The sequence below is a fragment of the Aquarana catesbeiana genome, linkage group LG01 (genome assembly GCF_042186555.1).
Source record: "Aquarana catesbeiana isolate 2022-GZ linkage group LG01, ASM4218655v1, whole genome shotgun sequence".
In the NCBI taxonomy this organism is placed as follows: Eukaryota; Metazoa; Chordata; class Amphibia; order Anura; family Ranidae; genus Aquarana; species Aquarana catesbeiana.
In genome coordinates, this window is record NC_133324.1 from 334,066,669 (window position 1) to 334,138,757 (window position 72,089).

A 72,089-nucleotide genomic window follows, 5' to 3' on the forward strand; every position below is an offset into this window, starting at 1 on the left:
CTAACAATTTGCATTAAAAACAGAAGTTTTGGGGGGCGCATGCGCGGAGTGTAGCGCAGCGGACATGTCCTGCTAGAGCTCCGCTCCGTGAAAAGGGAGAACCGCTGTATAAAGGCAGCCCACCGTCGTTTTTCATTCAAAAACGAGACATTATACTCCTGAGAGGTGAGAGAAAACTTTGAAAGCAAAATGGTACTAGGGGGAAACCGGAATAAATATAAAAATGCCCCCAGCGGAGGCACACAGGCTAAGACTGCAGTGAAATTGGCGCCAGTCCCCTCAGTCTCCTCAGCCTCAGGCATAATCACCTCAGAGAGCAGGAGAAAGACAAAGCTGTCACAGCAAATCTCCTCAGATGAATCTGACACAGAATTATTTCTGTCACAAAAATCTTCACAAGAACCAGCAGTAACTCCAAACCTTATCAAACAATTTGAGAAAATGCTACACAAAGCATTAAAGATTACCTCAGAACAAATAACCAATAATCTTACTAAAGAAATCAGAGAATTGGGGAACCGTACAGCAGCGCTGGAAATTAAAACTGAAGAACTAGAAAACACAACACAGGAATTTATGACTGAAATAGATCTTCTTAAAGAAGAAAATATAATCTTACAAAACAAATTGGAAGATTATGAAAATCGCGCAAGAAGGTCAAATTTGCGTTTCAGAGGCATTCCTGAATCGATCGTTGACCTATCTTCTACAATAACAGCTTTATGCCAAGAATTACAACCAGGAATACCGATCGAAAGGTTGGAAATGGATAGGGTACACAGAGCCCTCATGCCTAAAAAAACAGATGGACCCCCTCGAGACATCATAGCAAAGTTCCATTTTTATCGAACGAAAGAACAACTTTTATTTGCGGCCAGAGAAAAAAAAAACTTAACCTTTCAAGGTCACAATTTTCAGATTTTCGCAGATCTCTCTCAAGTTACTATCTCTAAAAGACGTGCCATGAAAATACATCTGCTGGAACTGCAAAGAAACAATATCACATACCAATGGGGTTTTCCATTCTCCATACGTTTTACCTACCAAGGAAACAGGCACATTTGTAGATCTCCGAACGAACTACAACAAGCTCTACAAGATCTTAACTTGATCAATGGAACATCTGCAATCAATACCTCACGAAGACGAACAGCATCCGCTTCTTCACTACCAACTTCATCCCCAGCTATAGAAAAAAACGGCAACCAACATGTCCACAAGAGAGGCCGCTATATATCCCCTCCACAAGAACAAGAACTAGATCCAATGGACTGAAAGACTATTTTTCCAGGAACATGAATTTAAACATAAAATATAAAATTAACTAAAAAGATATGCTCTCAATGAATACACAGCATATTGGATGCATTCACAATGCAATTCTTACATGAATTTACATCCCATACTTGTATTCTAATAAATAGAATACAATATGGACAAGGGTAAATCCCAGATTCAAGTAACAATTACATATGCTTAACATAATCATCTGAGAACATAGATCTTTTTAGTCCCATATTTATTCCCAAAACATGAAACCAGGTTTGTTTTTTGTTTTTTTTTTGTTGTTCTCTTTTCTTTTTTTTTTATATAAATGGAATGGTTTAAAGTAGCTCTCCTTATTTATTGTATGCAGCATTGAGTTCCACACTACTATAATCAAATAAATAAGGAAGCTCAGTCATGTCAGGAGAATTATAAATTTATTTCTTAGATATATTGTTATATAGATTATATACACATATTTTTTTTTTTTTTTTTTGTAAAAAAAAAAAAAAAAACAAGAGGTTTTTTTATCCAGATGCTATAGCCCATACTATTATTCTAAAAATAAATATAAGATGGGCTAGATTAACTCTTTACTCAGATGTCATCTGAGTTTGTTGAATATTATCATACGAAAACACCATTCCTATAAGTTCCATACGTACTTCATATTTTGAAACTAAGTAGCTTTTTCTTTTTCCCTAACCAGATTGGTTAAAATACCTTTCCTATTTATCAGTTGCAACTTTGAATTAAACACTATTATTATCAAAAGAAGACCTAGTCATGACTGAAATGATACAAATTTACTTCTATAAGTGATACTTTTAGGTAAAATACTGAAACAAAGTTTAGTAGTAAACCTAAACACTAACCACAAAACATATTTTTTTTTATATATATATATATTATTTTTTTTCTCCTCTTTTTCCAGACTGGATAGTTTATTCTACTTAAATAACAGAGAATTTAAACAATCTTTATTTCATAAGTGTTAAGTTTTTCTTCAAAACATTAGATAATATAGAGATATTTCGTTCTAAGCCTTAAGGGCTACAAATTTACATCCTAGTGATGTTATTTTTCCTTTTTACATTTTTTACAAAGTGGTTCTCCTGCTCACGGAAATTCCGTGCGCCTCACCTAGTCTTCCTCGGATCCCCCCCGCTTAATATGGGGAGACCTGACGAAGGCCTTCGACCCCCTGTTGAGTGGTTTCACCCCTCACCACGGGCAAATTCTGAACACCTTAGTATTTTATTCTTAAGCTTATGTAATGAAATCTTACCTGTTTTCTTCTTCTTCCCTAAACCAGATCACACAAGATTCTTTTTTCTCTTTCTCCTTTTCAAGTCCGTATGGGTTGAGTCCAGCGTTCTCCAAACCAGAATAATTGGTAAGTGCTGCCTACTGACTCAGTTACCATGGCTCCTTTAAACATCTTATCCCTCAATGTGCAGGGACTCAATGTGCCACAGAAACGTACTAAAGCGTTTAGATCATTCCAAACACAAAAGGCACACATTGTGTGTATTCAAGAGACGCATTTTACAATAAACTCAACACCTAAATTTTTTAGCTCATCCTATCCACAAGTATTTACTGCCTCGGCCAATACCAAAAAACGCGGAACTTTAGTGGCATTCCACCGCTCCACCCCAATCACAGTCCACTCGGAAATTAAAGACCCGGAAGGACGTTATTTAATCCTGACGGGAAACATTTTAGATACAGAAGTAACTGTGGTCTCCTATTATGCTCCAAACAAACAACCAATTCCATTTTTAACACATCTCTTGCAAGTAGTTAATGCACATAAAATGGGAACAATTATAGTATGTGGTGATTCCAACCAGGTTCTCCTCCCATTTCTGGACAAAACTCCATATACGTCACCTCGAAACCAATCTAAAATATCCCTCTCTCAACTTCTTTCGAAACACAATCTAGTTGATTCATGGAGGGAGAGTAACCCAACAAAAAGAAACTACACATATTTTTCACACCCCCATCAAACATTCAGTCGTATAGATCATATTTTTCTTACCACAGGGATGATACCAGAAATTCTATCATCAAACATAATCCCCATCCCATGGTCTGATCACAACGCAGTCCTAACCACCATTACATCCACTATACCTAAAACTCAAGATAAAACATGGTATCTACCAGAAATATTACTCAAACAACCTATATATAGAAATAAAATTGAACATGCATTGAAAGAGTATTTCATACTCAACAAAAGCCCAGAAATTTCTCCAATAACACTTTGGGAAGCTCATAAACCGGTGTTGAGAGGGATATTTCAGCAACAGATTGGTATACTCAAAAGAGAACGTAGAAATCTTGCACGAAAATTAGAAACACAATTTAATTCCCACTTCTTAGCGTTTCAAAACAATCCTAACCCAATTACTAAAAGTGAATTAGAGAAGGCACGCCTGGAATATGATCTTTTTCTAACAGAATCAACTGATAAAATATTACGTCGTTCCAGGCATGCCTTTTATATGAAATCGAATAAACCAGGCACATACTTGGCACGTGCACTCAAAACAACTAATAAATCTTTTAAACCAATTAAGCTGAAGATATCTAAAAATATATACACTAGTAATCCCCTTAAAATTGTCCATAAATTTCGTTCCCACCTAAAAACACTGTATACGGAGTCAAATTCGTTTAATTTAAACGAAGCAGATTCCTTTTTCTCAAAAATTAATTTACCTGAATTATCTGATTCACAAAAAGCGCAATTAGAGGAACCCATCAAGGTAGAAGATGTAGCAAAAATCATCAAAGAATTAAAAATTAATAAAAGACCAGGACCTGATGGTTATTCAGCATTATATTATCGTACCTTTTCAGACTCTATTTCCCCCATATTAACAGAAACATTTAATGCACTACTTGAAAACAATTCATTTAGACAGGAATCCTTAACGGCGATCATATGCATGATTCCTAAGCCTCATGCAGATGACACATCCTGTACTAACTACCGTCCTATCTCGATGCTTAATATAGACATCAAAATTTTGGCAAAAATTTTAGCGTCCCGTCTTGGTGATTTCATTGGCACTCTTATAAATCGTGATCAGGTTGGCTTTATGCCAACTCGCCAAGCAGGCGATAATGTACGACGAGCGGTTCTTTTAGCACAAATTGCCAAGACCCGACGCATTCCCTCCTGTTTTCTTTCACTTGATATTCAAAAAGCCTTTGATTCCATATCTTGGCCATACTTGCATTATATGTTACAAAAATGGGGTTTTGGCCCTAATTTTGTAAACTGGATCAAAGCTTTATATAATAAACCCAAAGCATACGTTAAATACGCAGGGTATAAATCTGAGGCCTTTAACATTGAGAGGGGCACTAGACAGGGGTGCCCGCTTTCGCCCCTGTTGTTTGCCCTCCTCATAGAACCTCTAGCCCAACGAATTAGATCAGAACCAACCATAACTGGAATTGAGATAGGAGGATTTCATCACAAACTATGTCTATTTGCGGATGACATCCTCTTGTTTCTTTCATCACCGCAAATATCAGGCCCCAATTTGATGCCAATACTTGATGACTTTGCTGCCTTTTCGGGTCTTTTCATTAATTCTAAAAAATGTATAGCATTAAACATATCCCTCTCAACATTGGAATTAAATTCAGCTAAAAACGGTCTCCCATTTACTTGGGCAGATAAATCTATCCCTTATCTAGGAATACATCTCACTGCATCCTATTTGGATCTTTTTTCAGCTAACTACCCTCCAATGATTAAAAATATAACAAATATGCTGAAATCCTGGAATCACCTCCCTCTATCATGGTTTGGAAAAATTAACACAATAAAAATGACAATCTTACCCAAATTATTATATTTATTCAGAGTTTTACCTATCCCAATTCCTGCCTATTACTTAAGAATTATACAAAGAAAAGCAAATTCATTTATTTGGGGCTCCTCTAAACCTCGTACGAAACTGCATACATTATATCTCCCTAAGTTGAATGGTGGTCTAGGATGTCCCAATTTTGCCTCTTACTATAGAGCGGCTCATAAAGCAACTTTAACTAAATACCATACACAACATGAATCCCCTCTTTGGGTGTCAATTGAAGCAGCTGACTGCGATCCCTTATCAATCGCAAATCTGCTCTGGCTTTCGCCAAGAGATCGTAGAGGGTTAGGTAACCCAATTACCAAACATTTTATCTCCATGTGGGACAAATACAAACTCAGAAATCAATTACAATCTTTACATAACCCTCTATTATCTTTCTATAAAAACCCTGCATTCTACCCAGCATGGGTCTCACCTAGATCTTTCAAAGCATGGATTACTTATGATGTACTAAACATGCACAAATTTGTAAATTCCTCATCCTTTATTCCCTTCCCAACCCTCTGCGACAAATATGGATTACCTCAATCAGAATTATTTAGATATCTTCAGATTAAAAATTTCTTTATGCCTCTCTTAACCACAAAATCTCCACTGACTCAATTCACTACATTTGAAAAATTTTGTAAAGATAATCCTCATGCTAAAGGCATGATTTCGACCCTTTATGCTCAATTAGTAAACCAACCTGAAACGGAGAAACCATCATATGTACAGAAATGGGAGGGAGATTTAGAACGAACACTGGAAACAACAGAATGGAATCAAATTTGGTTAACAACCAAATCGGCTTCCCCAAACATACTAGCAATAGAGGCTAATTATAAAGTTTTAATACGATGGTACCTTGTACCGGTTAGAATAGCGAAATATGTGCATAACTACTCGACAGAGTGTTATCGTGGATGCTCTGACCCAGGTACTCACTTTCATATTTGGTGGTCATGCCCCAAAGCACAAATCTTTTGGAAGGCTATCTTTACTATTGCATCTAAAATGTTAGGAATATCCATCACCCCTGATCCTGCAATGGCTCTCATTAACCGAAAACCAGAATTTTTAACACATAACCAATTTAAATTACTCATCCAACTATTTACAGCGGCAAAACAAACACTGGCAAAAGCCTGGAGATCTCCTTCATTGATAGTGGAAGAGGTAGTAAATCGAATGAACGTAACCATGACTCAAGCTAAAATGGTAGCCATTGACAATGACTCGTTTGTCAAATTTGATAAAATATGGCAACCATGGATTAGCAACTACTTGCCTTCAACTTTTAACAAAGAAGTTTTACTACCATGGTAACTGACCCAGTGAACCAATGCATTATATAGTCTTTAGTGACTGCGATGGACCTCGCCTCGACTCAACCATACGGACTCTTCCCTCTATTCTTTCTTGCACTTCCTCTTTCTATCTCTCCTTTCTTCTCTACTTATTCTTTTTTTTTGTTTTATTTGGAAGCTCATACTAACCATAGAACACAACTCCTCTTACAACCAGCACCATTTGTATGTATTATTAATACCATAAGAACTTATAATGCAATATATAATCTACATTGTTTAAATATGTATTTCTGAGCTTCATTTCCTTTATTGCATAACTTGTACTCACTGTAATGTCAAATACCGCATTGTATGTACAATAAAATCTTTTGACAAGGAAAAACAGAAGTTTTATATGCACACATTTGCCAATATATGTGGAAGCCACACTGCCACATCAAGGTAAAGTGTAGTCCCTAATGCTAAATTATGAAAGCTTCCATTTTGGAGCATTTAGACTAATGAATAAATTGTGGGCAGGTTGTCTGGAGGCAGCCTTATCCTCCCTAAAGCCTAACTCCAGGTAACGTGAAAATTGTAACTCATATAAGTGTATAAATAGGCCGCGCTGCTACAAAAATACAATGAATCCATCAAATATTATGTGAATCATTTGCATCAATATGTAACTTAAAATTTAACCCAAATACTGCGTGTAGCGCTACCCCTGTAGGGGCCGCTGGTGAATGTGGTTCGTCTTCTACCCTGCACAGCCAGGCACACGAATTACCAGACACACCGAGTCAAGAAGCAGTCCTTGCGCTTTGGTTTTTTTTTATGTTTTCTTAGGGGAATAGAACTTGGATGGGGATAGGGTACATCTGGGATGCCCACTTAATTGAAGAAACTTGGTAGGGACTTAACTATATACACTCCGGTATATACAATCTCTCTTCCTCAACCTCTGGGTCTGATGAAATGCCCCTTGCAGGCATGGACCGAGGGGCCCTATGGTGTAGCAGAACAGAAGTCCTTGGTGCTAGCTATCCTATATGTGGCTACTGCTCCCAGCATCACCTCTTCAGGCACTGCCAGCCCTCATGGCTGCAGCTGCCCCTTTCCACTGCCCGTGCCACCACAGTCCTCCTGACTGGCTCTGCACCCATCCCAGATTGCTCCATCCCAGTCCTCTCAGGCATGCCTCCCAGTTCTCCTGATTGTGTGTCACTCACCAGCCCTCTTGGCTGTTCCTGTTCCTCCTGGAGCCTTGCCTGGCAGTGTTCTCCTGCTGTCCTTTCCTTGCTCCCAGTGCCTCCTGGCCAGGACACCTCTGTGTGTTTTGAGAGGGTCCCTTCCACACCTGAGCCCAGGCCCAAGGTCACCCCTTCCAGACTGGGGAGCTCCCTCAAATGCCACGACAGCCTAACACTGCATCTCCAGCTTCCACCCAAACATATTCCTTCCCAGCTGGGCTGACTCAGAGTATCTGAGGGGGCCCGCCCCCTGCCAATCCAAGTTGTGGATTGGTGAGGGCCCTCAGAATACTCCAAGCAGCTCCACCTTACCTCCCCTCCCATCTTTCCAGAAGATTCCAGCACATTCTAGAAATTGGGGGGGAGGTCTCAGTGATGCTGCCTGTGAGTCATCCAGCTCTCACTGAATTTCTGCCCGGATCCTTCGTATGTTGTAAACCATCACTCCAGAAAAACAATATTATAGAAAAATATTAATTGTGCAATGCCTTTAGCTTTATTCAATTTTTAAAAAATACACTTCGTTACAGCAATGTCAAAGGAAAGGATCCATAAGCCACACATCATGAAGCAGACCCATGTGCATGAAGTGAGATGAATAGCAACCTCAGCCTGGACTTTAGCTAGGCCACGCCTCAACGCATTTTACTCCACCGCTTGGAGCTTAATCATGTCCCCAGCAACACCTAAATTTTGTCTTTTTGGGTCACGCTTCGTTACACTCACATTCGTTTGTGCCTAGCAACCAGCACCAGGTACATGCAGCGTGTATGAGAGATGGGCATTGCTACCCAAGGACCGGAAGCACCTTGCATGCCAGAGACAGGATGTGACATCACCAGGAAGTGATGTATCGTCCGGGGAATACTACCTCAACGCCATTCGTCTGTGATTGGATGTCTTCAGGCTGCTGCATGCCCATTTGGATGATGCTGGCTGGCCATGTTGCTAGTTGGACCCGAGTACAATTAAGTTGAAGCTTTCCTAAGGGGATCTCTGCGTTGGTCTGTCTGAGTTCCCTCCATTTCTCCTGTGATGGGTCGGACCTCTTCACATGTATCACTATGCTTTTAACCATTTGCTCTCAGGCCAATTGCTGTTCACTGTGTTTTTGCTGACTATGGCATGGTGTCCATTGCATTGCCCCTGAGAAAGAACAAGTCATAAAACATATTAAGAATTTTGGCAGGCATCTGTTTGTTGTAAATGGTCACAAACACAAATTCTACTGCGCTTGGTAGTGGACCCGCTTAGAGTAAGTAGGCTATGTCTCCATCCTGGCTTAATCTGGATAAGTCTCATCTTCCTTCCCCCATGAGACTGGGGGAGTCTGGAACCACTGGAACCACACAGACCTAGTGCATTATCCTAAAACCATAGCTTTATTAATTTAAAATGTGGCAAGTTATATACTAACAAAATGACAATTGCATCAAAGCTTATCACATAGTACAGCATCGGCCAGTCCACAGTACATCATATCATGTGGCAGGAGGTGAAGATCCAATAACTAACACATTTCAAGGACTAGCCTCTTCCTCAGAGCTAACAAGACTGTTGCCTGAACCCCTCTTATATAGTAAATTGACATGGGAGATTGTCTAGCCATTATATCAGGTATAGGAGAGGGGCCTGTCTGAACTTATGCGGGCATAAGTTGATGCGATTGCAGTAATTAGTCCATGTATATTTGTATGTGCTTTGGAAAAGCTCCCAACTGTCCCTGATTTTGAGGGACTGTCCCTGATTTGAAACAATGTCCCTCTGTCCCTCTTTCCTCCTCATTTGTTCCTCATTTTGGTCTGATCTATATTGTTGTATATAAAATGCACTATTTATCTTTCAAAAAGTGTTTCCCAGTGCTAAACCTTTTATCCAATCTCTAAATTGCTGCATTTGTACATTTCAAAAGTCAATATAAAGTAATAGTAGTGGTAAAATTAAGCACTTGTGCGTTTAACTAACCATTTTTTGCTATACTTCTCCTTTAGGAGGTAGTGGCTGGGGGTGTGTCCTATGCCTTCATACTTTTTTAATAGGTGTCCCTCGTTCCCATCTCAAAAAGTTGGGAGGTATGGCTTTAGGATGAGCAAAAGCAGGTAATGCACGTGGACATGAAATCAGCAGCAGTCTGAGATGCACACATGCAGCGCACTCGCATTCCAGGTACTCGCATTCCATGCTCTGAATCATGCAGAAGGCTATTGAACTGGCTATTGAACTTCCTTTTTCTCGGCTAGTCATAAGTATTGTACGTCACCGCGTTCGGAATTTCCGACAACTTTGTGTGACCGTGTGTATGCAGGACAAGTTTGAGCCAACATCCTTTGGAAAAAATTCCATGGTTTTGTTGTCGGAAAATCCGATCATGTGTACAGGGCATAAATGTGTCAGCATACAAAGACATTTTGGACAATTTCATGCTCCCAACTTTGGTGGAACAGTTTAGGGATGGCCCATTGGTGTGCGCAGACTATTGCATTAGGGTGTGCGCCCTAAAGCTCAAACACATGTGTGTCTGTATATATATATATATATATATATATATATATATATATATATATATGTACAGAGACACACACTTATAAATGTAAACAAACATTTTAAAATGTATTAAAACGTGGACGGTGTCAGTCCTTCTCGTCCAACATCAGTGCCTGACCTCACAAATGCGCTTCTGGAAGAATGGTCAAACATTCCCATAGACATACTCCTAAACCTTGTGGACAGCTTTCCCAGAAGAGTTGAAGCTGTTATAGCTGCAAAGGGTGGGCCAACTCAATATTGAACCCTCCGGACTAAGACTGGGATGCCATTAAAGTTCATGTGCGTGTAAAGGCAGGAGTCCCGATACTTTTGGTAATATTGTGTGCGTATATCTATATCTATATATATCTATATAGATATCTATCTATCTATATATATATATATATATATATATATATATATATATATATATATATATATATATATATATTTATATATTTATATTGTACATACAGTGCCTTGAAAAAGTATTCATACACCTTGAAATTTTCCACATTTTATCATGTTACAACCAAAAACGTAAATGTATTTTATTGGGATTTTATGTGACAGACCAACACAAATTGGCACATAATTGTGAAGTGGAAGGAAAATAATAAACGGATTTCCAACTTTGTTACAAATAAATATCTGAAAAGTGCATTTGTATTCAGCCCCCTTTACTCTGATACCCCTAACTAAAATCTAGTGAAACCAATTGCCTTCAGAAGTCACCTAATTAGTAAATAGAGTCAACCTGTGTGTAATTTAATCTCAGTATAAATACAGCTGTTCTGTGAAGCCCTCAGAGGTTTGTTAGAGAACCTTAGTGAACAAACAGCATCATAAAGGACAAGGAACACACCAGACAGGTCAGGGATAAAGTTGTGGAGAAGTTTAAAGCAGGCTTAGGTTATAGAACAATATCCCAAGCTTTAAACATCTCACGGAGCACTGTTCAATCCATCATCTGAAAATAGAAAGAGTATGGCACAACTGCAAACCTACCAAGACATGGCTGTCCACCTAAACTGACAGGCTGGGCAAAGAGAGCATTAATCAGAGAAGTCATGTGGGGGACACAGCAAACATGTGAAACATGGTGGTCAGATGAGACCAAAATTGAACTTTTTGGCCTAAAAGCAAAACGCTATGTGTGGCAGAAAACTAACACTGCACACCACCCTGAACACACCATACCCACCGTGAAACATGGTGGTGGCAGCGTCATGTTGTGGGGATGCTTTTCTTCAGCAGGGACAGGGAAGCTGGTCAGAGTTGATGGGAAGATGGATGGAGCCAAATACAGGGCAATCTTAGAAGAAAACCTGTTATGCTGCGTACACATGGAAAGAGTCCAATGGGAGCTTTTCATCATATATTTTGACTGTGTGTATGCCCCATAGGACTTTTTCCGTCAAAAATTCAGACGGACTTAGATAGAGAACATGTTCTATATTTTTCCGATGGAACAAAATACTATCTGAAAAACCGATCGTCTGTATGCTGTTCCGACCAAAAACGACGCATGCTCTGAAGCAAGTACAAGACAGAAGCTATTGGCTACTGGCTATTAATCTTCCGTTTTCTAGTCCTGTCGTACGTGTTGTACGTCACCCCGTTCTGGACGGTCGGACTTTGGTGTGACTGTGTGTAGGCAAGACAGCTTGAGCGGAATTCCGTCGGAAAAACCTTCAGAGTTTATTACGACGGCAAAACCGGTCGTATGTACAGGGCATTAGAGTCTGCAAAAGACTTGAGACTGGGGCGGAGTCTCACCTTCCAGCAGGACAACAACCCTAATCATACAGCCAGAGCTACAATGGAATGTTTTAGATCAAAGCATATTCATGTGTTAGAATGGCCCAGTCAAAGTCCAGACCTAAATCACATTGAGAATCTGTGGCAAGACTTGAAAATTGCTGTTCACAGACGCTCTCCATACAATCTGACAGAGCTTGAGCTATTTTGCAAAGAAGAATGGGCAAAAATGTCACGGTCTAGATGTGCAAAGCTGGTAGAAACATCCACAAAAAGACTTGCAGCTGTAATTGCAGTGAAAGGTGGTTCTACAAAGTATTGACTCAGGGGGGCTAAATACAAATGCACGCCACACTTTTCACATATATATTTGTAAAAAAAAAATGAAAAACATTCATACATACCATAGTTTTTGGACGGTTGTTTCAGTAACAGAAAATATACTGTGCACTGCAAGTGCAGTTGCTCTAGATTTGAGGGGAAGCTCTGCTGATTTTTATCAACCAATCACGTGCAAGCAAAAATTCTTTTTTTTTTTTTCCTTGCATGTGATTGGTTATTCTTTGCAAAGTAAGGCTTTACCTCATTTACTAAGCTCTGGAGCAAATGCCCTTGCAGTGCACAGTATATCTGCCTTTAGTAAATCAACCTCTATAACTTTCCTACAGACTAAATAATAAACACTGATTTGGGTTATTTTCACCAAAGAAATGTAAGAGAATACAGTTTGACCTCAATTTATGAAGAAAGATTATTTAAATTGCAAACTGTTATAACAGAAACAAAGAAAAACATGTTTTTTTCTCAACATTTTCAGCTTTTTCTCCTCATTTATTTAGCAAAAAATATAAAAACCCAGCAGTCATTAAATACCACCAAAACAAAACTCTATTTGTGTGAAAGAAATGATAAAAATCTCATATGGGTACAGTGTTGCACGACTGTGCAATTGTCAGTTAAAGTGCAACAGCGCCCAAAGCTGAAAATTGGCCTGGGCTGGAAGGGGGTAAAAGTGCCCAATATTATAATGGATAAACAATGCTGGCAGTTAACCACTTGCCAACCATATAACTTACATATACGGCAGCAAGATGGCTCTCCTACATACTAGGCACTTCCAGGCAGAGGGCACATACGTGTGCCGCAGGTGACTCGGCTCTGCTGTGATTATACACAGCAGATGTTGATCAACAGGTGTCGACCAATTGATGACCGCCGTCACCCGCGGATCGTCGGGAAGACACACAAGACGGGGCTCTGCCTATGTAAACAAGGCAGATCTCTGTCCTGTCAATGGGGAAGTAATAGATTTTCTTTTCCTGCAAAGCAGGCAATAAAATTCATTACTTCCCCTTAGTAAAAGCACCTCACATAGTACACCAAAACACTGGCTAGGCACACATTTAACCCTTTGATCGCCCCCTTCCCAGCCAGTGTCATTAGTACAGTTACAGTCCATATTTTTTTAGCACTGATCCCTGTATTAGTGTCACTGGTCCCCAAAAAGTGTCAAACGTGTCAGACTCTCTGCCGCAATATCGCATTCCTGCTATAGGTCGCTGATCGCCGCAATTACTAGTAAAAAAATAATTAAATAAAAATGTCAGTATATATCCCATCGTTTGTAGACGCCATAACTTTGGCGTAGACCAATCAATATACGCTTATTAGAATTTTTTACCAAAAATATGTAGCAGAATACATATTGGCCTAAATTTATAGAGAAATGTGATTTTTTTTTCAATTTTCTTTTATTGGATAGTTTGTTTTTGTTTTTTTTGCAAAATTGACGGTGTTTTTTGGTTTATAGCACAAAAAAATTCAAAGTACGGTGGTGATCAAATACCACTCTATTTCAGCACACAAATGAGCTCTATTTGTGGGGAAAAGGACATACATTTTGTCAAAGTAACGCAGTGGTGTTTAGCAAAAAATGGCCTGGTCATGAACAAAAAAGTCAATTTTCATATACACATCCGTACATAGGGGTTAAAGAGGGCCATTTGAGGAGGAATTAGAACAGAAGCCAGAGACAGCTGTGAGCTATGAGCTCAGCACTTGTAATGTGTTATTACACATGGAATCTGACTGACTGGCTACAATCTCTCCCCGCCGTGGCCGCTGATACAATTTTAGGTTTTAACCAATCGCAGCTCTCATTTCACCACCCTCCGAAGCACGAGAAGGAACGCAGATGAAAGGGGCACTGCTATTGGTTATCCCGCCAAGCAGTCGCCTTATGGAACCTATTAGCAGGAAGTTCTCTTGTTCGGGGAAGGGTTTACGTATGACGCTAGCTGCACCTTCCGGTGTGCGTTGTACACATCCGGTGGGGGAGTAGAACGGTGTGTAGTGATTGCAGTGCGGCTGAGGACGGTGCCGAGCGCTATGTCCGACACATGGAGCTCCATCCAGGCTCACAAGAAGCAGCTGGACTACCTGCGGGAGCGTCTGCAGCGGAGGAGGAAGGATGTCACCTCTCAGCTGGTGCTGGGTAATGTGCTGCCTCTCTTTATTCACCAGTCTGCATGGTAGACACCATCATCTTGTATTCCCTTACTGCAGACGGGGTTTTCGTTTTACTCTGCTAATAAACATGTAAAACCAAGTCATTGTGATCTTTTTCCTCCAGCTGCACACCTTCCCAGCCACATCTGTGCTACTGTATAGAGACCCTCCTCCCTACCACCCTGTACAATTTGATCTACAGAGTGGATCTCAGTGGGAAGGGCTGATAGTCCTTTCAAACTGCCAAGATAGTTCCACTCCCTTTATTAAAAAAAAAAAAAAAAAAAAAAAAAGCATTTTGGAGGTTGTCATGTTTGACCTCCTGTAATGCTAGTAGCTTGGTTGTCTCTGATCTCTGTTTATATTCAGTCACTGACTAGGAATAAGCTTTCAGAAACAAAAGTACAAATGTTATTCTTAATATCAAGGGTGGATCACGGGCTCAAATATTTAAAGCCTAAGTTTAGAGTACTCAGCACAAGGGATGGTACTTACATTTAATCCAAAGTATCCTTTGAGTTAGTGCTGTCAAAAGTGCTGACTACCTTTCCTTTCCACCCAGCTCCTCCATTCATAGAACCCATACTATAGCTTCTATGGATGAAAAGCGTTCTATGAATGGAGGAGGTGGACCTTTCATTCATCTGCCTGTCCTCCATTCATAGAACTCACAATATAGCCTCCATGGATGAAAAGTGTTCTATGAATGGAGGTGGACCTTTCATTCATCTGCCTGTCCTCCATTCATAGAACTCGCAATATAGCCTCCGTGGATGAAAAGCGTTCTATGAATGGAGGAGGTGGACCTTTCATTCATCTGCCTGTCCTCCATTCATAGAACTCGCAGTATAGCCTCCGTGGATGAAAAGCGTTCTATGAATGGAGGAGGTGGATCTTTCATTCATCTGCCTGTCCTCCATTTATAGAACTCGCAATATAACCTCCATAGATGAAAAGCGTTCTATGAATGGAGGAGGTGGACCTTTCATTCATCTGCCTGTCCTCCATTCATGGAACCCATACTATAGCTTCCATGGATGAAAAGTGTTCTATGAATGGAGGAGGTGGACCTTTCATTCATCTGCCTGTCCTCCATTCATGGAACCCATACTATAGCTTCCATGGATGAAAAGTGTTCAATGAATGGAGGAGGTGGACCTTTCATTCATCTGCCTGTCCTCCATTCATAGAACCCGCAATATAACCTCCATAGATGAAAAGTGTTCTATGAATGGAGGAGGTGGAACTTTCATTCATCTGCCTGTCCTCCATCCATAGAACCCGCACTATAGCCTCCATAGATGAAAAGTGTTCTATGAAAGGAGGAGGTGGACCTTTCATTCATCTGCCTGTCCTCCATTCATAGAACTCATACTATAGCTTCCATGGATGAAAAGTGTTCTATGAATGGCGGAGGTGGACCTTTCATTCATCTGCCTGTCCTCCATTCATAGAACCCATACTATAGCTTCCATGGATGAAAAGTGTTCTATGAAAGGAGGAGGTGGACCTTTCATTCATCTGCCTGTCCTCCATTCATAGAACCCATACTATAGCTGCCATGGATGAAAAGTGTTCTATGAATGGGAGAGGTGGACCTTTCATTCATCTGCCTGTCCTCCATTCATGGAACCCATACTTTAGCTTCCATGGATGAAAAGTGTTCTATGAATGGAGGAGATGGACCTTTCATTCATCTGCCTGTCCTCCATTCATAGAACCCGCACTATAGCCTCCATAGATGAAAAGTGTTCAATGAATGGAGGAGGTGGACCTTTCATTCATCTGCCTGTCCTCCATTCATAGAACTCGCAATATAACCTCCATAGATGAAAAGTGTTCAATGAATGGAGGAGGTGGAACTTTCATTCATCTGCCTGTCCTCCATCCATAGAACCCGCACTATAGCCTCCATAGATGAAAAGTATTCTATGAATGGGGGAGGTGGACCTTTCATTCATCTGCCTGTCCTCTATTCATAGAACCTATACTATAGCTTCCGTGGATGAAAAGCGTTTAATGAATGGAGGAGGTGGACCTTTCATTCATCTGCCTGTCCTCCATTCATAGAACCCGCAATATAACCTCCATAGATAAAAAGTGTTCTGTGAATGGAGGAGGTGGACCTTTCATTCATCTCTCTGTTCTCCATTCATAGAACCCATACTATAGCTTCCATGGATGAAAAGCGTTCTATGAATGGAGGAGGTGGACCTTTCATTCATCTGCCTGTCCTCCATTCATAGAACCCGCACTATAGCCTCCATAGATGAAAAGTGTTCTATGAATGGAGGAGGTGGACCTTTCATTCATCTGCCTGTCCTCCATTCATAGAACCCATACTATAGCTTCCATGAATGAAAAGTGTTCTATGAATGGAGGAGGTGGACCTTTCATTCATCTGCCTGTCCTCCATTCATAGAACCTATACTATAGCATCCATGGATGAAAAGCGTTTAATGAATGGAGGAGGTGGACCTTTCATTTATCTGTCTGTCCTCCGTTTATAGATACATTTCATTAACGGACGCTATAGTACAGGTTCTATGAATGGAGGCGCTGGATGGAAAGGGAGGGCATAGTCAGCACTCTTCATGAGTGCTTGTGACAGCTCGTATTAAACCCTGCATTACCAGAAGATGACAGCTGTGTGGTATTGGTAGAACAGAGAATTTAAACTGACAGCTGGCACCAGCACAAGGGATCCTTCAGATTACATGTAAGTAGCATCACTTGTGCTAATTTTTTTATTTCTTTTTTGCTCCTAATTTTGGATTGACATGACGGCCAGGCAACTTGTATTTCTCCTCTCACCTTCCAGGACGGCACTCCTAAGTAGGCCTGCCGTCCTGGATGGTTGGTAGAATTGTCATTACCGGTAAGTGTAACTATAGGTTTTTTGAAGGTGGAGAGTTGCAACCGCTATATTTTCTCAGTATGGCTTTAATAGCTAAATATAATAAAACAAAAAGCTGCTTCAATTAAAAAAAAAGTTCTTTTACTCTTACATCTAAAGTGTGTTTTCAAGCCAAAAACATTTTTCTAGTTTTTAACAGCATGAGGAAGGTTTATAAAGTTGTCATCCCTGTAGCCGATGTAAACAAAGAGATGGGGGTCATTGGCCTAATACAGGCACATGGTCATATTAAGATAATGATGTCATGAGTATCCCCCACTCCCTTGCATATGTGCAGCTGCAGAGTGGAGAATCTCCCCTTTTGAAGCTCATTGGACCAGCAATGACTACTAATTTCAAGGCTTCAGAGCAATCCCAACCTCAACCCTGTTAGGCCTCCTGTGCAACATTTGGCACTTTATAAAAAAATTGTTGATTACAGCAGAAGTTCGGTACCCCTCTCTTTGCCTGCAGACCTCCGGGACATGTCACAGGTTCCAGAAGGCTTCGGGACCATTCACACAGCACGACGCAGCTCCTGCATGCGCAGTGGGAAGCTGGCTGTGAAGCCACAAAGAGTCACAGCTGGTTTCTCTTAGTGAACATGCCGTGCACCCGGTGAGGATGGCACTGGATCCCCAGACAGGCAGGTGTCATTTTATTAAAGACCAGCAGCTACAGTATTTGTTTTCTTTGTAGGGTGAAGATCCTCTTTAAAAACTATCCAACATATTTTTCAAGTGAATGGGGAAGTGCCACAAACACCCCATAACCTCAAGCTGTGCTTTCCCTTGAGGCGTGTTTTTTGGGGCAAAAATGGGGTTGAAACTTTTCAGAGGAGTGGCAAGTTTAGATGCAGATCTAAACCTAGCTTCAGAATGTTACCCTCGCTTTTTGTCCAGTAAAACATTGTCAGCAGGACAGGAAGTGAGGGGAAATCTCTCCTATGGAGTCCCAGATAACACTATAAATCTGACAGGAGTTCTAACCCTGCCCAACCCTATCCAAAACTAGAAAACCTGTATTTGGCTTGACATTTGCTTTAAAAATCCTTCAATGATAATTATTTTACTTAATGCATAAAATGCTTTTAAAATACCAATAAAGAAGTAAATATCAAATATGACAGAATATCACTTTCAACAGGCTGCTGTTAATGAGATATGATGTCATTGTGAATCTTTGCACAGATTGATTCTTGTCTTCTCTTCTTCCAGATCTCCAGAACCCAGATGCTGGGGTGGCTCCAGGTTTCCGTAGTGATAGCCCAGTCCCTTCTTCTGCTCCACAAACTTCAAAGCCATCAAGTGGACCAACAGAAGTAATTCCTGATCCTGAACTGGAAAGTAAACTACTGCATCATCTGTCAGATCTGTCACTTATCCTGCCAGCAAACTCTGTATCCATTCAACATGCTATTGCTACGGTGAGAACTGCTCTAAAGCTAAAGTGCATCTGTCATGCACATAAAAACCAAAGTATTTCCCATCCGCATACCAAGAACGCTGTGGTGCCATATCGTGCACTTAGAACTTTCTTCTGTGAAGTGGATAACCCCTGTCCCTGGCACAGTGTTATGCTATGTAAAAAAATAAGAGGCAATTTGTTCTTTTCTGTCTGTGGCGAAAACATAAGATGTTGGCCTAGTTATATGTATATATAAAAGAAGCATACCTGGGGCGTGCGATCCACACCATGTGCTAACGCTCTGGGATGCTGCAGGGCCACCAGCAGAAAAATGTTGGGTGGTTGCTGATTACTCAATGACTGTCTGACATTTGTTTTCTATGTGTATTACTTCGTGTTGCAGTGCCTATTGTATTTGCACTGCAGCTCTGCTTCTGGCCATCTCACAGCAGCATTTCAGACCAGAGGAAGGCTCCTGTCATTTAACCAATTCAATACCGTGCACTTTCACCCTCTTCCTGCCCAGGCCAATTTTCAGCGATGTTGCACTTTAAATGACAATAGCGCGGTCATGCAACTCTGTACCCAAAGAAATTTTTTTTTTTTTTTTTTTTTTGAGACAGATAGAGCTCTCTTTTGGTGGTATTTAATCACCACTGTGTTTTTAATTTTTTTGCTAAACCACTGAAAAAAGACAAAAAATTTTGAAAAAAACTTTTTTTTTTCTTGGTTTCTGTTATAAAATGTTGTAACTAAGTAAGTTTTCTCCTTCACTGATCTGCACTGATGAGAAGGCACTAATATGCAGCACTGAAAGGCATCACGGATGGGGCTGCACTGATAATCATTGCACTATTGCAGATGTCCCACTTAAGAAAAGCCGCTTATCAGCTCTCCTTTCCTCACATGCTATCAGTGTGAGGAGAGGAATGCCGATAACCAGCACTTCCCATTTGCACTGTGATAAGCTGTGATTGGACACAGCTGATTACATGGTAAAAAGCCTAGGTCATAGGCTCTTTACTGCGATTGGTATTGGGGCGGGGGGGGGGTTTAGCGTGAATGAGCGGCCTTTCTGAAGGATGTCATGTGACATCTACTCAGAACAATGAAAACCTGTCGATCTGCTATAGGCAGATGGGAACTAGTTAACAAAGTCAAGGAGAGTGTTTCTCTAACACGGAACCACTGTTGCATTTGGGGTGGGAGAGAGGAGAGAGGAGATTGGTACAAATTGGAGGTCTATGCTGGGGAAGGCCGGCTATTAGAGAGAGGGTTGTACTGAGGAAGGCTGTGAGGGTGGGATCTGTACTGGGATGAAATTGGGGCTACTGGGTGGAGATCAGTACTGACTCAAACCCAGTCAACCCTAACTGAATGAAAGTTTGTTAAAGCATTTTTTATTTGCTTATTTTTTTTTTTTAAATATAGTTAAATCAGTTATATGTCAGTGCTTATAATCTTCAGCTGTCACCTTCAGCCTACATGCATGAGCAGGTAGCAGGTGATTCCTCTGGATAAGCTTCCTAATGGTGACAGCTGTGGAACATGCCATTTATAGTCTCCATCAGAAGGGAGTGTGAAAGGGTGACAGCAAAGAGGAATCCGTGGGAGACCAGGACAAAGTGTTGTCGCCTTATAATAAGAATGCCCTCTTCATAGTAGGATCACTATTTTTTTTTAATTTTATCGAAAGCTGCTGATTTGAACAGATTGAATATACCTTTTTAAAATACACATTTAACGATTGAGATTTTAGTGATGGGGTTTCCATCTACTTGAGGAGTTTGTGTAAGTGAATGTTTACTCTAATCGTAATGTTGGCGTTTTCCTTCATATTTGATTAGTCTGCTTGATTGTATATAATTTAAAAGGAGCGAGCGGAGTGCTCTCACATAAATCAAAATGTGTCCATCGTTTCAGTTTCATCAGTTATAATTGTTCCTATTTTGTAGTTCAACTATGATGTGTCATATAATAGATTAAAAAATTTTGTGTTGCAGCCAGAACTTCCTGTGTCACGCCAAGCAGTTGAAAGCCTTTTACAAAAATTTGCTGCTCAGGAGCTTATTGAAGTAAAATGTGTTGAGCATGAAGATAACGACCGTCCCACTGTAGTGATTTTTGCTGACCATTCCAAGCTTTCAGCAATGATGGGAGCTGTATCTGAAAGAAAAGGACAAGCTACCGCTCCAGGAGCAAAAAAGAGAAAAATACAGGAGACGGATGGTGCTACTTCTTCATCAGTAGCCTCATCCTCTGGTGCTTCAGGAGAGAAAAAAGCACCAGAGCCCCATAAGAAGGCCCGCAAACATGCATCCCATTTGGACTTAGAAATCGAGAGCTTGCTAAGTCAGCAGTCCACTAAAGAACAGCAAAGTAAGAAGGTACGTTTTTGTTTTTTCACAGGGCCCCAAGTTCTCTTTGAGATTGTCAAGCTTGATTTAGAATTAATTAGCTACTACAGTCTGCATTTTCTTTTTTGATCTATTATTTTTCAGGATGTATAAATTTGGTCACATGACCCACATTTTGTAACAAGAAATTCTACATTTCCAAATTGTCAATTTTCTGCTTTTTAATGCCGCGTACGCATGGTCGGACTTTTCAACCGGACTGGTCCGACGGATAATCCGATCGTGTGTGGGCTCCACCGGACCTTTAATGGACTTTTCCAGTCGCAAATTTGACGGACTTTAGATTTGGAACTTGCTTCAAATCTTTACGTCGTATCTCCGCCGGACCCAGAAATCCGCTCGTCTGTATGCTAGTCCGACAGACAAAAACCGACGCTAGGGCAGCTATTGACTACTGGCTATCAACTTTCTTATTTTAGTCCGGTGTACGTTATCACGTACGAATCCGTCTGACTTTTTTGTGATCTTATGTAGTTAAGTCCGTTCGTTAGAAAGTCTGCCACAAGTCCACCGAAAGTCTGTTGAAAAGTCTGTTGAACGGGCTGTCGGACTTTGTAGCTGAAAAGTCTGACCGTGTGTACGCGGCATAAGGCTTCAAACAAAATAAGTACGTACTGATGGTCAGGATTTCTTTTTTTACACTGCGTCATAACTAATATTGACTTTTGTACATTTTTTTACTCTATTTAATTCAGTAATTTGTTGGCAGGTTGAAATTAGTCGTTTATTGGTCTTCACTTTTTACTACTATTTATTTAGTTTTTCTCCCCTTTTGAAATGTTAGGTAAGTCAGGAGATCTTGGAGCTCCTCAATACTAGCACAGCCAAAGAGCAATCCATTGTGGAGAAGTTCCGCTCCCGTGGAAGAGCTCAGGTCCAGGAGTTCTGTGACTATGGGACAAAAGAAGAGTGTACAAGAGCATCTGGAGCAGACACTCCTTGTCGGAAACTACACTTCAGGTAAGGAATTATTGGTAAAAAAAAAATGTGAAATGCGGTGTAATTTTATAAAATAGTCATATTTAGGAAGGTGAAGAGAAACTTCACCCTTCTAAAAAGGGGAAAAAAAAAATGAAGTTACTAGTCCTGGAGTCCAGCCTCTTCCCCCACCGGTTCATCTCACTGCTGTGGGTCCCTGGTGCCTCTATTTTGGATTTGGGAGGTGGCTATGACTTGCTGAGGAATCACAGCTGGCTCCTACTGCACATGTGTGAGATTGCACGACGCAAAGAGATTGGTCATGCAGCCTCATGGGATGTGTGAAAGAGGTCCCAGGAGTCTGTGGGTGGGGAGGGAGCAGGTTGAATGATGTAGTTCTCACTTAGATAAAAAATGCAGCAGTTATTCGTGTCAAAAAAAAAAGGTACCTGCTCCCCATTAAAAAATGTCAAGGGGTGGGGAAGAGTATTAATGATCACTTTTGAGTGAGTAAAGGTCCACTTTAACCACTTCAGCCCCGGAAGGATTTACCCCCTTCCTGACCAGAGCACTTTTTACAATTTGGCACTGCGCTGCTTTAACTTCTAATTGCGCAGTCATGCAATGCTGTACCCAAACAAAATTTGGGTCCTTTTTTCCCACAGATGGAGCTTTCTTTTGGTGGTATTTGATCACCTCTGCGATGTTTTTTTTTTTTTTTTACAACAAACTCAATTTTAGTCATAAGTATAAAATTGATGCGCTTTAAATAAATAATGCACAATATGCTGCTGCGACTAAGCTTAAATCCAGGAATAAAAAATGCATACATGTGAATAAAATAGATAAATAATTATGGTGCTAATACATGTGTTAAAATTGCCAAAATAAATCTTCAAATTGGTGATGTGACGGTGAATATAAATAAAATAATAATGACACTCTGAGTACAATGTCCAGGCAGAGATAAATAGTGGGGGAAAGTAAAAATAATTAAACAGTTCCTTCCATTAATCCAGATTGATTGACTCACTGGGTTAGATCGTTTGTATCAGGATATTTAGTTTTTCTTGCATCCCACTTTAGCCATAATACTGCTGGTGATTCGGCTCTCAGGATAAAGGTTTTATGCAAAGCAAGCAAAGAAAAAATAGATCATTGTGCAGTGAACTTACTAGATAGTACACAAGCAAAACAGGGACAAGAGATACACTCACAAACTCCCGGTCTATTAGAAGCATTCAAATATGCAGATTGCAGTCAGCCGCTGTGGACGAGGTTTCCCATAGAGAAACAGCTGCTGTTAACCTTCAGGTGTATTGCAGCACTGAACGTCCTAAGCTCCTCCCACGCGTTGCATCACTGACACGTGACTTTCTCAGGAGAAGCAGCAGAATGTATTTTGGGGTGTAATTCCACATATGCCCATGGCTTGTTTGAGCAATATATAATTTAGTGACAACTTTGTGCAAAAAAAAAAAAAAAAATGTAATTGTAATTTTTCCCGAAACTTGTGGCAGACTATGAAATATTCCATGGACTCAACATGCCTCTCAGCAAATAGCTTGGGGTGTCTGTTTTCCAAAATGGGGTCATTTAGGGGGGTTTGACCTCTCCTGGTATTTTATGCACAACATTTTGAAGCTTATGTCACACATCACCCACTCTTCTATCCACTTGATTTTTATTTTTGCTTGAAAATTACTCTGAACCCCCAAACATATATTTTTTTTAAAAGCAAAGGCCCTACAGATTAAAATGGTGGGTGTTGCAAATTTTTTTTTTCACACTATTTGCGCAGCGATTTTTCAAACGCAATTTTTTTGGAAAAAAAAACATTTTTTTAATTTTAATGCACTATATTGCCCAAATGTTTGATAAAATATAAAAGATGATCTTATGCCGTAAAATTACCGCCCTCGATCTGTCGTTTGCGGTGATACCTCACATGCATGGTGCAATTGCTGTTTACATATGACACGAGACCGATGCTTGCGTTCACAATTTGTTTTTTTTGTTTTTCTACCAAAAATATGTAGAAGAATACATATCGGCCTAAAGCGAGGAAAAAAATTGTTTAAAAAAAAAAAAAAAAATGGGATATTTATTATAGCAAAAAGTAAAAAAATATTGTGCGTGGTGTTTTTTTTTTTTGTTTTTTTTTTAATTTGTCTTCCAGAAAAAAATCTCATTCATTGTTTTATATCTTTGCATAGAGCTTACTATCTTTTTGTGATTGTTTTGTTTTTATTGTATCATTTTTACAACTAACCTAAACTAGTAAATTACTCCTATTGTTTCAGTTCTGGTTTTCATAGATGGTATGGTATATTATTTGTCATTAAACAGATATTAGCCTGTGTATAATAAGATAATAAAACATCTTGTGTATCATACTGTCTGTACAGTTTCACAATGTCCCCGCTAAACAAAAGATAACATCCAAATGAATAATTTGTTTTATTTTGCAAAGAGAAGTAGAGACACTTGGACTTTAAGAATGCTCTTAAATGCTTGCTCTCTATTCTATTCTGCGAACACTATGTTAAGTCTAGACTTTTGTGGGGTTTTTTTTTTAATAGACGCATCATTAACCCACATACCGATGAATCTCTCGGTGACTGCTCTTTTCTGAACACCTGTTTCCATATGGACACTTGTAAATATGTTCATTATGAGATTGATGCATGGGTGGAGCCTGGAGGAACTGCAGTTGGGATCGGCTCTGCTCCATGTCAAGATATGCCTCTAGTCAAGAGTGTAGGAGACGCAAGTGTAGGTCGTCTCTTCCCCCCACAGGTAACCTTATATTTTTATTTTTTTTTTTACTGTTGTAAGAATATTCAATTGTTGGATATAATACATTTTTTTTATTTTTTATTTATTTATTTTTTTCCTGATGTTTTATGTATTGTATTCTTCCACACAGAAAGTTGATTATTGAGTGAGTTTTCTGATTTCAATGGGATTAAAAACTGCTTGTAGTTAATTTCTAGTACTGACAAAATATTCAAGAGAAATAGAAAAGAGCACATGTATCTGGTGTAATATCAAACTCTTTATTAGTGTAAATATAGTAGAATGCGCACTTACATTTCAGAAGTTGGGTAATCCCCAGCTAATAGCTGAAGGTGCCAGCTCTCTAACAGCCAGGAGGAAGCTGTTGCATTTAGCAGTGGTAATACCAACACTAAATGTTTTGCTACACATTGCAGTTGGAGGGTCATTCGGCCGTTTGCACCGAATTCTCCTTTGACACCGTGCAGTGCAGCTGTCTTTCTGATATTAATTCCCCTGCCAGTCAAATGCTGGTCAAAGCACAGTTTTATAAACAAAGTATTTATATGGCCCTTCTTTTTAATGGTCTAAGAAATGCAGTATATGCCCTGCATGCCAGTTACCCTTTAGGCTTGGGAAAGGGGGACTGCCCCGTACACTGGCTGTAACGTCTTTTTAACATCCACTGCTCTGATGTTAATGGGGGCATACTATGTACTCAGGAATTCCTGTGGAATTTAACTAGCCTTTTTTGTCTGCTGATAGTTTTTTAAAACGCGCAGTTAATAAAGAAGCTTTCATGAGCATGTTTTAAATGGACACAGTGCTAATTTATGTACAAAAGTCAAGCTGCAGACTTAATCTTTTCCATGAACTGTCTCACTGCTCTTATTCTGCATTACCTTGCTGTTTAGCAAAGTTGATCACCTCCTTTCAGATTCTGTAGCCTTCGTTGGTGGACAAAAAAATGCAGACTAAATGCAGTCTGTGTCAGCGTGCTTTGGGTTTTTGCATCAGTTTGGCATGAGTCGCTTCTGAGATCACTGTTTGCTTTTTGAGATGCGGTGCCTAGAAACACATATAGAAACATAGCTGCAAGTGTGTTGCTGTGTGGGACAGAAAACTGGGGACATATTGCACATTCTGCACTTCAGCTCAGGCTGCATTTAAGTGTAAACAAGGCACATAAAAAAAAACAATTGTTTTCAAAATGTCCTTGTGGAGATTGCCATTTTTCTAGTGCAGAAAACCACAGATCGCTGCAAAAGTTGAGCAAGACTTAATAGGTGTATTTGATCTGTAGGTGATCTCTTTCTCTTCTGCACTTTAGGAGTGCCAAACCTGAATGACACAAACAAAAGCCCATCAGCACTCTGCCTGCAATCAGCTCTGCCCTGCCCTGAGAAAATAATGCCAATTCAGTGAAAAGCAAGTTATACATCTGCACATGTTTTGACACCAATGTGGTTGAGCATTTTTATGTTTAAATCTGCTAGTATGATCTAAAGGCTAAATTCACCTTTTAAAAGAAGAGGGGGGGGGGGGGATTGTTCAGGGGAAAAAAAATAGCATTATTATTTTTTTTCCTCACAGGAGCCTGCAAAGCATTGCACTCGTGTTCAGCAGATCATGGGTGTAATGTCAGGCTCCTGCAGACTTTTCCTTCAGCTCTGTACAGGCTGCCAGGAGAGCTGGAGAAAGTGTCAATATACAGTACAAATACACTGGTTATCACACTTGTATTCCATTGTGAACTACAAGTTCGTCTGCTCTGGTGGAATACAGTACTTGTAGTTTATTCATTCACAGATCTCTGAAGGGGGGTGTGGCTGTTTCTTAGCAATGTATTACATGTTATCCTCTAAATATGGGTGTAACCAGCTGCTAACGTTGCAGTTAGCCTTTAATAGCTGTATTGGTTTGACTTTACCAAGTGTAATTTTTGGGTCATTTGTTAATCAGTGGATCCGGTGTGACATCCGATACCTGGACGTGAGCATTTTGGGCAAGTTCTCTGTGGTAATGGCTGACCCACCATGGGATATTCATATGGAACTGCCATATGGGACCTTGACAGATGATGAGATGAGAAAATTGCAGATTCCAGTACTGCAGGATGATGGATTCCTGTTCCTCTGGGTAACTGGAAGGTAAAACCAATTGTTTTTTTTATAAGCACCAAGTTGCCTTTTATAAAGGACTAAGACAGAAACATAGAAAAACATGTTTTTTTTTCTGATGTTCACCCCTTTTTAGTTTGTTAACCAAAAGATATTTGATTTTCACAGCAATTTCTTTTTTCCTTTTTCTTCTTTTTTTTTTACGCTGATCAATTTCATTGAGAAAAATTTATAAAACAAAGAAAATGTACACGCCCAAAACAAGCTCATACAAATAAAACAATTCAAAACAATAAAAAGCAGGAGTTCATAACATAGCATTGGTAGAAGCATAGTAAGTACAGTAAAAGAGGAACACTCAATCAGTGTGCTCTAAATCTCTCAGTGCACTGTAATAATTGCATATATAAGCTTAAACAAATGAAGAGTATATAAGATCATCAAATCATTTACCATCTTCCAAGTTATTGTTGTTGAAATTGTATATTATGTAGTATTGTTTTTTTAATAAAAAGAATATGGCAGTATTGGGAATGGCCTTCCTTACGAATACCATACAATTTTCAAAATCAATAAACACGGATAAAAGAACAGAACAATGGTACATGTATTTATTTACCTATCATATGACCCATACCCAAACAATAAGTGTATAAAATCTTTAGTTGCCAAGGTAGGAAACCATGGGGTTTATTTACTAAAGGCAAATCCTCTGCACTGCAATTGCACTTGGAAGTGCAGTCACTGTAGATCTGAGGGGGACGTGCAAGGAAAATAACAGCATTTTTGTCTGCACATGATTGAATGAAAGAAATCAGCAGAGCTTCCCCTCACTTCCAAGTGCACTTGCAGTACACAGTGTATTTGCCTTTAGTAAATCAACCCCAATGAGTCTAGGGAAGTAATCTGTTAAGAATCAATTATGTTGGGGCTAAACCAGGAATTTCCAACCAGGCACCCCAAATTTTTGAAAGTTTGTTAGGACCTCTAGGACAACCTCTAGGATGGCATTAATCAGTTGCTTCTTCCACATATCAAAAGTGGGAGGGGGGGGGGGGGTAAAATCATTTTTTGTACCATAAGTTTATGTGCTATTGACAATAATCAACAATGCTCAGTCCTGCATTGACGTCCAGCTTCAGGGAAAGTTTTTTGACCAAGTGAGCGGTCGCATGATCCTGGATAACTGCAAAAAAAAAAGTTATTAACATTGGTTTCCCAGATTTTGACATATGAGAGTGTCATATCTATTTAAGAATTGATATTTGGTCAGTTCTATACGTAATGCCTATCAAAATACTTTATATTAACCTGTACTGAGAAAGTATGTAGTATGCTACTAAGAAAATATAATTACTGCGCAATCAAAGTGAATAAGTGAACCCAACCCGCAACTTCTTGTGAGATACACACAACAACATAAGCTTTTCAATAAATAAGTTGCGCTAGTTTTTAACCACTTCAGCCCTGGAAGGATTTACCCCCTTCCTGACCAGAGCACTTTTTCCAATTTGGCACTGCGTCGCTTTAACTGCTAATTGCGCGGTCATGCAATGCTGTACCCAAACGAAATTTGCGTCCTTTTCTTCCCACAAATAGAGCTTTCTTTTGATGGTATTTGATCACCTCTGCCGTTTTTATTTTTTGCGCTATACACGGAAAAAGACCGAAAATTTTGAAAAAAAATGATATTTTCTACTTTTTGTTCTAAAAAAAATCCAATAAACTCAATTTTAGTCATACATTTAGGCCAAAATGTATTTGGCCACATGTCTTTGGTAAAAAAAATGTCAATAAGTGTATATTTATTGGTTTGCGCAAAAGTTATAGCGCCTACAAACTAGGGTACATTTTCTGGAATTTACACAGCCTTTAATTTATGACTGCCTATGTCGTTTCTTGAGGTGCTAAAATGGCAGGGCAGTACAAAACCCCCACAAATGACCCCATTTTGAAAAGTAGACACCCCAAGGAAATTGCTGAGAGGCATGTTGAGCCCATTGAATATTCATTTTTTTTTGTCCCAAGTGATTGAATAATGACAAAAAAAAAAAAAAAATTACAAAAAGTGGGGTCATTTGGGGGGGTTTTGTGCCACCTGGGCATTCCATGGCCTCCGAGACTGTGATAGGCAGTGAAGAGTGAAATCAAAAATTTACGCCCTTAGAAAGCCTGAAGGCGGTGCTTGGTTTTCGGGGTCCCGTACGCGGCTAGGCTCCCAAAAAGTCTCACACGTGTGGTATCCCCGTACTCAGGAGAAGCAACAGAATGTATTTTGGGGTGTAATTTCACATATTCCCATGGCATGTTTGAGCAATATATCATTTAGTGACAACTTTGTGCAAAAAAAAAAAAAATTTGTCTCTTTCCCGCAACTTGTGTCACAATATAAAATATTCCATGGACTCGACATGCCTCTCAGCAAATAGCTTGGGGTGTCTACTTTCCAAAATGGGGTCATTTGGGGGGGGTTTGAACTGTCCTGGCATTTTATGCACAACATTTAGAAGCTTATGTCACACATCACCCACTCTTCTAACCACTTGAAGACAAAGCCCTTTCTGACACTTTTTGATTACATGAAAAAATTATTTTTTTTTGCAAGAAAATTACTTTGAACCCCCAAACATTATATATTTTTTTAAAGCAAATGCCCTACAGATTAAAATGGTAGGTGTTTCATTTTTTTTTCACACAGTATTTGCGCAGCGATTTTTCAAACGCATTTTTTGGGGAAAAAACACACTTTTTTACATTTTAATGCACTAAAACACACTATATTGCCCAAATGTTTGATGAAATAAAAAAGATGATCTTAGGCCGAGTACATGGATACCAAACATGACATGCTTTACAATTGGAACAAACGTGCAGTGGCAACAAAATAAATACATTTTTAAAAGCCTTTAAAAGCCTTTACAGGTTACCACTTTAGATTTACAGAGGAGGTCTACTGCTAAAATTACTGCCCTCGATCTGACCGTCGCGGTGATACCTCACATGCATGGTGCAATTGCTGTTTACATTTGACGCCAGACCGACGCTTGCGTTCGCCTTAGCACGAGAGCAGGGGGGACAGGGTTGCTTTTTTTTTTTTTTTTTTTTTGCTTTTTTTCTTTATTATTTTTTTGCTTTTTTATCTTAGTTTAAAACTGTTCCTTTCATTTTTTTTTTTTTTAATCATTTTTATTGTTATCTCAGGGAATGTAAATATCCCCTATGATAGCAATAGGTAGTGACAGGTACTCTTTTTTGAAAAAATTGGGGTCTATTAGACCCTAGATTTCTCCGCTGCCCTCAAAGCATCTGACCACACCAAGATCGGTGTGATAAAATGCTTCCCCAATTTCCCAATGGCGCTATTTACATCCGGCGAAATCTAAGTCATAAAATGCTCGTAGCTTCCGGTTTCTTAGGCCATAGAGATGTTTGGAGCCACTCTGGTCTCTGATCAGCTCTATGGTCAGCTGGCTGAATCACCGGCTGCATTCTCAGGTTCCCTGTTGAGACAGGAGAGCCAGAGAAAAACACGGAAGATGGTGTGGGGGGGGGGGGCATTCTCTCCCACTGCTTGTAAAAGCAGTCTAGAGGCTAATTAGCCGCTAGGATTGCTTTTACAAGAAAGCCGACCGCTGGCTGAAAAGAATGATACCAAGATGATACCTAAACCTGCAAGCATCATTCTGGTATAACCACTCAAAGTCGTGAATGGTGTACCTGAAGACAAAAATATGGTTAACAATAAAGCACAGTAAACGGTAAAGTATAAAAAATTGCATACCTGAAAAGCAAACATGATAAAACATAATAACAATAAAACATTGCAGAATAGAATACAGTAAAAAAGAGCAGAAGAATAGAGAGAGAACAATAAAACGACAACTATTATTTTTTATTTTATATTTTTGTTTGTGTTTTTTTTTTTTTTTTTACACTTTTTTTGTAACTGTAACTTTTATAACTGTAACCGATTCCAGGTTCGGGTCTCTCAAAATGCGATGGCATCTTGGGAGACCCTGTGAAAGTGTGCCTAGTCTGTGCAATGCTGTACCCTACGCTAATACTCAACTAGTGAATGGTAGCGTTCAAAACATTCACCAATGCAAAGACCAGGATTGACAGGAGGGACAATAATAGCGGGTGTCACGCCTATATCCACGCTTGCTTCAGACACAACATCTTTTTTGGGGGGGTTCGTTGGGTAGGGGTACTCGGGAGGACATAAAAATGCCTCTCATGCAGCCGACTGCATTTGGTTGGGGATGTGAATGGGGGAAGTACGGGCGCTGCAGAAGTGGTGGGTTCCCAATTAGGATTGGCGAATGCAGCAGGAAGGGCATTATGGGCACGACGGGCCTGTGTTTGTCTTTTTGGTGGCAGCGGGACACTACTTGTGCTTGCCACCTCACCAGCTTGAACTGCACTTATGGGACTCGCCACGTCACCAAGTGTTACTGCAGTGCTGGTTTGACTACGACCGGGGTGTACTAGGCCGCTGGCGCTTGCCAGTTCACCAAAACGCTACCAAAAAAACTGTTAACAATCGCAGGGATCAGGCCTGACTCTGCGAACGCTGCAGTTATGCGTTTAGTGTTTTGTAAGTAACAGTGATCGATCGATACTGCACTTGGGTGGGCTGGGCTGGGCCGGGTGGAGGGGCAAAACTCAGGTGCTAGCAGGTATCTGGGCTGATCCCACTAACACTGCGTTTTTGGGAACCCTAAACTGCTGGGGACGCTAGTATAGATCTGATCGGATCAGATATTGATCAGTTCAGATACTATACCACTAAGGGAGGTGTACGGTGCGTGCGTGGGTGTTAGCGCTACTGGCACTAACCTGACGCTGCCTGGGGCTGGTGCTTGCCAGTTCACCAAAACGCTACCAAAAAAACTGTTAGCGATCGCAGGGATCAGGCCTGACTCTGCGAACGCTGCAGTTATGCGTTTAGTGTTTTGTAAGTGTCAGTGATCGATCGATACTGCACTTGGGTGGGCTGGGCTGGGCCGGGCGGAGGGGCAAAACGCAGGTGCTAGCAGGTATCTGGGCTGACCCCGCTAACACTGCGTTTTTGGGAACCCTAAACTGCTGGGGACGCTAGTATAGATCTGAACGGATCAGATATTGATCCGTTCAGATACTATACCACTAAAGGAGGCGTATGCTGCGTGCGTGGGTGTTAGCGGTACTGGCGCTAATCTGATGCTGCCTGGGGCGACGCATATCACCGCCGGGTGATCAGGGGGCTAAACCTTTATTCGGTAATAAACGGCGGGTGCCCTGACACTATAAAAAATAAACAAACTAACCAGCGTCACCCGTAACGGTTATACGGTGATCAGTGGTGAAAGGGTTAACTAGGGGGCAATCAAGGGGTTAAAACATTTATTAGGTAGTATATGGGGGTCCCTGTCGCTATAAAACGCTGACGGCGAACCTAAATATTTACGTCCCTAACTAGCGTCACCAGCGACACTAATACAGCGATCAGAAAAATGATCGCTTAGCGACACTGGTGACGGGGGGTGATCAAGGGGTTAAAACTTTATTAGGGGGGGTTAGGGGGGTATCCTAGACCTAAAGGGGGCCTAACACTCACTGCCCTAACACTGTAACTGTCACAAACTGACACCAATACAGTAATCAGAAAAAAAAAAAAAAACCTGCTTGGTGTCAGTTTGTGACGGGGGGGGGGTGATTGGGGGGCGATCGGGGGGGGGGATCGGGGTGTTTTGTGTGCCTGGCATGTTCTACTGTGTGTGTGTGTGTGTGTGTGTGTGTGTGTGTGTGTGTGTGTTGGTGCACTCACATTACAGTCTTCTCTCCTCGGCCCGGAACGGAAAATACCGAGCCGAGGAGAGATGACATCATTTCCTCTGCCTCTGTGTACAATACAGAGGCAGGGAAATGATCCCATTGGCTGGGAGCGATCGCGAGGGGGGGAGCCATGAATGGATGGCCTCCCCCTCACCACTGATCGCCGGGGGAGATTTGCCGACCGCCGCAGGCACCGGGGGGGGGTCCGATTGGACCCCCCACCCGCGGGCAGGCAAGGACGTACCTGTAAGTCCTTTTGCCTGCCCGTGCCGCTCTGTCGACGCACATCGTCGTGCGGCGGTCGGCAACTGGTTAAACAATGTGATTGAGTAAAAAGTAACAAGTAAGAACAAATAAAGTCCATCCAGTGTAGTAACATCAATGTGAAATGAGGAACGATGTACCCAGGGAATGTGATATAAAAGAGATAGATGATTTCCAGTGTTAATTTAGTCGACTAAATGAATACTATTTTAGTCGACTAAAATACGACTAAAGCAATTGAAATGACTAAAATGCAACTAAAACTAAAATGAAATTTTAGTCAAAAGACTAAAATGGGACTAAAACTAAAATGCCATTTTAGTCAAAAGACTAAGACTAAAACTAAATTGAAGTCTGACTTCAAATTTAACACTGGTCTGTAGTGCATGTTCATACCTCAATAAAATAATAACATATTAGATTTTTCACTCCAGCAGTATATGAATTTGGAAATTGTAGAGAAATGTTAAATGTTAATGCATTACAATTTATTTACACCCAATAGATTTTAGACGACTAAAATGTATTAGAGATTATAGTCGACTAAAATTTACTGGAGATTTAGTTGACTAAATACGACGAAAACTCAAACAATTGCAGAAGACTAAAATGGGACTAAAACTAAAATACCATTTTAGTCCTAAGACTAATGCCCTGTACACACGGTCGGACTTTCCGACGGAATATGTGCGATCAGAGCTTGTTATCGGAAATTCCGACCGTGTGTGGGCTCCATCTGACTTTTTCCATCGTAATTTCCGACACACAAAGTTTGAGAGCTTGCTATAAAATTTTCCGACAACAAAATCCGTTTGCGTAAATTCCGACCATGTGTGGACCATTCCGACGCACAAAGTGCCACGCATGCTCAGAATAAATTAAGAGACGAAAGCTATTGGCTATTACCCCGTTTATAGTCCCGACGTACGTGTTTTACGTCACGGCGTTCAGAACGATCGGATTTTCCGTCAACTTTGTGTGACCGCGTGTATGCAAAACAAGTTTGAGCCAACATCCGTCGGAAAAAATCCATGGATTTTGTTATCGAAATGTCCGATCAATGTCCGACCGCGTGTACAGGGCATAAGACTGAAATGAAATCGAAATTCGCTGCCAAAATTAACACTGATGACTTCCACCACTAGACACACTGCCGCCTACCAACTTTCTATGATCTCCTATTACAGGAGTTCACAAGCGCTTTAGTCTTAGAAACCCAGCCAGGGTCTTTGTTTAAACACAGCAACAGTCTGTTTCAGAAGGTCAGCAGTAGCATACTACATCTGCCTATGTGTCCTAGTCGAGTGGTGGAAACCTTTGAAGACGCTGTGGCTGAGACTGTTGCTGTCTTTAACAAAGACCCTGGGGCTGGGTATTAAGGGGAAAGTGCTTGTGAACTCCCGTAATAGGAGATCATAGAAAGTTGGTAGGCGGCAGTGTGTCTAGTGGTGAAAGTCGGCTCTCTTTTATATCACATTCCTTGGATGCATCATTCCTCATTTCACATTGATGTCACTACACTGGATGGACTTTATTTGTTACTTGTTATTTTTTACTCATTCAATCACATTGTTTAGAAACTAGCGCAACTTATTTATTGAAAAGCAGATGTAGTATGCTACTGCTGACCCCTCCTCAAAATTCCAATTACCTTGTCTGTCAGTAGCTTCATTTGCTAAACAGAACAAATATGCAGATCGGGAGCACTAACTTGTCTATTCAGTATGCTTTTTTTATGTCATGAATTTAGATATTGCAGACAGACGTGTAGCCCCTGAAGAAGAGGTCTCAACACTTATAACCTTGAAACGCGTTGGACCTCTGTTCTCAGCCCCCTGCTGAAACAGTCTGTGTGGGGTTAATTGCATTATTGCAAACAGATATGTATACTCTTGTTGTTACCACCATCTGAATTTGCTGGCATCCACCTCTTTTATCCTTGTCATGTTTTAACTTTTGATAATAAAATTATATAATTTTTTGATATATCATTGTTTGAAGACTCTTGCCTTATAAAGTCCCATCAGAGGAAATTTCCCATTGTGTAGTCTTATAGGGATGTGGGCAAGGTGTCTTCTTCCACAAGGTTCCTGTCACTATCATTGTGTATATTTATTTTGTATGAATACATTTCTAACTTTTTTTTTTTTCATTTTATAGAGCTATGGAACTGGGTCGAGAATGCTTGAAGCTGTGGGGGTAAGTGTATGGTACTGTCAGTTTTTCCACTTGTGACTGATAGATGCTCTTTTCTAACCAGAGTTTTAATTGGATTACCTATCTACAGATACGAGAGAGTGGATGAGATAATCTGGGTAAAAACGAACCAGTTACAAAGAATTATCCGAACTGGACGCACTGGGCATTGGCTTAATCATGGCAAAGAGCACTGCTTGGTAATTGTTTTGTTAACTGATGACATATATGTACTCTTTTCATAGTAGCAAGAACTTATTTTTTAAATCTGTTTATTACATTCAGATACACCCATATAAGTATCATCTGCATTTAATAAACTAGAATAAAAGTAAATATAATCATGGGAAACTTTCTTCATTTTCCCATGTGCAGATTCAGGTATCTCTGGCAAAGGCGCTTTTTTTTTTTTTTTTTTTTTTCTTTACCGACCAATATTCAGAGATGACATGTCCGTCGGAAATCCAATCTATGTTTATCAGTTTGCACAGATTTATTTGTTTTTCAAATGTATTTGCTAGGCTGTGTGTGTGAATCCCAAGAACCCTTTTGCCAGTCTAAAGTTACAGATGGTGTCTGGCTCATTTGGGCATTTTCAGCTATTAATACTATGTACTAGTTAAACCTATTTACAAAAAATTGTAGGGTTCGTTACAGCCTAATTTGGGAACATCTTAATTCAGAGAGAGACGGAGCATTGTTCTGTCTGTTGCAGCTTCAAATGGGAACTCTGTACCTTTTTATTTTGTACCTGTTCACTTACACATGGGCCCCTCTCATTGGCTTTCTTCACTGAATCCAAGCTCTGCACTCATAAATCATCCCCAGCTGAAACACTATCACTCTTCTGTTTATCCCAGCCATAGAGACTGAAGACCAGGACTACAGTATATTACAGACCAAAAAGTATTCAATCTTTTATAATGTAACCCTATTTTTGATCAAAACTGCAAGAATTATCTTTTTTTTACCCAGGAATTCTGATCTCCCAGTCTAGGAAATATTGCTGTGCAATGCATGCAGGATAATGTAAATGCATAGGCTGGCCATTGCCATACTATTGTACTGGCTGGAGAGGGTAGTGAAAGATGGGGAGCATTTAAGGTACATGCAGATGAGGGGGGTGGGGAGGATGCTTCCAGTTCAACTTTTCTTTTTTTGTTAAAAGGTGATCTAACTCTTTAAGACAGTATTTTGGGGGCTTTAGGGAGGTATACCTACTGGGATGAGCACTTCTGATGTTTCTTCTGTTTTTACATTTCAGGTTGGTGTGAAAGGAAACCCACAAGGATTTAACCGGGGTCTTGACTGTGATGTAATTGTGGCTGAGGTACACAGAGTTTTTTCTGTTGTGTAGACATTTTAAGATGCCCATAGACATCAGACTCCATAGTAAACATAATAAACATGAAAGCATGAGCAGGGACATGAACAGACATCCGATCACCATTTTCTGACTACTTTCTGGTGACGGTTTCTGCTCTTTTCCCATAACCAATGGATTGCTACTGTCGTGCAAGGTTTTTAAGTGAACAAATGTTTGAATAAAAAATGTATTGAGAAAAATAAGGGGTTGGCCATTGCTTTTCTCCTGAACATTCTACTTGCCTGATTGTGCCTGGCTTTAGTATCTCTTTTGGTCTTATGTCTCTCGTGGGAATGCGCTTATTTGTGCACACCAAATCAGCTGACAGCAGGCTAAAGCCCGTTGTTGGCTGGCATCACCAAGCCGCTCCAGTCTCTGGATGTCTCTTGAAAATAATGTCAGGATCCACCCAGATGCCTAAGCCAGCCGCTCCTGCCCAACACTTCAGTGAGCAATGAAGGGTCAGAGCAGAGACCGGTGACTGACAGTCGCTGCTCTGTGCTTAGAGGGGACCGGAGAACTGAGCGATCAGTGGTCATGTGATAGCTCAGTTATCAGGTTTAGAGTCTGAGAGGGACAGTCATATAGGTGAGGAGTATGTGCTTGTTTGTGGTTTATTTTTTTATTTTTTTTATAGTTTCTCCCACTTCTCCTTTAACCACTTTTAGTACCAGGCACTTTCACCCCCTTGCTGCCCAGGCCAATTTTTAGCATCAGCACTATCACACTTTGAATGACAATTGCACGGTCAAGCAACACTGTATCCAAACAAAGTATTTTGTCATTTTTTTTTAGAGAGATGGAGCTTTCTTTTGGTGGTATTTAATCGCCACTGTGTTTTGTTTTTTTTGCTAAACAAATGGAACAAAACAAATTTTGAAAAAAAAAAAAAAAGTTTTTTCTTTGTTTCTACTATAAAATTTTGTAAATATGTAAGTTCTTATTAATTTCTTCATTTTAAGTGTGCTGAGGCGGCACTGATGGGCAGCCTTTATGGGCATTGATAGACGACACTGATGGGCAGCACTGATGAACCACTGACAGGCATCACTGATGAGCCACTGACAGGCATCACTGATGGGCACTGATATGCAGCACTGATGTTCAGCACTGATGGGCAGCCTTTATGGGTAGTGCTGATGAGGAGCCACTGATGGACACTAAAAGGCAGCACTGCTGGGCATCGCAGATGGGGCTGCACTGATAATCATTGCATTATCAGTGCAGATCTCCTTTGTCAGGAAAGCTGCTTATCGGTTCTCACGCTGACAGCGCATGAGTAGAGGAATGCTGATAACTCGCACTTCCTAGTTACTGTGATCAGCTGTGATTGGACACAGCTGACACATGGTAAAGTGCCTACGTCAAAGGCTCTTTACTGTCGATCGCCGCGCTGCACGCCACCAGGGGGGCGCGCACGAGCAGCATGTTCTGAAGGACGTCATATGACGTCCAGTCAGAATGGGGATGTGGTTAAAGACATTGACCATGCAGATTAGAAAAGTCAGAGTGAAGTCATAAGTCCTAATCAGCATGATTATGCCAGTTCAGTAATTTAGTAAGTACTGAAGCCACAGACATCCAGGGATGTAGTATTTGGAGGCAGGTTAAACAATATCAACCCCTCATGCCTCCTAGGGTAACAAGTTTGCTTTAATTTATGAAAATAAATCTTGACGCATTTGATTAAACGAGAAATGTATTTTAAATCTTATAGGTTCGTTCTACAAGCCACAAACCTGATGAGATTTATGGCATGATTGAGCGTCTCTCACCTGGAACACGCAAGATTGAGCTCTTTGGACGACCCCATAATGTGCAGCCAAATTGGTTGGTACCAACTTTCACAAATCACCACACTGTAATGACTGGCATTCTGGTTATATCTCCAATTCTCTTGTTTTCTATGAGTTACTATCTCCAAGGCTACTTGATCATTACTTTAGTGTAACGCAGTTCCATAGAGCTCTCTACTTTTTTGTCTTAGCAGAAAAAGTCATCGCAAATCATTCAGAAGGCATATCAGGTTTTCATAAATTTCCATTTCTTTGTTTTCTATTGAAGAACACAGAAATATGCATACTGTCAGGTTATACTACAGGAGGATTGGACACTAGCAGACAGAAAAAAAATGTAACCCAGCCCCCCGATATACCCCTCATGCTTTAGTTTTTTGCTAGGGTCTTAAGAAGATGGACGTCTTATTTCTAGCTCTGCTGTTTTTGCTCATTTTGTTTGCCTTTTTATTTTTTTCCTCTTTCATTGACTTCTTCAATGAAGTGAAGTAAATGCGTGAGCTGGTTTGTACCTGTCCTGGCTTTGAAGGCGTTACCCAAACCCAGCTGAACTGGATTACAGGGCTATCCTGGAGTGTGACATTTGGGCACTGGGCTCTGCATGGTGGTGCTTTTAAGACCATGGAGCGCTCTCCAGGTCCGAAGCCATGGCACGGCCCCAGAGCAAGACCCTGTTTCTAAAACCCATTTTGCGAGTAAGGCCTGTCTTTCTACCGCATTGGGAGCGACTTGGCTATCTGCACTGCTAGACACCTTTCAAATTTTTCTGGTTTCACTAAAGTAAGGGCTTGATGCTGAGGACTAAGCACTAACGTCACTGGCTGGATGGAGTGCAAATCTTTGATAACCTATTCTTCTTTTTTCTTTTTTTTTTTTTTTGCTTTTATACTTAAATTCTTTGTCAATAGACTTCAAGCTTCTTCACTTCATAGCAGCTTGAGCTGGTCTCTACATAGCAACTATCGACATCAGCTTTTCCTCAGCATGATATTGGAGTGCAGTACCCAAAACCTGCTGAACTGGAAGCTGTGGGGCTAGCCTAGAATGTGACCTTTGAATACTGGGTTCCATTTGTGCTTTCTAGACCTTAGTACGCTGGTAAAAAGCTAGTTGTGGAGTGCTCTCCAATTCCATAGCTGTGGCATTGCCTCTATGCTTTTGTCCTGTCTCTAAATTAACTCTGTTAAGTAAGGCTGTTTGGGCTGAAGCACCAGGAGCTACCTTGCTATTAGCATTACTGGGTGCTTTTCTGCTTTAATTTTTGCTGCCATTGAGCAATGAAGAAGGACTATCTTGCTGCTGCTCCTGCTTGCAAGCACCTCTTGGAACTCCTTTTTTTTTTTTTTTCCCTATTACCTATTTACAATGACCTGGTCACCTCCAGCTGCCTTGCCATCAGGGTTTTTGAGTAACTGAGGCCTACAGTTGACCCCAGTCTGTTTTTCCTATAGTGGTTTTGAGAACTACTCTACATCCATTACAAGGGAACAAGCCCTTGTAATCTGGAACCTGATATCCCTGTAATTAAGGATTTTCTTCATCTTAGTCTTCCTCAGGTCAGTCAGGGGAACAAGTCCCCTACCCTGTTCTAGATACTTCCACATCCACTCAGGACTTTTTGACCACGTACACTCAACTCTTTGCACACATTGACCACAGAGGCTCTAAATGCACTTTTGTGTGATTCTCTGCAGAGTCTATGTCTGACCCTGCAAAGGCCTTACATCAGGTTGGGCCACTGGTTCCTGTTAGCATCTCCAACTCAGAGTACCATCAGATTTTTCTGACTGATTTTTTGAGGCACCACAGTCTCTTGCCATCACCTCAGAATTACAGGTAGTCACGTCGGGTCTTATTGATGCCATGCATTCTACTCTGCCTTTAGAGGATCAGCCTGTTGTCTTTGTGCACTGGTCCAAATCATTTGGTGGAGGGGGATTATGGTGTGGGGTTGTTTTTCAGGGGTTGGGCTTGGACCCTTAGTTCCAGTGAAGGGGGACACTTAAGGCATCAGCTTACCAAGACATTTTGGACAATTTCATGCTCCCAACTTTGTGGGAACAGTTTGGAGATGGCACCTTCCTGTTTCAACATGACTGCGCACCAGTGCACAAAGCAAGGTCCATAAAAACATGGGTGAGTGAGTTTGGGTTGGAGGAACTTGACTGGCCTGCACAGTCCTGACCTCAATCCGATAGAACACCTTTGGGATGAATTAGAGCGGAGACTGCGAGCCAGGCCTTTTCGTCCACATCATTGCCTGACCTCACAAATGCTCTTCTGGAAGAATGGTCAAACATTCCCATAGACACACTCCTAAACCTTGTGGACAGCCTTCCCAGAAGAGTTGAAGCTGTTATAGCTGCAAAGGTTGGGCCAATTCAATATTGAACGCTACAGAATAAGACTGGGATGCCAATAAAGTTCATGTGTGTAAAGGCAGGAGTCCCAATACTTTTGACAATACATTGTATGTGTGTGATTTTTAAAACTAATTTCATACAGTATTTGACATTTATCCAGATCTTTTGTATTTACTGAATTTAAATTGGTTGTTTTTGATACGCCACATGTGTCCTGTGAAAGAATTTTCCCTTTGACTGGTATTCCAGTAATATTTTCTCTTTCATATTACTACAGCTGCTGCAGGGACCCCACTCACTTAGACCCCTTTCACACTGAGGAATTTTTCAGGCGCTAAAGGGCTAAAAATAGCACCTAAAAATCGCCTCTCCTGCAGCCCCAGTGTGAAAGCCCGAGTGCCTGTTAGAAAAAGTCCTGCAAGTAGCATCTTTGGAGCGGCGTATACACCGCTCCTCCACCGCCCCTGCCCATTGAAATGAATGGGCACTGCTGCCAAAGCGCTTCGGCAGCAGCGCTTTTCGAGCGCATTTAACCCTTTCTTCTGCCGCTAGCGGGGGTTAAAAGCTAAAACTAGTGTCGCTTTAGCGCTAACGCTGCCCGCTGGCAGTGTGAAAGGGGTCTTTGTGAGTTGGCATATTTCTACGGTTTAAACCATTTTACCTCTAATAAAAACTGACGGGTAATAATCCTTCTACACTGTATACATTCCACTAAATATATCGCATTAGTAAAATACCTCACATTTTGATAAAATAACTCATGCTTTATTTTAGTAGCTTTTTTTGTGAATTGAAAAAAAAAGTTTGGAAAAATCAGATTTTAAGAGTAAACTAAAGTCCCATACACACTATTAGATTTTCTGCAGATTTTGTCTTCAGATTTACCAAAACTATGTAGTACAAGGGCCTGCCTAATTGCATACAAATTGAAACTCTTAAGGTTTGACCTCCTAATATATGATTTTGGTAAATCTGAAGACAAAAATCTGCAGAAAATCTAATAGTGTGTATAGGGTCTAACTCTTTGTGAATTGAGCCCACTGAGACTATGAGGGCTCTCTGTATGGTTTTATTCACCAGTTCACCTCCGGAAGATTTAACACCCCCCCCCCCCCCCTTCATGACCAGGCCATTTTTTTTGCAATATGCCACTGTGTTGCTTTAACTGACAATTGCGCAGTCGTGTGACACTGTACCCAAATAAAATGTATGTACTTTTTTTTTATTTCCCCACAAATAGAGCTTTCTTTTTATATTTGATCACCTCCTGCGATTTTTTTTTTGTTTTGTTTTGTTTGTTTTATAGCGCAAAAAAAAAAAAAAACTTTCTGCTATAAAATATATCCAATAACAACATTGAAAAAAAATCGAATTTCTTCATTTAATTTAGACCAATATGTATTCTGCCACATATTTTTGGTAAAAAAAATCTCAATAAGTGAATATTGATTGGTTTGCGCAAAAGTTATAACGTTCACAAACTATGGGATATTTTTATTTATTTTAAAATTTTTTTATTATCTTTTTTTTGTTACTAGTAATGGCGGTGATCAGCGACTTATAGTGGGACTACGATATTTCGGGCGGACATTTGGACACTAGCAGACACTGTTGACACTTTTTGGGGAGCAGTGACACTAATATAGTGATCAGTGCTAAAAAAATATTGCACTGTCACTGTACTGATGACACTGGCTGGAAAGGGATTAACATCAGGGGCAATAAAAGGGGTTAACTGTGTTCCTAGCCTGTGTTTCTGTGTACTATGGGAGGTGCTTTCACAAGGGGAAGGCATGGATGCATGTCCCTGCTTTGCAGGAACACAGGATCCATGTCTTCCCTACTGACAGAACGGCAAACTACCCTGTTTATATGAGCAGGCTGCCATTCTACCTGTATACTGAGGGATCGGCGGGTGCCGGTGAACATCAAGTCTGTGGTACCTGCCGCTCAGCTCATGCTGTGTATAATCATCACAGCAGGAGCAAGCTGCGCCCACTACCTGAAAGAACCAGATCTCGTGTGTGTGTGTGTGTGTGTGTGTATATATATATATATATATATATATATATATATATATATATATGCAGATGGTGCTGCCTTGTAGCCATAAATCTTCTACAGGGCGGACCTTAAGTGGTAAAGTCTCATGGGTTGTAGTGATAATGTATTTCCACTTTTGCAGCCAAATTGGGATGACACCTACTTTGTTACATGTCCCTATCCACGTAGCATAACTTATCAAATAAAAAAAATAATTATATATCTTCTGGACCCTCCAGCAAGGAAATATTCTACTTTTCTTTGTTCATGAGGGGGCTGGGCAGCTATGTTTGCCATAATTAACCCTGCCTGTACTGTGCAAGTATCAAATGTAATCAGATTTGAACACGGTTTGTCCTAACAAAGGTTTAAAGGTGCAGAGGTTGAGCTTCTTGCATTGTATGTTAGTGAGGACAGACTTGGATCAGGTTATTGTTCAAAAAACCTAGCAGTCAGCCATGATAACTCCTCCTGAGAAACCTCTAAAAGGCAAGAATTTTTTTTTTAGGCATGCTGTGTCAATGAAAATGCATAACAAACATATAGTGGGGTTTTCTCAAATTTGACTGCAAAAGTGAGAAAATACTTCAAGAAATTTTAGAAAACATGCCTAATTTTCACTTAAAGTATTCAGGATAGACTTCTATACTCTTAATTAACCTCTTCAGATCTGCGCTATTGCCGAATGACGGCAACAGCGTGCACCTACATTGCTGGGATGACGTCTATTGACGTCGTCCCATGCATGAGTGGCCTGCGCTCCCCCTGCAGGGCGCGCTCGGTGATTAGCGAGTCTATGAGACTCGCCTGATCACAGATCGGAGTAAGGGGTTGGTCCCGACCCCTTACCACATGATCAGCTGTCAGCCAATGACAGCTGATCATGTGATGTAAACAGAGACGGTAATCGGATATTTTTTCTCCTCCCGCTGACAGCGTGAGGAGGAAAAAAAAAGCCGATCACCGGCAGTCCCTCCCTCACGGCGATCATCTGTGCCCCCTGCCAGTGACACCTAGCAATAGGCAGCAGTGCCGCCTTCCAATGCCCACCAGTGTCACCCATCAGCGCCCACAGTGCCACCCATCAGTGCCCACAATCAGTTCCACAACAACAGTGCTGCACATCAGTGCCACCCATCAGTGGTACCTATCAGTGCCCATCAGTGCCACCTATCAGTGCCGCCTTATCTGTGCCCATCAGTGCCGCCTTATCTGTGCCTATCAGTGCCGCCTTAACTGTGCCTATCAGTGCCGCCTTAACTGTGCCTGACCATGCCCATCAGTGCAGCCTATCAGTGCCCACCAGTGCCGCCTCATCAGCACATATCAATGAAGGAGAAAAATTACCTCTTTGCAAAATTTTATAACAAACTATGAAACATGATTTTTTTTTTTTTGCAAAATTTTCCATCTTTTTTTGTTTGTTTAGCAAAAAATTAAAATCCCAGCTGTGATTAAATACCACCAAAAGAAAGCTCTATTTGTGGGAAAAAATGAATAAAATTTCATTTGGGTACAGTGTTGTATGACCGCGCAATTGTCATTCAAAGTGCGTCAGCGCTGAAAGATGATAATTGGTCTGGGCAGGAGGGGGGTTTAAGTGCCCAGTAAGCAAGTGATTAAAAAAGCCTTTTGTTTGTACTACTGACAAATATAACTGTATAAGATTTTAATGTAACAATGTTTCACATGTTGCTCTGTAGCTTTACTGACCACTCGCTTTTTTTTTTTTTTTTTTTTTTTTTTTTTTTTTTTTTTTTTAGGATAACATTAGGAAACCAGTTGGATGGGATTCATTTACTAGATCCTGATGTTGTGGCTCGATTTAAGCAACAGTATCCTGATGGAGTGATCTCAAAACCAAAGACTGTGATGAACTGCTCTTACTACATGAATGAGCAAAATAATTTGGATCAGAAATGCATAGGCATTTGAGATCTATGCAGTCCCAATAAAAAGGACTTTATCACTTTTTGTAAAAAGACTTGTTTTACAATTGTAAATACAAATGTATGGCATTGTACTTATTTGGTAAAGTGCTGTATTCTAAATTAAACGTTCTAAGAAGCATTCAAGGAACACAGTGTACCTGCTGATGGTATATGTTTTTCATCTAGGTTTAGCTGTATTGTACTATCCTGCTTAAAAAAAAAAACCCTGCTTGCAGAAGTTGGTGTTCTGGAAACAACATCTTGTGTGTGGTTTATAACTAAAGTGGGCTTTCCAATTGTACCTTCTGTAGTCTTTTTTTTCCCTAGATTGCTGGAGAAAGTAGTCACCAAGCTTTTCCCCCGCCCCTCTTCCCCCCCCCCCTTCCCCCCCCCCTTTTTTTCCCCCTTCACATGATTGTAGACAGTACATATAAGATAAAACTCTAATGCAGCCCATAATGTATAGAAACACAGCCATATGACAGGTCTTTGCGTTTCATGGAGGGTATATTCACTCTTTAGGAGCATGCAGGTGACTTGCATCTGTAATAAAGTAAAGAAATTGCTATGTGGTCTAACTATATGAAAAAAAAAGGAAGGCTTAAAAGTAAAAAATAAAATAAAAATTGGAAACTAATAAAGCCCCACTCTCTAAGATACTTACAAACAAAGCTGTATGTTAAATGTGGCACTAGAAACCGGAAGCACCGGAAGGGTATCTAACGGAAGCTGAGGTGGGGGGAACGGCCCGTAGAACCAACAGGGGCCACATCCGGGGGGGGGGGGGGGGGGGGGACCTATCATGGGAAGACTTCTATAAAGAACATAATGTGTTAATACACGATGTGCAGTATGTCCTGTACGCAGATAGAGCAGGACAAATGTACAATAGAAAGTGTCAATCAAAACCCAGATAAGTGAGAGTAAATGGTAAGATAAGTGAAGAATGTAAAGTTAAACCACCAAGGAAAATGTGCCGACTCCAAAAGATGTTGAATTCTAATTACCAAATTCCCCAGACTGGAACGTGAAAGCTGAAGTCCAGCATGATGTATATGGTTGGCCAAGCAAAGGCAGAGACAGACCACCAAGGTGGAAGAGTCACCCGGAAATGGGACCTAATATGTATACAGCCGTCGCACACCCACCAATGTTACGAGCGGGAGGAAGGCATCAACGATTGAGAGGCGAAGCCGCCCATCATTGGCACCATAAACAGTACTCCCATACAGCTGCTAGGTGTAAAGGACGCAGGAGAGATGGCGCCACAGGATATTACGCCACACTCTCTAGCGCAAAGGCGTGATGATGCATAGAGCGAGACCCCCCACCCGCCCCAGGGAAAAGGGGGAGGAGGAGAGCCCGCTGTGTGCATCGCAGCTCCTGGACGATATAGGAGCCAATAGGCTCCTAGAACCAGATCATGTGACACACACTACACAGCAAGGGGAAACTAAGCATCAAGCCAAGGGATGAGATAAGATTCACTACATTAGGGATGTGACCTAGTTATGTATAGTCTCTGTTTGGCAGTTATGAAGAATAGTATTTCCTCAGCATTAGCGCTGGAGGCTGTACCTGGGCCCTACTGGACTGGATGTGTGTGTTAGCTGCAGAGCACTTCACAAAGCCAGGGCACAGCCCCAAGTGTGCTCCGGTCTCTGAAGGACGGTCTAAAGTACAAAGAGCTACTTCACCATTTGCAGCGTTGGGCGCCTTTTCAAAAATCCCACCACTGCTGGTTTTTGATACAGTAATCGTTATAGCTGAGGCATAGAGCATTGACAACATCTGCTGGGTGGAGTGCAATCGGCTTTTTCCTGCCACTCAGCCTGGAGAAAGTAATGATCCCCTGCTGCTTTGCAGAACCACGTAGATCTCTGGTCTGGTTCCACTCTTTGCTTATTGTAACTTGGCCACCTGAAACCTTCATCAGCACCAACTGCCTGGGTGTGTGAATACTTTGAGACCTTGCCTCACATTGGGCCTAGTTGCATTACCCCTAACCAGGACACATGTCTTCCCCAAGACAGTTCTGCTGTCCCTCTGCTCCCCTAGTGATTCTGGGGGCATATTGCCAGAAGGAACCACCATCTGTTCTAGAATCTGGGGCCCCTATTAATTATAAGGTTTTCATCATCGGAGTCTTCTGTAGCTTCGTTGGGTGAGGGCAAGGCATCTTCCATGTGCACAGGGATGCCAGTGTCCATTCTGGACATCCTAGCTTTTCACCTTCTCTGACACTCTAATCACGCTTTGACACCATCCTCTGCAGTCTGGCTCGGAACCCCCCCCCCCCAAGTTCTTGAATCAAATGGGGTCCCCTTTACTATGTCTGACTCGGAGTCCACAGTTTGTCTCTGAAGAGATTGTTTTTGGGGCACTGCAGTCTCCCGCCAACTACTCAAATTCACAGGGTAATGTTTCAAATCTTAGTGATGCAGTATTTTTTTTTCTTTTTTACCCTGAATTTGAGGAGCAGCCTACTATTCCAGACTTTGGGTTTTATAGAGCTCCTACAGGTGCAAACACCTTTCCACTTGACCTGCTATTTTAATCATTCCTCTGTTACTGGAAACACCCTTAAGCGTTCTACTATCTTCCTTTTAAAAGAGAATTCTGGTATTAGGTTGGTCTGTCCCCACTGTAGATGCACCAGTAATTCAGCTCAACAGGAATACCACTACACTGGTTGAAGGTGCACGCACCTACTCTATAGCATCCCTCCTTAAATCCTAGGTTCAATTCACCGGTGCGGACCTCCACCCTTGTTGGCGGTTAATTTAATCTCTCAAACTATGTCAGACTATGTGGATTCTAACGTTACACTTTTGGGTTAGGTCATGGTTTCACAGAGCACCTGACAGCATTAGCTGTGATATCTAGCTAAACACCTCCAAGCAAATGTCTGATGTCCATACAGATGCAAGAAGCACTCTGGCTACATAGTTGGGATGCTGAATCCAAAGAGCATCTGAACTGATTGACCCTCGAGGAACAAAATCTCTTAGACCCTGCTCTTGACACCATGATTATCTGCACTACAGACAATGTTCCTTCCTCAGTGGAGGGGCCCTCCTTCATCCACATTGGGAGCTGGTATGCATAGGTCCTCAGAGCCTAACCCTTCTCAGCCCCTCGGGTTCATAGCCAGAGGTCAATTAACCCCTCTGAAAAGCCTTTCATATAAAGGTGCGCCCCCACTTTTACAAGTGAGGGGGCTGGATGGGTCCTAAAGTAGTTTGTCTCTCTGACATTTAGGTTCTCAGGGAACTCATCCCAGCCTACAGACTAATTGCTTTTATATGACATCTCCTTCAGCTATATCTCTTAAAAAAAAAAAATTCCCAGGTTCCTTGCACCTTAGGCTCCTTGTTCCTGTTCTACTGGAACTTGGCTTCAGGAGTTGTTAAATGCACAGATGTCCATGGATAATGTTGAACCCTTCATGGTACATGGTACCCCTCAGCATTCCCTTTCTCTCCAGGGGAATCTGAAGGGTCTACTAGGACTTGTTAATACTGCTCCTTTCCCTAACAGGGACCTGACCCTTTAATGTCTTGCCTTGATACATGCCATTTCTAGAAGCACTGGATCCCATGTCCCCCCTAGTGCTATCTTAATCATATCCTACAGGACACAGGCTTAATGTTCATAGACCCTGGGTTATAGGCTGGTAATTTTGGGTGATTGAACTCTGGCAAAGCTTTTGAGGACACACCTCCTGGGCATGCCCCTGTAACCCTACCCTAGCTTTTTTTTTGCTCGTATCCTAAGGTGATGGACCTCTTCTCTTACTAGCTTAACTAGTTTATTTTACTTCAGATTCTTTGATCAACTCTTCGGAATAAGACAGGGTCATCCTGTTTATTGAATGGTTACTGCAGCCCAACAGTAAAAGTGTGAGACATACAGTTGTGTGAAAAAGTATTTGCCCCTTTTTGATTTTTAATTTTTTTGCATATTTGTCAAACTTAAATTACTCAGATCATCAAACAAATTTTATTATAACACAAAGATAACCCGAGTAAATATAAAATGCATTTTTTAAATGATGGTTTCATTTAAGGCAAAAAAGCTGTCCAAACCTGCCTGGCTTTATGTGAGAAAGTAATTGCCCCCTAAACCTAATAACTGGTTGTGCAACCCTTGGTGGCAACAACTGCAATCAAGCGTTTGCAATAACTGGCAATGAGTCTTTCACATTGCTGTGGAGCAATTTTGGCACACTATTCTGTGCAGAATTGTTTTAATTCAGCTACATTGGAGAGTTTTCCAGCATGAACGGCCTGTGTAAGGTCATAAAACAGCATCTCAATTGGATTTAAGTCCGGGCTGTGATTAGGCCACTCCAAAACCTAAATTTTGCTTTGTTTGAGCCATTTGGAGGTGGACTGTTGTGTTTCGGATCATTGTCCTGGTCCTGAAGCTGCAAAGCAGCCCCAGACCATCACGCTACCACTACCATGTCTTACTGTTGGTATGATGTTCTTGTTATGTAATGGTGTATTAGTTTTATGCCAGATGTAATGGGCCACACATCTTCCAAAAAGTACAATTTTTGTCTCATCGGTCCACAGAATATTTGCCTAAAAGTCTTGGGGATAATCAAGATGTTTTTTGGTAAATGTGAGATGAGCCTTTGTGTTATTTTGGTCAGCAGTGGCTTTGGCCTTGGAACTCTCCCATGGATGCCATTTTTAGCCCAGTCTCTTTCTTATTGTTGAATCATGAACACTGATCTTACCTGAGGAAAGTGAGGCCTGCAGTTCTTTAGATGTTCTGGGTTCTTTTATGAGCTCCTGGATGAGTCGTCGTCATGCAATTTTTGTAGGCCGGCCTGGGAAGGTTCACCACTGTTCCAAGTTATCTCCATTTGTGGATAATGGCTCTCCCCGTGGTTCACTGGAGTTCCAAAGCCTTAGAAATGGCTTTGAAACCCTTCCTAGACCAATACATGTAAATTACTTTGTTCCTAATCTGTTCTTGATTTTTTTTTTTTTTTTTTTAGATTGTGGCATGATGTGTGGCTTTTTGTGATGTTAGCGTGCTTCACTTCTATTTATGTGATTTCTTGATTCAACAGGTCTGGCAGTAATCAGGCCTGGGTGTGGCAAGTGAAATTTAACTCTGCTTTCCAGAGAATTGTGGTTAATCACAGTTCATTCATGATTCAGCATGGGAGGGGGCAATTACTTTTTCACATAGGGCCAGGCAGGTTTGAACAGCTTTTTTCACTTAATAAATTAAATAATAATTTAAAAACTGCATCTTGGATTTACTCAGGTTATCTTTGTGCAATATTAAAATTTGTTTGAGCTGAATTATTTAAGTGTGAGAAATATGCAAAAAAATAAAAAATCAGAAAGGGGGCAAATACCTTTTTTTCAAGCTATTACTTGATTTACATTATTTGTGTATCTTGAATTGTATGCCTTTATATGTTACAGATATCAGGAAACCAGGAAAGTATTTGAAACTTGTTCACTTATACGGTGTTAAACTTTTAAAACTTGGTGCTCACGTTCCATTATTCATTGCACATTTTACCACCACTTACCCTTACAGGTGCAAAGGGTTAGGCAACAATTCGCTCTGCCATAGGTCTGCAAAACACCCAAACCAGGACCCTATTTTAACACCGGTTTCTGCATCCGATTCTACATCGTCAGGTTGAAAAAAGACACAAGTCCATCTAGTTCAACAAAAAAATCAAATACAATCCCATATACACAATCCTTCACCCACAGTTGATCCAGAGGAAGGCGAAAAACCCCAGCCAAGCATGCTCCGATTTTCTACAACAGGGGAAAAAATTATTTCCTGATCGCCCTAGAGGCAATCAGATTTTCCCTGGATCAACTTTACCTATAAAGGTTAGTACCCAGTTAAAATATGTACATTTAAAAAAGAATCCAGGCCTTTTTTTAAAGCAATCTACGGAGATGGCCAGAACCACCTCTGGAGGGAGTATTTTCCACATTTTCACAGCTCTTACTGTGAAGAAACCTTTCCGTATTTGGAGATGAAATCTTTTTTCCTCTAGACGTAAAGAGTGCCCCCTTGTCCTCTGTGATTACCTTAAAGTGATAACTCAACACCAAGTTCACTATATGGACCACTTATGTATTTGTACATATTGATCATATCCCCCCTTAATCTCCTCTTAAGAGGGAATAGATTCAGTTCCTCATAGCTGAGCTCCTCCATGCCTTTTATCAGTTTGGTTGCCCTTCTCTGCACTTTCTCCAGTTCCCCGATATCCTTTTTGAGAACTAGTGCCCAAAACTGAACTGCATATTCCAGATGTGATTTTACTAATGATATATACAGGGGCAAAATACCACCTCTCTTAATACAAGAAAGGACTTTGCTCGCTTTGGAAACTGCAGCTTGGCATTGCATGCTATTATTGAGCTTGTGATCTACCAAGACCACCAGATCCTTCTCCCCCATTTATTCCCCCAGGTGTACACCCCCTAGTATGTATGATGCATGCATATTCTTAGCCCCCAAGTGCATAACTTTACATTTCTCAACATTGCACCGCATTTGCCACTTAGTTACCCAATTAGACAGTGCATTGAGGTCAGCTTGTAAATTGGAGACATCCTGTAAGGACGTTATTACACTGCATAGCTTAGTATCATCTGCAAAGACAGAAATGTTACTTTTAATCCCAGACCCTATATCATTTATAGAGATAGTAAAAAATAAGGGTCCCAACACTGAACCTTGGGGTACATCGCTGATAACCTTAGACCATTCAGAGTAAGAATCATTAACCACTACTCTCTGAATTCTGTCTTTTAGGCTCCTTTCACACTGAGGCACTTTGCAGGCGCTAAAGTGCTAAAAAAAATAGCGCCTGCAAAGCGCCACGAAAGAGCCGCTCAATGCACTCCAGTATGAAAGCCCTGAGGGCTTTCACACTGGAGCGATTCGCTTGCAGGGCGGTCCAAAAAGTCCTGCAAGCCGCATCTTTGGAGCGCTGTAGGAGCGGTGTATTTACTGCTCCTAAAATGCCCCTTCCTATTGAAAACAATGTAGCAGCGCTGCAAACTCGCCCGCAAGGCGCCGCTGCAGCGGCGCTTTGCGGGCGGTTTTATCCCTTTTTTGGACGCTAGCGGGGGGTTAAAACCGCCCCGCAATTGCCGCTAAAATGACGGTAAAGCGGTGCTGTATTTAGCGCCGCTGTACCCCCAGCGCCCGCATGACTCAGTGTGAAAGTAGCCTTAGCCAGTTTTCCATCCATTTACAAATTGATCTTTCCAAGCCTGTAGACTTTACCTTACACATGAGCCATGTGTGGGGAACTGTATCGAACACTTTTGCAAAATCCAAGTATACCACATCCACAGCCACCCCTCTGTCCAAGGTTTTACTTACCTCCTCAAAAAAGAGATCAGGTTTGACAACTTCTGTCTTTCATGAATTCATGCCGTCTGTTTAAAATATTTTTTTCCAGCAAGAACTCGTTTATGTAGTCTTTTATTAAACTCTCTAGTATCTTCCTGACTATAGAAGTTAAACTAACAGGTCTATAGTTACTTGGTAAAGACTTTGAACCCCTTTTTAACCACTTCAATACAGGGCATTTTCACCCCCTTCCTGCCCAGGCCAATTTTCAGTTTTCAGCGCTGTCGCATTTTGAATGACAATTGCGCGGTCATACAACACTGTACCCAAATGAAATTTTTATCATTTTTTCCCTACCAATAGAGCTTTCTTTTGGTGGTATTTGATCACCTCTGCGGTTTTTATTTTTTGCGCTATAAACAGAAGAATAGCGACAAGTTTGAAAAAAGAAAAATTTTTTTTACTTTTTGCTATAATAAATATCCCATTTTTAAAAAAAATGTTTCCTCAGTTTAGGCCGATATGTATTCTTCTACATATTTTTAGTAAAAAAAAAAAATTTAAAAAAAAATCTCAATAAGTGTATATTTATTGGTTTGCGCAAAAGTTATAGCGTCTACAAAATAGGGGATAGTTTTATGGCATTTTTATTTATTTATTTATTTTTTACTAGTAATGGCGGCGATCTGCGATTTTTATTGTGATTGTGACATTACGGCGGACAAATTGGACACTTTTGACACCATTGGCATTTATACAGTGATCAGTGCTATACAAAGGCATTGATTACTGTATAAATGTCACTGGCAGGGAAGGGGTTAACACTAGGGGGCGATCAAAGGGTTAACTGTGTCCTAGGAGTGATTTTAACTGTAGGGGGCCGGGACTCACAAGGGGAGGCGACCGATCGGTGTTCCTCTGTACTGGGAACACATGATCTGTCTCCTCTTACCTGACAAGTCGAGGATATGTGTGTTTGCTCAGTTAACGGGCAATCACGGGTGCCCGGTGGACATCGTGGCCGCCGGGCACGCGCATCGGGTCCCAAATGACGCAGCGGCGCGCGTGCGCACCCCAGGTGGCCGGGGGGCCCAGGACGTCATAAGACGCCCGCCCAGGATAGGAGATTCCTCCTGGGGATGTCATATGACTTTATGCAGGATGTGAAGTGGTTAAATATATGCATCACATTGGCCCTGCGCCAATTCAGTGGTACTATTCCAGTCATTAACAAGTCCCTAAATATTAGAAACCAATAGCCTTGAAATGACAGAGCTCAATTCTTTTAGGTTCTGTGGGTGGATACCATCTCGTCCAGGTGCTTTATCCACCTTTATTCTGTCTAAATATTTCTGGACCACTTTTGAGCCATTGTGAATCATTTGGGGCTGTGTCACTGTCACCCCAATTATGGACATGAGCTCCCCCCCATGCTCCTTTGTATACACAGAGCTGCAGAAAGTATTTAATACTTTCTCTTTGCCCCCAGTCACCCACTTCAGATGATTATTGTGTAAAGGAAGGCCTACATGCTACATGACCCCTCCGTTTTACCCTGCCTTTCCGAAAGAAAGCCTAGCCAGGAATATTAATATCCCAGTCATGAGAATAATGAAGCCAAGATTCAGCAATACCAATTAGATCATAGTGCACCAGAGCTTACCAACTCACCTATTTTGCTTGGCAGACTTCTGGCATTGGTGAACAAACACTTTAATCCATTGTCACATTTTGCAAACGTATGTTGTATATTTTTTATTTCAGTACAAATAGTACAATTTCCAATGGTTGTTTCTAACTCTTGGGAATGTAAGGAATACAAGCAACCTACATTACCAAGGCACATTTCTGCAAGAGATTCGGCTATCCGGGACTTTCCCTTATGATTGGCTGAGACACACAGTGGGTGCCATTGGCTCCCGCTGCTGTCAAAGTCAGTGAGCCAATTGGAGGGAGGAGGGGGGGGGTGGAGCAGGGCCAAGCCGCAGCTTTGTGTCTGAATGGACACAGCAGTGCCTTGGGTGCCCCCATAGCAAGCTGCTTACTGTGGGGGCCAGAAGCACCGATGAGGGACCCCCGAGGAGGAGGATCTGGGCTGCTCTGTGCAAAACGATTGCACAGAGCAGGTAAGTTTAAAGCTGACCTTCAGTCATTTTTTTCCAACTTTCCATCTATTAAATCTTCTGCCCTTGTTGTTTTAACTTTGGATAGTGTAAAAAAAAAAAAAAAATTTCCTGGTGCCTCCATGGAGTATTGTACGCCGCCACCACCAACTGAACTTTTACAGGGAGGCCCTTCAGCTGCACTGACTGATGTTGCAGGGCAATATGAATCGCCCTTAATTCCAGGATGTTGATGGGCAATGACGTCTTCAATAGTGACCAAGTTCCCTGGATTGAGAGATTTACCAGACTTTCACACCAGTCCACCAGGTTGGCATTCATTGTCAAGATCCTCCAGGATACAGGGAGAAACAATTTTTCCAGTTCCAGCCTTTGTGAGGCCATCCAGCAGCCCAGAGTCCGTTTTGCGCTGAAGTTTAACATCAGGGAATCCAGTGACTGTGTACTTTTGTCCCATGCTTTAAAACATTCTGGTGGAGGAGCCTGGAATGAAACTGGGCAAAAGGTCATGACCATCTCTCCCAGAACCCTCATGCAAAGGCAAATCAAGAGGCTTGTCAGTGTCTTGTGCAGTCTACCTGCGTCTATAGATATATTGCACGGGAGCTGCGTCCAGGTTCCTCTCTACCTGCAGAAGGTATGTGGGGCCCCTCACCCTCTACATAACTTTCTCTGTGCCGTCAAGAAGGCATAACCTGCCGACGAGTGTAAAGGGACCCTTGCTGGGAACAGTGATCCCAGTAAGGACACTGTGCCAACATCAGTGCACTGGTTACCCCACTAGACTTGACCACTTCTAATGCTGCCAGTGCCCCACAAGGAAAACTGCGCAGCCTCTTTAAAGGGGGAAGTTCTGCTTTAAGGCCTCCCTCTCCCATTTAGGAAATGTAACTTTTTTTGAGGGGGGGGGGGGGGTTGGGTTGGTACCTGGTCTTGATAGGTACCTGCTCCCGATAGGTACCTGCTCCCACTTCCACTCAGACTGCCTGGGAAGTTCTCCTGTTAAAAATTGATGGGTTTATTGCCACTTTAAGCTCTGCAACTGCTATGAATTGCTCAAGGGAGCCCAATACAGTAAAAATAATTTTTTGTGTATGTTGGGGCACCAGATATAGGCTAGTGTACTGTCAGACTGCCCCAGGGCACTCACCTTTCCATGCCACAGGGCCCCCTAGGGGTTCCAATCTTCACCCATCACGGCAAGCAATATGACAAGGGCCTTCAGGAACTCTACTCCTGGGGATCATTACCCTGGACCTGTATAGTACCAGTCTGGCAAGGTAATTTATTATGGAACATGAAAAAGAGCCCAGGTGGAACCATTGAGCAGCTGGCTATTTTGCATGCAGAGACTGCACAGACACCCATCACCTAAGAAACTATATAAAAACACACTGAAGCCTAGCCTAAAAGGGAGGTATTATGCCTAGGATGAGATTTCCTGTCTTTTTTAAATTGCTGTCCAATCACCTAAAGGTGGCAACATAACACTATTTGGTATCTGAGGACCTCCTTATTAATGGGGGCTTCCAGATTCAAATAAGCCCCTTGCCCGCGTACACAAACACCCCCCTCCCCACCAGGGATGAGTTGCTGGTTGTTAGGACATGGGTGAGTGCCAGCTCCTTAAAGCAGAGTTCCACCCAAAAGTGGAACTTTCACTCATCTGATTCCTTCCCCCCCCTCCGGTGCCACAATTGGCACCTTTCAGGGAGGGGGGACAGGATACCTGTCTTTGACAGATATCCTTTCCCACTTCTGGGAGCCTCAGCTGCGGCTACTGACGTCATGGCTGGGGCCTCCTCCTCCAGGAGCGGGCCTCGCGCATGCACAGTAGTGTTCCCAGTGAATAATGTGAATGTCATTGTCACGTGATTCTGTGTGGCAGAAGCTGCATCTAAAATAGCACAAGTGTGAATCAGGCCTAAGATTTATATTTCTTTCTTCATGAAGGAGGTTAAGGAACAATGCAATGTAAGACGCAGTGAGGGGAAGGCGACAACTAAGTGTAGTATTATTAGATCAACATTTATTGCATAGGGTTAAAAAAAAAAAAAAAAAACACCACAGGAACCAAGAGAAATTCATGCCCATCGAATACTGATCAATCTTGGCGGTCCCTTTGCCATCCTGCGGGCTCCACAAACGGCCCAAGAGGCTGGGGAAACAGTAAACCGGATTGGGTACCTCCTGCCTCTTGGATGGTGTGTGGAACCCGCAGGATGGCAAAGGAACCGCCATTATTGATCAATATTTGATGGGCATGAATTTCTCTTGCTTCCTGTAAGTTTTCTTTTTATTTTTAACTCTGCCATAAATGTTGATCTAATACTACTTAGTTGGCGCCTCCCCCTCCCTGCTTTTCCCATGTTTTACAGCGTTCCCGGACAGAGGATGGCTGATAATAGACTTATCGCCACTCAGCATTTGCCTATTTAAAAAAAAAAGGGACATATAGCATTTGGTGCCAGATCCCTTTTTTTGTGCCATGCAATGTAAAAACTAACATGCACTGCCTTTGTCGTAATGCATAAGATGTAATTATGTAAGGACCTCATTTAAAGAACACAAAGGATCCCAATGAGGCATCTTTTGTGAACCCACAGTGTTGCTATGAAGTAGAGAACAGCAATTTCCCAACCATTTGAGGAGTCGGTACCCACTACTAGGAAGTCCAAGAGAGTTTCAATAAAAACAGTCTTCTTAAATAATTTATTGTTGTCCAAATATTCCAGAACTTGGTTTTCAATATCTTATATTCAAATATGATGTAAAATTTTGAGTGCGGGGGAAAAAAAAAAAAAAAAAAAGCGACAAGAGATATCCCCTCAAACCTTCATGAATAATACATATTTCACTGAAGAGCGGGTTCTAAAGCTGCATACGCACCAATTTTCTGTAGATTTTTTCCTTCAGATTTACCAAAACCATATAATATGAGCTCAAACCTTAAGAGTTTCAATTTGTATGCAATCAGGCAGGCCCGTGCACTACATGGTTTTGGTAAATCTGAAGTGGACAAAAGTTGGATAGTGTGTATGGAGTCTTAATCTGCTATGTAACGAGACCTAAACTCAGACACTAGCAATGATATTCAAGCAACTGCTTGTCCATCTTCCCTCATTAGAAACATTAAAAAGTAACAATTCCCAAATATTGGGTTCAATGGTTATATATGCCAAACTGGCAATATTCGTTACCCTGTCCAATAAAAAAAAGCTATGCCACAAAAACTTTTTGAAAGCAAACCAAGGAATGTAATTTCTGATCATACTTGTTGCTTGGCTGTCTCTAGCTTCAATACTTTCAATCACTGACTTAGAACAAAAACATACCAGGTTAGGTTATAAAGTGACAATGGAGATAAACTGATCTGCAGACTTATTCCAGGTCAGTGCCTCAAAGTAATAAAGCCATTGGATCTGCATGACAAAACAGGCAATTTATATTTTCAGGAGAGAACAGCAATGGAAGCCTCTTTATTTACTTGTTGCATGTTTTGCTTGAAGAAGAAAGGAAGAAAAAAAAAAAAAAAAACCAACACACACAAAAAGATTTCTGGAGTAGGATGGGGCAAGCATAATTATGTGCAGGATCACAAGATCTTTGGGGCTAGATGAGGCAAGCATTTATGTGCTATACTCTCTACTCCATGCCTCTGCTTAAAGCAGTATTAAACCCAAAAGCAAACGTTTTATATTGCAACTTACCAATAACATGTAATGACTATTAGTTTCCTTTATTTATTTATTTTGCCTTTCTTGCTATTTTCGTTTGGTGATCCAGCCAGCAAGGCTGTTTTTCACAGCACAAACCCTCCAGCAGAATGTATCAGTTTACACGGATGAGCCAAACCACTTAACACTGGCAGGGGTGATTAAAATGATCTGTTATTTTTTAGTTAGGCAAAACCTTTATCCCAAAATCGAAAAAAAAATAAATAAATGTTGTAACCAATTATAAAGTGTGAGCTTCAGTTTGGCTTCAATTTGTTAGTGATTCTAAATCTGCTTACACATTTAACACTCCTCTCCCCCCAGACTGGCAACGCTATCTGCAAAAAAAAAAAAAAAAAAAAAAAAACACCCTGATGCAGCCACAACATCTGGTTGGTAGCTGCAATATATTTTTGGTTTAGGGATTAATGCGGCATTAAGGCTGGGTCCTTGCACACAGCTAATCAGTGCTTGGACTATGGGGCCAAGTAGCAAAAGACAGACATGCTAGGATCTACCCTACCTAATTCGGGGATCTCACAGTCTTGGAGTGCTTTATTATTTTTGTTACATAAATCAAAAGGTATGCATCATTTAACATGATAAACTCTGCAATCAAACAATTGTAATTGCTTCTTACAAGCTCTCATGAAGAACACCTAAGGGACTTAAAGTTGGATCCACACTAATACACAATTTCAAACCGCTTAATAATTCACTGACAAGACCTGTGTAAATATTCCTCCAAATACATGTTGATTTATTTATGTATTTTTTTTCTTCATCATACTTTTTCAGATGTTTAGTCTTTTTATCACTGCATTCTTGAAAAAAAATCCCAGAGATTGTGAAAAAGCCATTGGTTGGGGAATAACAGACAAGGCTGTACTTGGTGTTGTAGGGAATATCCTTTGCCCTTGATCCTTACAATAATAGAACAGACAAGAATATGCCTAAACAGCCTCCAAATTCCATTAATTTAGAGGAAATAAGTTTCTTGGAAGCAGGAAATAGAAATGGTTTCCTGCAAAGACAAAGGCTGGTTTCATCCACCAATTCAGAAGAGGTCAATGGCCCTGTCGCATGAAATAGGTAAATTTTTCCCATCCATTAGTCTTCAGTCTTCCTCACATATCATAATATGTACATATAGTCAGTAAAAATGTGTCTCTTGGAAATTCACTTGATCCATGGGAGTTGTGTGATCCAACAAATACCGAAACGTAAGGGATCATGGGTTATTTTACAGGTGCAATTGTCCCTTGTCGTGCAGCAACAAAAGCCAAGAAGGTGTCTCTGTTAAAAGAAATACCAAAAAGTCAAATGATACATCGCACAAGTGGTACATGACATTTTGAAAAATTACATACAACAGTTAAAAATCTTAAGGTTACAGTTACACGTTACGTATATGCACGCACGCGCATGTGCCCATGTGTGTGTCCTTCCCCAAAGCAGGATTTTTGTGCTCGCAGTTAAATCCTTTTCTTGCTTAGAAGGGAATGATTCTGTTTTTGTCCCCCCCACCCCCACCCCACCTAAAATCATAATTTCTTTCTCGTCCATTGAGTGAAACAGGAAGTAACATAAGGTCAGATTATACTACCTCCTACAGGAGGAGGACTGGACACTGGAAAAGAAAATCTGTAGGTAAGCCCAGGATACCCTCTCTTCCCAGCATGCCATAGTTTATAGAAAGCAGTACCAAGTGTGTGCACATAAACAGAGGGGTAGGGGACCTGTGTCCCTCAAGAATGGGATGTTTTAACTAGTACAAAAAGTGTTTCCTCTTTCATATATTATTTGAGGGATACTGGAAGTCATCCACTGTCCAAACATACAAAAAGGAGGCGTTGGGGCAAACGGCAACAAACACTATGCAGGCAAAAACAAAAACAAACACAGGACTTGCCATTGCCTACAGCCCAAATCCACCTAAAGGACCAATGCCTAAAACACTGGGTGAGGCTGAACCCCTGCCTGATAGGAAGTCAGCCAACACTACTAGAGACAGGATATTGTGCATCAAAAAGCAATGTTTCTGGACAGCTGCACTTCCTAAAAAAATCCTCTTTATTGAAACTTTATGTGACAGGTGGTTAACAGATGGAGCAGGGGACAAAGAGGTAGACGCATTTTGTGCAAATGTTAGCGCCTAGTCATTATGGTGCATTATAAAGAGGATTTTTGGAAGGGCAGCTGTCTGGAATCATTGCTTTATGATACACAGCATGCAGCTAGCACCTGATTAGTGTGTGGGGATTACCTGGAGACTCGCTCACCTTGAGTCCCTGTACTAGTCCCTGTACTACCTTGGTCCAACTTTCACACGAGTTGAGGTCCTTAGACCCCATGTTTACACGAGCAAACAAGACACATATAGGACATCCTTCTAGTAAACATCACAGCTAAAGAGTAGGGCTCCAGACATTTGCTCCCATCAGGAAGGGGGTCGCTGTGTAGAGATCTTTTGGAGGAATTCAACTCATTCCAACACCATTTGATTAGGGTCCCAAACAGGTTGAAAGGCAATGTTCATCAGGGAAAACTGGGTGTTAAAGAGGGATTCCAGCTATTGGTCAGTAGAATGCTAGAAGGCAAGATCATCTTCTACTGGTCCAGTAGTTTCCCTGTTAAGTTGGGTTGCTGCCAGATCCACAGTGTGTATAGACCACTGTTGAACAAATGCCTTCAAAAAGGTAGGCTTTAGTGCAATTCAGGGCGCTTCTAGTATGATCAATGAAATACCTCAAACAGCAGATGTAGTGGAAAGGTCTTTGCAGCTGTAGGAGTTCTGAAAGACTCACGGCTGGAGACAGTAGGCTGATCCTCCAGATGCAGAGTATTACAAACCACATTAACAAGGGCAGAAACAGTTACTTGAGGCAACAACAAAGGACCAAGATTCCTCAAAAACAATCAGACAAATTGTGGGGACTGTGAATCCAAGTCAGAGATCGGCAGTGTGACAGCAGACCCAGCCTCCAAGATCATGGGGAGATAAGCAAATAACTCTGCAAGGGAAGACTGGGGAGCAAGCTTAAAGTGGTGGTAAAGGAACAAGGTTTTTTACCTTCACGCATAGTATGCATGAAGGTAAAAAAAAAAAAAAAAAAACCTGTGTGCAGCAACCCCCCCTAATACTTACCTGAGCCCTCTCTTGATCCAGCGATGTCCACGAGAGCCTTGCCTCTCCGGGGACTCTCACTCCCGACTGGCTATTGGCAGCAGTGGGAGCCATTGAGCCAATCAGGAGACGGAGGGGGCCACAGCTCAGTATGTGAATGGACACACAGTGCAGCGGGTCGGGAGCATGCCTGCTTTGGTGCCCCCACAGCAAGCTGCTAGCTGTGGGGGCACCTGGCAGGAGGGAGGAGCCAGGAGTGCTGGTATGGGACCCGAGAAGAGAAGGATCCGGGCTGCTCTGTGCAAAACCATTACACAGATCAGGTAAGTATAACATGTTTATTGAAAAAATAAAAAAATAAAAAAATAAAAAAACACCCCCCACAAGACTTTTTATATCACTTAAAGAGCCTCTGTGGTCAGCTTCCACAAGGAGCATGAATTTGGGTGCAAAATCTTCTGAGACTAAAGGGATTTGGTGAAATTGGCCACAAAGTATCTATGACTGCAGTAGATGCTCCTGACGAAGTACAGGATTCTGCCTCAACAAGGACAGGACAGAAGGCAGAGAGTAAGTGTCCCCAGAATTGATGTGGGAGAATAAGCTTGGGTCAATCATTACACTGGGACTGATGCTTTGGGGTCGATTTACTAAAACATGGAGTGCGCAAAATCTGGTGCAGCTGTGCATGGTAGCCAGTTTCTAACATCAGCTTGTTCAAATAAAAAGGACAAGTTCACTTTTTTAGAATAAAAAAAAAAAAAAAAAAAAAACAAACAAAATACTAATTTTTTGCAAGTAATCATGTAAAGCATTGCACTAGGGACAAGCAGATCGCTGGTGCCATGCAGGTCTCCTGAAAATCTGTGTGCCTCTACATCCAGTATGGGCAAGCAGATCCAATCTGACAGGAAGAATTAATGAACTACCATGGCGTTCCACAGGGTTGTTTTCCCATCTTTTTATATAGCTTGTTTGCTGGATTTGGCATGGGGACATATTGCATGCCTTCAGATGCCACTGTGCCCCTTTGCCTTTAGGCTCCCTCCAGGCAAACCTGCCATTAATTTATCCACGGTTATTTGTATTCCAACTTGGAGACTCTCAAATATAGAGTTAGGACTGGAGTATATAGAGGAGCCTTGGCAAAGCACTGAAGCTTTCACATATATTTGCTAAACCCCGTTTTTAACTTGAATTGTTAGACAGGGTCAGTTAATTTCTTTATTTTGTTTTTTTTGCAGGCTAGCTAATAAGTGTGTTGGGAAATTTCATTTTTTTGTAAGGAGCTCCCAGGTCATAGCCTAATCGGCCTATTCACAGAGGGAGTCTACAGAGATAGGGCAAGTGCAGAGGTAATGCCAGTGGCTCTGAACCTAAAAAGCCATCTGCAGATTACTTGTTACCACAACAGGGTCTTAAAGTGAATGTAAACCCGATTCATGAAATTTGAGCTGGGCACATATATCCGTAGTGTCTTCTTAGATCTCTTCAAAGCACTGAGTCCTGTAGCTTTCTCCTGCCCAGTAGCTCAGTTTTCAGCCTGATAACTTCTGACAAGTTCTCTAAGATGGCAGCCTGAAGTGTGTGTCGCGGGAGGTTGCTATAAATAGATTAGCAGACAGCTTGCCGTCTCAGAGCAGAGCTCTGCACATTACTTCCTTCACAAATGTGGCGTGGGGGTGTGTGTCTTTCCTCCAATTAGCTGTCTTGGCTGTATGGCAATAAATACACACACGTAAAACTTATTTAGGGATATTTGTTTCATCTCTGTGCATCATCGGAAGCTGTTCACTTCACTGGGTATATGTGAGGGTTTACATCCACTTTAATGTAAAACCCAGTGCCTGAAGGTAGCCCCACAACATCTAGTCCAGCAGTGTCCGGGTATGGCACTTCAAAGCTAGGCAGAAGAAAGGCCAATCCAGGTAGTTGCCATGTAGAGAACAGCTCAAGCAGCGATGTAGCAAGGAATCTTCATTAAAGTGTTTGTAAACCCTTACATATAACCGGTGAAGTAAACAGCCTCAGATGATACCACAGATGAAATAAAAATCTCCCTACATAAGTTTTACTTGTTTATCTGAGTCTTCTCATCTACAACCCTTCAAAAGTGCAGAATTGTGATATAATCCTTATGTATCTGTGAGGAGTACAGAGGAGGGGGTGGGGAACTGCAGACTTAGCTCTTATACACTATGCGAGCGCTGATTGGAGGAAATAAGGGACACACCCTCCCTTCACATAGGCAGAAGAACAAACATGCAGAGCAGTATTCTGAATAGACAAGCTGTGTGCTCATCTCCCTCCCCATCACATCACATTTTATCTCATGTGTTCGGAAATTTGTCAGAAGTTACTCATGCGGATAACAGAGGAACAAAGCACCAAAGAGAAATAGCACTTAGAGCTCTGAAGAGAGAGAAGTAAACACTGCAGATATATATGCCTAGTTCAAAATTTTATTACTGGGGTTTACAACCACCTTAACCACTTAAGGACCAAGCCTCTTTCTGAGATTTGTTTACAAGTTAAAAACTTTTTTTTTGCTAGAAAATTACTTAGAACCCCCAAACATTATACTTTTTTTTTTTCTAACACCCTAGAGAATAAAATGGCGATCGTTGCAATACTTTCTGTCACACCGTATTTGCGGAGCGGTCTTACAAGCGCACTTTTTTTGGAAAAAATACACTTTTTTGAATTAAAAAACAGTAAAGTTAGCCCATTTTTTATATTGTGAAAGATAATGTTACGCCAAGTAAATTGATACCCAACATGTCACGCTTCAAAATTGCGCCCGCTCGTGAAATGGTGACAAACTTTTACCCTTAAAAATCTCCATAGGTGATGTTTAAAAAGGTCTACAGGTTACCAGTTTTGAGTTGCTCTAACGATCGTGGCGATACCTCACGTGTGGTTTGAACACCGTTTTCATATGCGGAAGCTACTCACGTATGCGTTCGCTTCTGCACGCAAACTTGTCAGGAGGGGGCGCTTTAAAAATTTTATTTATTTTTTTCTTATTTTACTTTAATTTTTTTATTTTGACACGGTCTTTTAGAAAAAAAAAATATATATATATTTGGGTCACTTTTAATTCTATTACAAGGAATGTAAACATCCCTTGTAATAGAAAAAAAAGCATGACAGGACCTCCTAAATATGAGATCGTGGGTCAAAAAGACCTCAGATCTCATATTTACACTAAAATGCAATAAATAAATAAAAAAAAAATCGTCATTTAAAAAAAAAAATAAATAAATACAAAAAAAATAAAATGGCCCTTTACGAGCTATGGGCGAAAGTGACACTTTGACGTTGCTTCCGCCCTGCAATGATATGGAGACGGATGGGGGCCATCTTCCCCTCTCTCGTCTCCATGTCACGCAAAGGACAACATCCAATCGCTGCTGCCGACGGCTCCGGTAAGCGGTGGAGGGCACCGGAGCGCCGATAAAAGTGATCTCATGGTGAATCCGCCGCAGAGACCACTTTTATCTTGAAGTGGACCTCCCGCTGAAGAAGAGGATACCGGGGCTACGGCAGCTAGCTGCTGCCATAACAACGATAATCCTCTTCAAAGTACCAACGTATAACGACGGTGGGCAGTCCAGAAGTGGTTAAAGAAACAATTGAAGTGACAAAACTCACTGGGAATAATCTCAAGCCCCGTACACACGATCTGAAAATCGTAAGAAAAATGCTGCATTCGAATCGATCGTACGATAATTGGAACGTTAGTACAGAGCATTCGAGAGCCGATCAGGACAGCTCATCCGATATTCTATCGGACATGCACGGAAATTTTTTTCGTACAATGCCAGATCGTACGATTTTCGTTTAATCAGTACACCTATCATTCGAAAATGCAATACAAATGCATTACAACACATGACATCACTTCCGAATTTTTATGCTGTTGTACGGGAATTTTCGCGACTTTAGTAAACTCATCAGATTCAACGTGAAAATAGCATGCAAAAAGAAAAAAATAAAATTAAAAAAAAAAAAACGGACGATAATCGGATCGTGTGTACCGGGCATTAACCTGTTTTTTGCTAGCTAGAGTATGTCCTGGGCTGTCCTTACGAATTTGTTTGCCAGTGTCCAATCCTTCTGTAAGTGGCAGTTTTTTTTTCTTGACAGATTCTTTAAAGGAAACCTGTGGCAAGCCATTCATTTACATTTATGATTGGCAATCTCACCTTCTAAAAAAAATGCTGTTGCCATTTAAACTGATCCAATGTCTGTAAAGGTTGGAGTTGATGACAGAACAAGCATGCAGATTTTTGACTAATTGTTGAATAGTTTTTAGGGTCAAAGACAGATAGAATCCAGGGTCAGTCAAGGCAACTAGCATTTTAAAAAGGGGCTTAGGCAATGGCAACCTATACATTTTTGTGTATCAGTTTTAACCTTAAAAAAAGGCAAGTTCACTTTTGAAAAATGTTACACCAGTTTTTAGGGTGAACATGTTCCAGCATCTGCAGCTCTCCCCCTACTGCCCCCTGTGAGAGCAGGGTGGGGATTTTCTCCACACACCTGCAGTCACTATTTGAAAACATGGCTGCATCATTAACAGTTTGCCTGTTAATGAATGCCTACAAGTACCATCATCCATTGTGGCTGACAGCTAGTAGTTTTCAATGAGCTGCGAGTGTGCTGAGCTGCGAGTGTGCTGTGCTGCTGACAGCTATGCTGGAGACTGCAGAAGCTGGACATTGCAACCACGATCTGCCGATCGCAGGTGCAATGCTCTGCAGGCTTAGAAAAAATAAAAATAATTGTGCATTTATTATTTAAAGATGAACCTATCCTTTAAGCCAAAGTAATCTGTCACTCACCTGCAGTGTTTGGCCACACATTCATTACTACAGTATTCATTGTCCCAATCTTTGCTTTCCACAGGGGGATTCTCACATCCCGAACGTACACACCGAGGCTGGGGAGATGGACTGCGAGGTGGAGAACCACTTACTAGCTGCACATCCATTTGGGGCGGGGAAGACTCCTGCAAAGTGAAGTTATTGTTTTAGGTGAAACAATGTACAACATACAAAGCTCTCAGTATTAGTCTTAAAGCAATATTACTAAACTTGACTCAGAATACAGTCCTTTTTTAAACACTATTACCTATGCAACCATTTATTACTAAAATGTATGTTCTAAAAAATACATTGTTCTTGCCCTAAGAAAAAAAAAAAAAAAAAAAAAAAAACACTCTTTGGTGTCCATTAAGGGCACAGGAGTTTATAAACCTCCCTGTACACAGAGAGGTTGGGACATTAGCAAACAGTAAAAAGCAATCCAGCCCCCATATAACCAGTCTTCTACTTCAGATTCCTCAGTTTTGAGAGAAAATGGTACCAAAGTACAAGAACTCACAATGCTGGGGAGCTGGACTAAAGTCCCTCAGTGGACACCAAGAAAAAGATTTTATGGCAAGTACAAAATTTGTAATTCTCTTTATTGTCCATTGAGACACAGGAATTCAAAAACAGTAAAGCGTAGTGGTACAGTCACTGAGAGACCTAAGAAACTAGGAACCAATGTCCAAAAGTATGTATGCAAAATATATCAGTGTCCATGAGTTCAGGTTCCCAAACTCAGGATGGAAGGTTGAAAAGGAATGAGACAACAGATAGAGGAGACTGCATTGGAAGAGTTATTCTTCAACACCTTACAAGCCCGAAAGAGGAAGGTGAGCGAGACTATTCCTGACCGATAAGAATTGAATTAATGCCCCACAAGAAGTAGGCCATTCATGGATTGAAATTCTGCTGGTTCATCAGGGACTGGACGAATTTCGATCCATGTATGGGCAGGGTTGTTAATCAGGTCAGTTTACGGCCAGTAAGAAGAATAGTTAGGCTTTCAAACCATTCTATGCTGCAACCTCTGTTGCTGCTACAGCCTGCCCAAAAACAGGGCTAAGGATGCGCCCACACCCATTGGCTGCCTCCTCTGTACAGTGGCACACATGTCCCTTTACAGAAGGGAGATGGATGCCCTCTCTCCTGTAAAGGACTTGAGTTCCTCTTAGTCTGGCCGGGGCTGTCTACAGGAGAGCGGAGCAAGAAGACAACACTACACTGCAGCCCCAATCATTGCTTCCCACCCTGCAAGCACTGCATCAAAGCTCACCAAAGGGCAGAGTGATGAGGAGGATGGATGGATTCTAGGTTTTCTGCACCTGAGTCCTGATCTATTCTGCCTTCAGAATCCAAACTGTACCTGGCTGTGCTGTAAACCTGCCCTGTACTTTGCACTAAACTTGAAAGAGAAAGTAAAACTGTTTAATACGGTAGGAATATACTGAGAGTTTTCAGTTTTCTACAAAGTGTGGAGAAACTCCATTCCATTCTGACATTTGTAGCTGCAACAAAGATCGATATAGTGGTGATGGAGCACTTTGCCAATTTGCCCTGTGCCTTGCTGCTATGCAAGGAACACAGCCAAATGCAAATTTTTTCTTCTATGCTCTTCATATGTAAACATCAGTTCTCCTGATCTCCCTCCTGTGTGACCCGCTTCATTCATTCCTTGCATACCCATTACAGCTTAGAGCTGCTCTGACAGCCCCACATTCTCAGCAGAAATAGGAGGAGCCCAATCCAAGCAAAGCTTACAGAAAACATACACCTCTAAAGGGTTCAGAAAATTGACCCTTTTCAGAGGGGGTCATCTGAATGGTCTACTGTGGAGATGCCAGGAAAAGGCGAAAGGATCAGAGTCTTGAGAAGGGAAAAGGAGCTTCTGGTGGATCCTGTATGGTCAGGTCCTTTTTACAAAAGCCCTCTAACAGGTCAGGACTAGACTAGGACTAGACTGGATGACAGGGGTCTCAGGGTTTGGAGGGCCCAGATAGACCTTTATGCATTAAAAGGTAAAAAACCTTTTGCATGCAGTCAATCTCAATCCACCCTCCCAGCCCCCCTAATTACCTGCACCCAATCTTGATCCAGCGATATGCACAAGAGCAGTGTCTCTCTCTCCTCACTGAACAGAGGCAGAAGTGGGAGAGATTGGTTCCTGCTGCTGTCAATCACAGCCAGTGAGGAGAGAGCAGGGGATGGGGCCGAGCCGTGCTCTGTCAATGGACACGCAAAGCCCGATCGGGAGAGAGCATGCACAAGTGCCCCTCAGTGCAAGAAGTTTGTTCTGGGGGCTCTCGGCAAGGAGGAGCCAGGAGAACTGGCGGGGGGGCCCCAAAAGAGAAGAATCTGGTCTGTTCTGTGAAAACCATTGCATAGCAGGCAAGTAGTATAGGTTAGTTATTAAAAAAAAAAAAGCGCCTGTAGATGCATTTTAAGGGTGGAATCAAATGTAGGACCAAAAAGATGCTTGCAACAAGCCATCATAACTGAAGCACAAGGCCTCAGACATTTGTTCCACACCCTAAATTACAAAGGGGGCTACCCCAGCAGTGGAGAGGCCATTTGAGTGATCTAATCTATCCTGTCACAGTTTGGCATATTAGAGTTACAGCTAAAATAGGACAGAGAGCAGGACCTCCCAGAGCAAACAGCTTTAAGTAGGGATTCTAATTCCCCCATCAGTAGAATCCTTAAAAAAGGTAAGCATGCCCTCTACCGGTCCAGTAGTTTCCTGTTAAGATGGGTCACTAGCAGATCCGCAGTGTATATAGCACACCAAAAAAATCCCCTCTCAAGTGGGAACAGTTCCAACACACTTACGTGGGGCCCAGGATCCTTCAGAGTGCTCCCAGCCTACAGAGAATTACCTTAACTAGCAGGAGTATTGGAAAGACCTTTGCAGCTGTAGTAGCATTGAAAGACTCAAAGCTGGAGACAGTGATCCTCAAAGTGCAGTCTAAGCAACTCCTTGTAATTTTAAGGTGATGGCAGGAAACTGCAGGGCCTCAAAAACAAGTTGGAACTCAATCTAAGAGTGGGATGGTCACAGCGCTCCATGTCCCAGTCTGTTCTAAGGCCTTCGAATGATGCTAGGTAACGCATAGAGCATATACGGGCAGCTTCAATGAGTAATTGGGTGAATCTGGCCACAGACTGCAGTAGATGCCCTTGATGACGGGGTACGGGACATGGCCTCACCCAACGGAGCAGAAGACTCCAAGGATATAGACCCTAAAACTACAGTGTCAGTACTGAGTACAGTGCTACTGTTTTCAGACTGCAGGTGTCAGTTCCTTCAGAGGGTAAAGAGTAGACATTGCTGGAACTGCTAGGAAAAATAATGGGCTGAGGTCACCCATTACAGCAGAACTATTCTCCATGATGTAGACATGTTGCGTCCAAGTGGCAGTAATTCAACTATGCCCAAAATGTAAGGCAAGGCCTCAGGTATTCACAAACCCTGACAACTGGTGCTGCTGAGAGTTGGACTGCATTTATTTTTCTATGTGTTGAAGGACACTATAAGACTATAAGCAGGAAAGTGTGTGTGTGTTGTGTGTGTGTTCCCCTAATGGTATAATTCTTGACTGATCCTGACCGTTTGTTTCCTACTTCCTGTAACACCTAAAGTGGCAGTTACAGTAAATGGAAAAAAAATAATCATAACACCTGTGGGTCTGCTTAAAGTGGTCAACTTTTATTCACATGGTTTGTGCCAACAATAACTGTGCAGGCATGTTCCACTGTTATCACCATCAAGAAGCCTGCCTTAAAGCTGGTCATAAAACTATTAGATATTACACATTCCTCTAGCACAGATGGTCGAATCTCCTGCTGTGGTTATTGTATTTTGATATCCAGCAGCTGTAAAAATACCCAAGCAGTGGTTGCCTCTGATTGGATGTAGCCTCTATTCGGCCGACAATTTTCCATCCAACTCCTTCCATTTTGCAATTGAAGAATGTTGGGTAGGAGGTTGGCAACAAAAGCACCCAGAGAGCCAATGCTGACTGGTGCATCAGAGCTGGACGAAATTCAAATACTGTATGGCCAGCATTAGACATAACGTGCAGGTATGTAGACTGAAAGTTATCCTGTATGGTCTGCCTGCCTCCAATGCAGTATACTACCTAAAAAAGCTAGGAGCAATGGAATACTTGCTTATCTCCACTGCAGCAGTCTCCTCCAGATTCAACCAACTTGCTGATTTCCCGATACTCAAGACCCTCAACCACAGATGGAACATATTTAACGCTAGTAGCAGCGCTTCCTCAATCTCCTGTGTCATACCAAAACTGACCAACATATGTAGGCGGCACAGGTGCAGGCACTTGATTGATTAGTGTCTGCCTCTGGCTAACCACAGCACTAGAACATTACCTCTCATACAATCAAATCTTGTGTGCCATGTGGAGGAGACTGCTCTAGGTGACTGCAATTATAAGCCATACACACACACACACACACACACACACACACACACACACACACGTAAAACTAACCTCTTGTACAACTTCTGTCAATACTTCCAAATGCTCAGGTGAGGCAGGAACTTCTGGTGAACAGGGTACACTGATGATTGGGATGGTTTGTGCTTGGACTTGTACAGTCTGTGGTTGGGGCTGCAGAGGAGGGGGTATAATCTTGATCTGCAATGGGGGAGGCTGCACACTGAGCCTCACTTTTTGCATTGGCTGTAGAGGTGGAGGTGGCTGCAGAATAGTGATCGATGGTTGCTGAGAAGGTGCCATCTGTTGTAGACGTGGTGGTTGCTGCATCTGTTGTAGTGGTGGCGGTTGTAGACGTGGAGGCATCTGCATTGCTGCCTGTAGTACTGATCTTGTGACTCGCGTCTGAGGGCTGGGCTGCAGTTGGTGAAGTGGTATGCCACGAGAAGTCACCATAGTAGCTGGAATCACTGTCACCATGCCCTGAGACATAGCGATAGATGTGGGGATCTGCCCCGCCTGGAGCATCTGTTTGGAGATGATTATTTTGGCAATGCTTGGTTGGGGAGCAATTGCTTGTGGGGGTGGAGGAGTAGGTGCAGGTGGGGGTGTTGGTGCTTGACTAGATGTTTGAACAGGAGGTGAAGCAGCACTCTGCGGTATATTGGCTACAGTTGCTACCGAGGGAGAATGAACAGGCGATTCAGGCAAGAGAGCTGGTGTAGCAGGAGGAGGATCCAAATCCACAGTCTCAACAACCACCTGTTTGCAAAAAATATTGGGTCATTAACACAACATTCAATTCAATAATTTTTAATGACTGACATTTAAATCAAAAGCCAATCCTTTATTCAGTGCTCTGCATGCCAATACTAGAGTTCAGATTAACATTTTCAAAATGTGCTGGCAGAAACTCATGGGGCCAATTAGAAATAAGGTCCAACAGCTATTTAAAAAGAAAGAAAAAAAAAGTATAGATCTTATTTTGCTGTGGGACCTTATGTCTAATTAGCCTCATGTTTTATTTATTTATTCTTTATAAATTTTTCAGTAAAAGACATATCCTTTTGGCCAAAAACCTTTGCCCCACGATCCTATCAATTTTGCTTGAACACTGCATGCCGAAAATACAGCCAGAAGCCAGGGATGATGCAACACTTGTGCATATGCACAAGAATTATAAATCTGCAATATCTGACCAATGGCAGAAGAGGAGCAGAGCAGGACGTGAAGGAAGCAATGGGGGGAGATGGTCGCAGAGTTGGACAAAATGGCAACTGAAGCCCAGCCCCATCATTGTTGGAGGTCACACTAGGAGGCAAGTATGCCATAATGCGCAAGTACGCTGTGCACACTTACGTTAAGGTGAGAGCCCACCCCACTCAGCCATCTAGTTACACTTTAACAATACCAGTCTGACTCTAAGGCCTTGCTCATAATCAAAACAGTTTTTACAGAAAAAAATTCTAGCATTTGCACAGCTTTAAGCAGCTTTGTTAAAGTCCTTAAAGCATTATTTAGCTCCAGAAAGAGGAGGTTAAAGAAAGTGCTTGCTGACGCGTTAAAAACAAGCTGCTAGTGGGCTTTAACTTTCACCAAGCTTTGCATAGTGCTAAAGCCTACTAGCAGCT

General features: G+C 41.6%; 2 protein-coding genes across 3 annotated transcripts in view; one reads left to right on the forward strand and one right to left on the reverse strand.

The window, feature by feature from the left end:
* Window positions 1-14,262: 14,262 nt before the first annotated feature.
* On the forward strand, window positions 14,263-44,953 carry METTL3 (methyltransferase 3, N6-adenosine-methyltransferase complex catalytic subunit). The gene is made up of 11 exons (XM_073631520.1): window positions 14,263-14,479; window positions 18,607-18,815; window positions 20,800-21,183; window positions 21,998-22,173; window positions 24,714-24,930; window positions 26,872-27,059; window positions 35,271-35,309; window positions 35,398-35,506; window positions 36,571-36,636; window positions 38,390-38,502; window positions 44,638-44,953. Exons 1-11 carry the CDS (start codon window positions 14,374-14,376, stop codon window positions 44,807-44,809), a joined length of 1,779 nt encoding a protein of 592 aa, XP_073487621.1. The 5' UTR covers window positions 14,263-14,373; the 3' UTR covers window positions 44,810-44,953.
* A 12,776-nt stretch (window positions 44,954-57,729) lies between these two features.
* TOX4 (TOX high mobility group box family member 4) overlaps window positions 57,730-72,089 on the reverse strand; it is a 66,830-nt gene continuing 52,470 nt past the window's right edge. For both annotated transcript variants that reach the window (XM_073631533.1, XM_073631543.1), the window contains 3 exons: window positions 70,513-71,220; window positions 65,978-66,144; window positions 57,730-59,299 (listed from right to left, as the gene is read on the reverse strand). In XM_073631533.1, coding sequence (XP_073487634.1) covers window positions 59,242-59,299; window positions 65,978-66,144; window positions 70,513-71,220 — 933 coding nt within the window. In that variant the 3' untranslated portion in view covers window positions 57,730-59,241. The remainder of the gene's footprint in view (window positions 59,300-65,977; window positions 66,145-70,512; window positions 71,221-72,089) is intronic.

What these genes read in the sequence shown, in the direction of transcription:
- METTL3 (XM_073631520.1), top strand. Translation starts at nt 14,374, where the DNA reads ATGTCCGACACATGGAGCTCCATCCAGGCTCACAAGAAGCAGCTGGAC. An exon ending in AAGAACAGCAAAGTAAGAAG is followed by an intron (nt 21,184 to 21,997) that starts GTACGTTTTTGT and finishes TTGAAATGTTAG; the next exon opens with GTAAGTCAGGAGATCTTGGA. An exon ending in TGTCGGAAACTACACTTCAG is followed by an intron (nt 22,174 to 24,713) that starts GTAAGGAATTAT and finishes TTTTTTTAATAG; the next exon opens with ACGCATCATTAACCCACATA.